The following is a 72089-nucleotide window of genomic DNA, read 5'->3' as shown; positions in this document are numbered from 1 at the left end:
GATCTCTACAAAGGAGCAAGATAGGGCCAAGTGGTGTTATGGTCCTTACTATGTGATTGAGTAAAGGCTTAAATGCCATTCTAGAAATGTAAGCTGTGAATTATGCATGTTATAGGTTGTAAAACCTTTATTTTGGTAATTGGAGGGAATTTGATATGTATGTTGGGTAGGAATCACGAATGTTATGATTTACTCTTGGGACCGGCCGGCTCGAGATGTGAATTATCCTATTTTGGATTCTTGTACCCGAGTACTTGAGAGTGGAAAGCAACCCTAAGGACTTGATATCTCCATTTGTGGGGAATAGGAATGAATTGATAATTCATGAGAATGGTTACAGAAAATCAATAATTATTTGGTTAAAATGGTACAATAATTAAGAGTGGAAGATAGAAATATCATAATCCAAAAGATCCTTGTGTTGGGATTGAAATCGAGCATGTTCGGGAACGAGAATCATCTAGTTCCAATTAATCTAGTGGATCCCTACTTGTGATCTGTCATAGTGAGACGATGGGAGTAGAACTTAAGAGTTTGCGCCTTGGAGATGTATGTACTTGTGATAATCACTTGTTTATTTTTGTTATTGACTTTGATTTGGCATGAACTTTACTTGGCCATAACTTGTTTTATGATTTAATGAACTCTAGTTTGTGTTTACTTGCATAGTGATAATGATATTTGTATATGTGATTTCTTTTCCTTTAAAGGTTGTTACTGGTATATGTGTGTAGTTCGACTATGGCTTAGTGTGAGATTTATACATATGTGTGTAGATTAGCTGTGAACATGAAAACTAGAGGACAACGAAAGGGACGTCAACCTAAACAACACTGAAATGAAAGAGTAGATAATGGATCTGGTATTGACCAAAATGCCGAACTAAGTGCTGGAAGAGGAAATGACCAAATGGGACAAGTTTTAACTTGCATGACGGATATCCTAGAGCTCTTAGTAGCTCAACAAGGTCAAGGTGTTGGACAAGGAAACCAACGTGGAAACCAAGAAATAGGGGATGATCGAGTTTTAGAGTGGTTTCAGAAATTTTTCCCGCCCAAGTTTGCTGGAGGACCTGATCCAGAGGTGACTGAGAATTGGTTAGAAAATATAAGAAATATATTCGATGCCTTGGATTACACAGAGGAGAGACAAGTCACCTTTGCTGTATTTCAACTTGAAGGAGCAGTCCGAACCTGGTAGAATGTTATAAGAAACAAGTGGGAAAGGGATCAAACCCTAAGGACTTGGGCAAACTTTGTACGTGAATTTAATGAGAAATTTCTTCCCCCACTTGTCCAAGAAAAGAGAGAAGATGATTTTATAAAGTTTCGTCAAGGAACTTTGAGCGTAGCTGAGTATGAAACATGCTTTACAAAGTTATCTACATATGCCCCAGAATTGGTGGCTACTGAAAGGAAGAGAATAAGACGATTTATCCAAGGATTAGATTTGAAAATCCAAGATGCCCTTGCCGCAGCACAGGTTGAAACATTTAGTGACGCTCTCGAAAAAACGCAAAGGGTAGAAAGTACAAAATCTCAACTGAGAGCTTTTCAAGCAAGGAAAAGAGATGCATCTGACAGTACACTAGGAGAAAATGGACCACCACCCAAAGTTAGAAAAGAAGTGGATGGAGTAGGACTGTTACTTCCTGCACCACTCATGATAAAGGAACCAAAAGGAATTATGTCACAAGGAATTTCAGTAGGACAGACACGATCAAAGAAAACCTCGCAAGCAAGTCAGGTCACAACACCTCGTCTAACTTGTGGATATTGTGGAAGGACGAATCACACTGAAAATAACTGTTGGCTAAAGGGACGAAAGTGTATGGGGTGTGGGAGTACCAACCATAAAGTTCATAACTGTCCAATGAAGTATCCACGAAAAACTACTGCTCAACAAGGAAATGGAACTGTCTCTCGACAAGTCATTGGAAGGAGAAACCGACCATTGGCGTTTGAAAGAACGCATGACATGAACACACCACACGGTTCAGAGTTGTCTGAGATTACAAAAGGTATGAATTTCGAGGACGAAATTCTTTTAAGAATGGGAGGTTGTGAGGACTCGCAAAATTTACTTATTTAATATCCTATTTCTAGCTTATTTAATTATTTATTTGACCTTTTACTCCAAATATTATTTCCTAAACTCTTGAGACCAAATTACATGGAAATATAGTTTCATTATATTTTTAAGGTGACTTGTTTCAAAAATTAATTTTCGAAGCTCGTTTAGTGAAAATAGTGAACACGTCTTTGAAAATCTTGACCGATTAAGAGTACAATAAGTTTGAAATATTGGAGACATGTACAATGGACCTAAATTAGGTATTTTAATGTTTAAATACTCAAGTAATAGTTATTAGTACTATCGTTATAAGAATTTCGCGGAAGATTCGCATTATTGCGCTTAAATTGGAGATACGCGTTTTCACACGCGCGATTTAAATTTAGGAACTTTAGACCCTTATTTTGGGACAATTGAGAGTGAATAATATTTATATGGATATAAGTGCATTAGAGGTTTAGTGCACTAGTGAAACAAACGCGAGAGGAATCCAGCACGAAACGCGCACGAGTGCGCGCGGTAGTAGGGTTGACTTTTGGGCCATTGTGAGCCACACATTTTAGCTTCTCTTGGAAGTTTCAATTTTGATCAAGACTCTCTCTCTCTTGAGCTCCAAACAGCCGGCCATCAAGATAGAAAAGGACCAAGTTTACTTCATCAAATTCCTTCATCAAATCTTCATCAAACCTCTTCCAATTCATTCCAAATTCGAACTACACTTAACTAAACATTTAGAGATCCCATTGAACTAAGAAAGGGAGCTACTATTCACGGTTTTTCTTGTGCTAAGGAAGGCTAAAAATTCTGACTTTGTTCACCACACTATTAGGTAACGATCAACTACCGAAATCTTGTTTTATGGAGATTCAATTGCGCGTATAAACTCTTGCATGCTTGTGGGTAGTCTTGTTTATGGTGTAAAATGAAATGGGTGGGCTCTATGAACTCCCACCTTTGTCTTGGGGACTGATCTCATGCTTGATGATGGATTTAATGTTGGTTCAGTGCTCAAAATGGTAGATTAATTGTGTATAACTAGTAGAAACTTCAAGGAGTGCATGGAGTAAAAAGTTCCGATTTTGCCCCTATTATGATCGTACCCTTTTCTGCAGAATTTTGAGGGTTTAATGGCTTGTATATGATTTTTATATATTGTATAGTTGGTGTATAAAATTTCATTGAAAAATATTGAGGTTTGGTTGATCAAATGAGTTGATTTCCAAAGTTAGCAAAACTGAAAAATGAATCCCGTATTGCCCAGGCAGTCATTTTGTATCGGCCATAACTCTTTGTTCCGATGTCGAAATCAAGTGCTGTTTGTGGCATTGGAAATTAGACATTCCCAGATTTCAATTGGTACAAATTTCACATTTTGGTTCCACTTGAGTGAGCCACACCATTCGATTGAAAATCACTGTCCTGTTTCGTTTCTCTCCAGGAGACAGGACAGGACTTGTATCTTGATGCTCAAAAACGAGCTGTTTGTGAATGGAATTTGAAAATGGTTTCTTCTAAGAAAATTCTGATTTATGATAGAGCTTTCCAACGCCATCAACCACGTACAATTCCAAGTTGAATTGAGTGAGTTGTGGCCAAAGCTTGAAATTGCTACAGTGATATAATTTTCCACTTGGACAGATTTGTAACTAACAATGATTTGGGACTTGTTGTTTTGGAAACTTTGATGTCCAACATCTACCAAACTTTATATTAGATGTTTATTGGACTTTTTTTCACAAATAAACCAGATTTGGGTTGGTTGTTTTGGACAAAATGTTTAAAAAGGAAAGAAGAGCTAGAAGACAGTTTTATCTTGGGAAATTTCTTGAACTTTGATGGTTTAGTTAACTACCTTCCCGTGTGAATTTTCAAATAAAATTTGATAGAAGAGTAATACTCATATGGAGGTTTAATTGTACAAAATTTGGTAATATTCTAAAACTATTTTGATATGCAAATGATGTCACAAAATTCGCTCATCGAATCTGGAAAACTTTTTGTTTTCTCTTAGCCAAATGGTCAAATCTGATTTGGAGAGTTTTATTTCAAAAATTTGGATGTGAATGGTCTTTAAATTGCTCAGTGGATGTTTATGAACTCTTGGTTTCAATAATGGAAAGATTTGGAACTGATTTCATGGTACAAAAAGTTTGTAAACAAAAGAAATGTGAGAAGGTAGTTTAGCCTTGAAACTCTTCATAAACTTTGGTTGTTCTAATGACTGCCTTACCGTGAGAGTTTTTGTATGAAACTTGGTAGAAATGTTTTTTACACATGAAAGATTTAGTGTACCAAGTTTGATGTATTTCCAATGCCAACTCGATGACCAAATGATACTTCGAATCTAGTCTTCAAACCTGGAAAATAGCCGAACAGTCTTAACTTTTTCAGCAACTTGGAGCTACTATATCTTGGTGCTCGAAACTCCGTTTCTCATTCCGCTTATTTTGTTGTACTCTTGGATTATAACACTAATTTATTTCCAAATTTCAAAGGTTATTTCAAAACAAGTGAATTTTGCCGAATTTCCAAATTTGGCCAAAAACCAACTTAAATCTGTCTTGGTAATTTAAGTTACCGACTTTGAGCCAAATTTTGAGTGTCTTTCACTTACATTCGTGGAAAAGTGTCTTCTAAGAACTTTTAGTACTTCAAACAGTTTTCCAATGGTACCAAGTTTTCCAATTTTTGACATGTAGAATGTGAGATACGATTTTTCAAAGTATCATATCAAACCTGAAAATTTTCCGAATTCCAAGGGAAGGGAGTTTTCAAATACTCCTTATTCCTTCGATATTATTCGAACATTTTATACTTGATTTTCAAAATGAAAACTCGATTGCTCATGTACTTTAGGAAACTCCTCTTGAACCTCGATTTAGGAGTAATTGAGGTTCATTCTCATAAGATTTCCTTAGATTGCTCTAGCGTACAATCTTCCTCGATAATTAGAGATTTGTAGTGATATTGAGTGGTAGTTGATTATTGTTTGCTCAGGCAGTCGAGGGGACCTTCAAGAGGATGTCGGAGCGGACACCTAAAACGCTTGTTTGAGAACTACTCGCTTGTTTTGACTAGGTGAGTATTCCATATAGGAATACGTAATTGAATAAGTCTAGGACATGCTCATTTCATGATTATTAAGTGTTAAGTACTATGTGTTAAGTATTTACCATACTCATGCCTATTTAAATAATGTATACTTGCGTTGCATATCGACATGAATTGGTTAAATGATTAACCATATCAAATGACCATATAAACTCGATATATGCTTAACTTGCTAGATTGCTTGCTTAGCCTACTCGGTTTTGAAAAATGGAGTCGAGTGTGTAGTTTATCGCACTCGTTCTCTTTTGAGATGAATAACTCATGCTTGGAAATGCTCGAATAACATGACTTGGTATGCTAAGGTTGCATACGTCGTTGGAGTGAATCTCCTCGACTCTCACATGGTAAAAATTGGATAACGGCCAATGATGGCCTATTAATATGACAAATGCCTGTCAATTAACCGTTACTACTCAACCGTTAACCGTTAACCATTAACCGTGAACCGTTTACCAACCCACATGACTACCTGATTACTTGACTATTTGCTCACATGATTTCCAATCTGCATGAGTATTCGATATCCGTGAATTACATGCTTCCATAAAATCAACTTGTATTGCTTACGTGCTACGTGCTAAGTATCTACTTGATTACTTGATGATCATGAATCACATGTTATATGAAATTGTCTATCATTTTTAAGGCGAGTGTGTACTTTATCTCATTCGACCTACTAATATGATATATTTTTTCCGTTCGTCAAATTACTTGATTATTTGTGCATGTTGTAAGCTCTAAGTTGAACTGGTCCCTGCTCATGGTTACTAACCTACTCGAGGCAGGACTGGGCTCGGTCGGATAGGTTGGAACCTTGAGACACCGTTTCGGTATACTCGAGTATTACCACTGGAGGGATAAGGTGGTGGCCAATCAAACCGAGGGGATTCGGAAGTCATAAGGTGCAGATGAGCGACAGAGTTCCACTGGAATACCGTATCCTACCGTATATGTTTACCTTTTATCATGATAATTGTTTCATGCTAAAATGTCAACATGAAATCCTGAGCCATGCCTATGATATGCTCCCTACCTGTTACTTGTCCAATGTACTCATATCATGATATCTGTTTCATGTTAATGCTCCATACTTGTAACATGCTTAATTACTCGTACCTGTAATAAGCTCCAATCACTCGTGAACTATACATGCCAATGTCTTGAACCGTGATAACTGTCTCATGATAAATGTCTCATACCATGATACGTGTCTCAAATTACCCGTACAATGATTATCACCTCATGATAACATGCCATTGTGTAATCTTGAACCATGCATATGATATGCCCAACCTACTTGATTTATTTGAACTGTTAGAGTGTCTTGGAACCTCAATGGGTTGTGTAGCTCATCCCACGTTGTGATTTTCTTTTACAGGGTTCGAGACCAAGGGTGCTCGTGAGTAGTACTAGATTGTTTTCTTTTGAAGACTTTAAGTTATATTATAACGGATGGCTATTGTACCCTTTTCCATTGGGTTGTATTTAAACTTGAAAGCTGCATAATTGTAAGTGTAAAATATTTGGAGTACTTTAGTTATATATTGAAGTTATTTGAAGTATTCCTAGTCTTGAATTGTGGATTGTACCGAGTCCTGGCGAGAGTTGGACAGGCGTCCCGCGGATATCCTTTGGTTCGCCTTAGGGAGAAGTGGGAGCGTCACAGACACATTTTAAAAGAGAACGTAAACATACACTAAATTTACGTTATTATTCCCAAAAATGTAAATAAACATAAAACACCTAAACTTTACAAATTAAATTCATTTAAATGAAGCATAATTAGCAATTAAAGAAGTGAAACAATTGTAATTAAGAAATTAAAAAACTACAAGGGACTAAATTGTAAAAATTAAAAGTTTTGGAGGTCAAATTATAATTCTCAAAAAGATTAAGAGGTCAAAGTTAAATAAAGATAAAGTTTAGGAGCCAAGATATAATTAAATTAAGGGCCTGAATGAAAGAAATCCAAATTTTAGGGCTATAATCAAATTGCAAAAATTGTTTCTAATTTATGAAAATTACATACAAAACAATGTTAGGCCATTTTTTATGCATTTGGGTCTCAGCCCTTTGGTCCAAGAAAAATAAGTAAGCTGTCTTATTCAAAAAAACAGACAAGTCCAATTAAACAAAGGTAAACCTAACAAAGATATCGGGTTTGAACTCCAAAACCCTACCACAAACCCGAATAAAAATAAAACACTAACCCATTTCTTTAACTCAAACAAGACCCATAAGCAATTAAGTGATTTTAGAAGACCAAAATAGGAAAGACAAAATGAAAAAAATTAGGACAAGCAACAACTAAAAATGCTTTGTCGGAAATTGAAAATTTTTCAGCCACTTGGCCGGAATTCTTGTCAAAAAATTTTCTAGTGATTTCCTAGTTCAAATATTTACATCTACAACTCCTTCCATTGTTTTAAACACATTTATAACATCAAAATCACCTTGTAAGCATTGTATCTTTTGCACAAAAGAAACAAAGATCAAGGAAAAAGAAAAAAAAAACAAAACCCATATCTCAACTTTCTACTTTTTCATCAAGAAAACTCAACAAGGCTTCATAACAGTTCATACCAATGCCCTATGTGGATTAAAAAGGGAAAGAAACATGACAAACCTTAGGCCAAAACAATCCCAAAAGTAATCACCATTGTCAAACTAAGAAATGAAAGGAAAAAAATCTCAAAAAGCTAGGCAAATATCATATAAAAGCAAAAGAAAATTATCAAGCAAGGTTACCTACAACTCCTCTAAAGGCTTCAAGTCAAAATAAGCTGTGATGGACAACAGCAGTTCGAAAATCGTGAAGTTCTTCCTCTTTGAAGGGAAGAGTTTTGGACGCCATGGTTGATTTTCTCTCAATTTTGACATCAAATTTGGTGACCTTGTAGCTGTTTTCTCATGAAAATTTAAACATGAAAGTTCTTCTACTACATTTATAAAGTGTGTAGAGGAAATGAATCGATCGAAAAGAAGCTAAAATGAAGGAGAAAGGTGGGTCTGAACGGGGCTGGCCGACCAACCCTGTTTCCCGTTTTTGTAGAAAGTTTTTCCTCTTTCTTGCTCCTTTTCTCTCTCCACACCCCAAATCTTGTGCAGCTGTTTTTTATAATTTGTTTCCTCTCTCTAGAAACCCTAAAAGCTCCCTTGTTACCTATTTCTACGAAACAAAAAACCCTAAAACCTAGAAATGAGGGTTAAGACGAAAAGGGATGATGTGTTCTATTTTAGTTAGGTGTTAAAGGATAGAATTTGGATGTGATGAGCTATATTAGTAGTACCAAACTTGGGGAAAAAGAGAGGGACAAAGAAAGGAAAAAAATTGCCAAAAAAAACCAATTCCTACACCAAGTTTGTACTGGTTCCTCATTGCCAAATTAGAGAAGAAGAAATGTGCGCGTGTGTGAAAAGTTGATGCTTTTTTTTAAGGGAAAGAAAAGAATGGGGCGAATGGGCCTCTCTACTTCCAGGTTTTTATTTTTCTTATGGCATGGTTTTGGCTTGGGTTTCATTTGGGTTTTGAGTGGGTTTTTCCGGTAGGCTTAGTTGTTGGGTTTGTTTTGATTGTTTAAGAATTGGGTTTGGGGTTTCTTTTATTGGGTTGGAAACAAACAAAAGAAAAGAAAGAAAAACCTCTACTATTTTTCTTTATTTTTGAATTTTTCATTTTTTTTCTTTTCCTTTTTGCACAAACCTACAAAACAAAAATGCAATTTATAAGTAAAAATAAGAATAAAAATAATATTGGACTTGAGATTAATAAAAATTTGGTCTCTACATGCCAAATTTTGTATTGGTTTTAGTTAGAGATTCTCCCGATCAAAATTTATATTTCTTCTTAATATTTTCACAATTTTTTTAACTTTAGTTGGCCTAAAGATTTGGTTAAGATATTATTACTATAGCACTTTTTATAATGTGATATATGTGATATAGAAAATATGGTTCAAAAAATAAAAAGATTAATTAAAAAACATGTTTATAATGCAAGCAAATAATGTTTCGCAAATAATATCAATCCAAACACACGTTAGGAATTAAAGTCTAAGAGGTGTTAAAGGAACTAAAGTGTTTAGTTGTTCATTTGCAAATTACCCAAATTAACATTTTCGGGTTATTGGATGGCGTTTAAGTGCCAAAAGATAACTGTCTAAACTAAAGTGTTAGAGGAGCTAAGTGTTCAAGGAGGTAAGGTATTAAAAACCTAGAATTTCCCCTAAACGACAATTAGGATAGAATAGATATAATTTGTTAGAATATTAATCAACCTGGATTGATAAGTGCTGGAAAATAAAGCAAAAAAGAAAACCGTTCAGTCATACGAATTGATTTAGCGCCGCATTCCAGATTAACATCTTTAAAAGTCATATAACCATGCATGTAACTTCATGGAGCCTTTATGCTTCATGAGCCAAAACTTGAAGTGCTATGCCAGATTAAAATCTTTAAAAGTCATGCAATTATCAATCTATGAGAATTTTTAAGAGTAATAAGTCATTTACTAGGTATTGCCCAAAAAAAAATAAATAAAAGGGATAATATCAGAAACCTCCCCTGATATTTCTTTTAATATCAGCTGGCACCCCTAAGGTTTTTAAAATATCACTTATCTCTCTTATTTTTGTTATTTGTGTAACAAAATTTTTAAAAACTCTAAACTACCCTTTCACTTTCTAAAAAAATAGGTGAATGAATAGATGAATAGCTAAACCCTAAACTAGTATGAATAGATGAATAGGTGAATGATAATATTGAAATCAAGTATTATAAAAAAAATTGCATCCTAAACATATTGAATTTAGTGAATTGATCAACAAAATAAATGTGCATGCATTATAAAATAATTTTAATACAATTTAAATTATTAATGCACCGTTTGGATTAGCTATTTTTTGGGGTGTTATTGAAATATTTTACTACAACAGTGTATATGAAAAAATTTTTACTGTAAATATTTTTCATGATGTTTTAGGAGGTGTTTTTGGGATATATTTTGGGGTATTTTAAAGTTTAAAAATTTTTGTGGTATTTTTTTAAAATTACCTCCACCACCCCCTCCTGTCTCCTCCCTTTGTTTCCTTCCCTCCTTCCTTCCCCTTTGCCTCCCTTTCCCCGCCACCCTAGAATGGTTGTTAATTATAAACGCCTTACCCCTCCCTCTCCATCCCCCCCCAGATTTGGTTGAGATCAGATTGAGGCCTCTAGTCACGACATCGCAGCCAAATCATAGCCTCTGATCGAGGCCAGATTTGGGGAGAAAGGAGAGGGATGGGGTGTGGCGGGAAAGGGGAAAGGAAAGGGAAGTGAGAAGGAAGAGAGAGAGAGAGAGGAAAGAGAAAAAAGGAGGGGATGGTGGTAGTGGTGGATAGGAATGTTGGTGATAGATGAAATAAGAAAATGATGTAGATTTTTTAATCTTTTTATATATTTGGAGTTATTTTTTATATATTGTATGAAAAAAGGTGTTTTTGAAGTTATTTTTGTTTGTGTATTACTATAACATTGTATATAAAAAACTTGTTTTTCAAAAAATGAGAAATCCAAACGGAGCCCAAATATCATAGCTAATAGATGTGCAAGGAAGTGGTTTTTTCTAATTGACCTTTCATCATATATGTTAATAAGTGTTATTCAAGAAAGCTCCAAATGTCATTAGAATACTGTAATTAATGTACAATTAAAATACAAAAATAACCTCTGCTTACCTTTGAGGTTTCATGTACAAGTATTAGTAAGAATTATGTAATTAATGTACAAATAAAGTAAAAAGAGGTTAACCTTTACTTACCTTTGACGTTTTATTTACAAGTACTGAATTAGAACCATTAACAATTTACCAAGGATAAAATTTATAAATTTTAGTTGGTTGTGTATTAACTTTAGGCTTCCCTGAGGAGTTATATGGCTTGAAAGAAGAAAGGAAAGAATGAAAAGAAGAGAGGGCCATAGAATAGAGATGAAAATGAGAATAATGAAAATGAGAACAATGAGAATGGTAAAGATCCAAAGAGAAATCAAGCATGATTTGGAATCTATGTAGCGATAGAGATTAAAAAGGGGAATAATATTTGCAAACGAATTATTTGGATTATTTGTTGATAGAAAGGTTGATATGAGCTCGGAGTTCTCCACTAAAAGGGCTGGTCAAGGTTGTTTGAAAGAAAGATTTTATGGACTGAATTTTCCAACTTATGTTTTTATCAGTTAATGTCGTAAGCTTAGTCTATAGTTAAACATTAAGTGGGCTGTTTTTATTAGTTAATATTGTTAGTTTAGTCCATAGTTAAACATTATGTGGGCTTGTGTTAGTGGCTAAATAAATGGTTCAGCCCTTATGCTTGGATCCATGACTTTAAGTTCGGTTATGGGCCGGGTTTTAAGATAGTTGTGTCTTGTTGACTTAGTTTCGTTACGATTTTGTCTCAAGAAACGAACATTAAAACATCATTTTTTTTCCATCATGAATAACAATTATGAAATATTTTACAGAACAACATTTTTGAGAGTTGCTCTCTTGGCTCTACGAGCCTTTCTCAAACATTTAGATTTATCTAGTGTTTGTTTGGCTTATCAATCAAGTTCACCATCCTTGATGGTGGTGTCTTCTAACGTTCCTAGGATTCACTAATTTGTAGGATTATGGGTCGATATTGTATCGAGTTTCCAATCACGGGGATTAGATAGGTCCAAGTAGGAAATTTTGCCAATTCTAAACTTGTGATAATCACCATCAGTCCAGGTTATGTTGTCATTTTCTAGGTTATATCCTTTTTTTATCTCTTTGATTGTGTCGTTTCTTGTGTTTTCCAATTCTATTTGTGTGTCAAAAAATTCATTACTATTTTCATTATTGTAGCGATTACTATTCATCATACTTTACTAATTACTATTCATCTAAGAAAAAAAATCTGTTAGTGTGTTATCTTTCTTGTGTTTGTGTCCAGTTCAATAATAATAAAAAAAAATCGCAGCTGCTAGGGTTTCCTTGTCACGACCAAATTAGGGTTTTCGTTTCTAGTTGCTGTCCGAATTAGTTTTGTTGATTACCTTTCGTTTCTTGTTTCCAGCATCTTGTATTATTGTTGTTTCGTAGTTTAGTTGAAGTTTTGAGTGTATATATATATATAGTCGTTAGTTCTTAGAAAGAAATTTCTGGTTGTAGCTTTCTTTAAGGAACATGAAGTTGTTTCCAGGGTTCTTGATTGTGACTTGTTCAATTTCGGAAAGAATTGGACTGACCGTGCTTGATTCTTGGAACCATTATTCAACAATACAGAATTCTTGAAGTTCTTGATTGTTCAAGCAACAATCTTGAAGCTCCAGACTTGTTATGTCGAATTATTGAAGCTTGTTAAAACCCTCCATTCGTTCTTGTTCAAAAAAACCAAGAAACCGTGGCTGTTTGGGATAAATTTTCAAAAATTCCTTCACTTCTGGAATTCTGGAAAATAAGTTCTTGAATTCTTGAAAGAATCTTGAAGTTTTCTGGCTTTTGGCACTGAATCTTGTGCAATACAAAGCTGCAAAAAATTTCCAGCTGCTAAGTCCCTTGTTTCGTCGAAATTCTTGGCTGATGTTATTGATCAGAATTTGATCCACGAAATTTGTTGTTACAGCCTTGATTTTGATTCATAAATTGTCCAGAAATTGAGCCTTTTCGTGTTCTTGGAGGTCTTGAGTCGGCTGAACAAAACAAACAAGAAACCAGCCGCATTCACCAATCCAAATCCCACCTGGATTACAAGTTCTTGAATCCACCAGCCTTTGAACCAATTCCTTTTGGGAAAACTAGTGAAACCAGCTTCGAAACCTTGAAACATTGGGAAAAGGGGTTCAAACCAGATTTGCTTCAAGGTAAATAGTCCAAATAAATTTCCAGATTTGCGCAATTCTTGAACTAGTGTCGGGTAACCTTGTTTCCAATCATTCTTGCGTCGAATTCATACCAGATTTTGTGTCATTAGCTAGCTTTCTTTTCCCGTAGCGTCCAGCCATAGATTTCATCTTTAGGGTCCAGAAATAACATCCAAAAAAATTCCAGCAGTTAGGTCCTAAGTTCGACTCAATTTCCAGAAATTTTCGAAGTATCAAGATTCCAGATTATGGGGTATCAATCCTACTAGTCTTGTGTTGCAATTCTAGTAGTTTGAGCCCTTAATTGCTCGTTTAATTCCAGTAGTTTCCAGCCTCAAACACGTCTTCGAAGTTCCAGCTTGTCTAGTGTTAAATTTCCAAATTTTGAGTCGTCGATTGAACCAGTTTGTTGGGTTGTTCTCACTAGTGTTTAAGTCAATAATTCCAGCTTTATTCCAGTTGATTTCCAGCCTTGTTACATTCCAAAAGTCAAGTTTTCTCCTCATTTTATACCAGAAATTGTGTTTTCTTTGTGTCACTAAGTACCCTTGATAGTTGACTACACTCAAGGAGCTTCATAGGGAGCTCGATTGATCACTTAAAAAGGGGATTCTTACCTATTCAAGGAAGGCAACCGAGGGTCCATCTGAGAGCTTTGGTAACATAAGGATGAGACAAATGAATGTCCATCTGGAGCTTCACCATCTTGTGCCTAAAGGAGTAAATGTTGTGGCATTGTGTGATATAACTGAGCAATTGGAACTCATCAAGTCTCAACAAAATGACTGGTTCTATACTCGTTACCACATCAAGGATAGAGTTTGTAGCTTAGCCATCGATAAGGGTTGTGAAATCAACCTCGCAAGTATTGTCTTGGCTGAGAAATTGAATCTTCCAACCACTGATCATTTTTTACCTTACAAGTTGCAAAGTGCTAGTAGTGATATTTGGGTTACTAAGCACACGCTTGTTCCTTTTCGTATTGGCAAGTATGTGGATGAGGTGTTGTGTGATGTAGTTCCCATTCAAATGACGTATGTGGTATTGGGAAAATTTTGAATGTTTAATCGAGAAGTCAAATATGATGGACATACTAATAAGTATTCCTTCATATTTAATTGCTGCCGTACCAAACTTGTGTCGCTTACTTTTGGGCAACTTTATGTTGACCTAACATTTCTGAAATATCAATTTGAACAAAATGGCCAGAAAGTAGAGCAAATCGAGAAGTGTAAAGTGCAAAATGAGACTGAAGTTGTAGAGGTAAAGTCTGAGTTGAGTGCACAAGAAAAAGAAAGTGAACAATCAAAAGCGTTGAGTGAACTGTTGGAAAAGAATCAAAGAGATTTTATTAATTCTGTATATTTCCTACAATTCATTCTAATCTATATATACAATTTTCTGGTACACTAAACAAGAAAGTCTACACCTAATTCCCTTAATTTTAGAGACAGCTTATTCACCCGGATTTCCTCCAGTAATTTACCTAAAATATCTCCTAAGATTACTCATTCAAGATTCCTACACTCCCCCTCAAGTTGGTGAATATAGATCTTCCATTCCCAGCTTGACAACACTCTCATGAAACATGTTGCTACACAATCCCTTTGTCATTACATCTACAAGTTGAAGTCATGTCGGAACATGCAGAGTACAAATCAGTCCACTTTCTAGTTTCTCTTTAATAAAGTGCCTGTCTATCTCTATGTGCTTCGTCCGATTATGTTGCACTGGGTTGTGAGCTATACTTTTAGCAGATTTGTAATCACAGTATAGTTTCATCGGTTTGCTCCATTGAATCCTCAAGTTTTCTAGGATAATTTTAACACACAATAATTCACATACCTCTGCTGCCATAGCTCTAAACTCTGCCTCAGCGCTTGACCTTGCTACCACACTTTGTTTCTTGCTTCTCTAGGATATTAAGTTTCTTCCAAGAAATGTACAATATCCCGAAGTTGATCGCCTGTCGACTGGAGACCCTGCAAATTCTGCATCTTTGTAAACTACCAGATCAATTTCAGGACCCTTTTTGAATAAAATTCCCTTCCCTGGATGTGCCTTTAAGTAATGAAACACTCGATAAACAGCTTGTAGATGAACTCCTCTAGGATCATGCATAAACTGACTAATAACACTGACTGAGTAAGCTATATCTGGCCTGGTATGTGCGAGATAAATGAGTTTCCCAACAAGTCTTTGGTACATCTCTCTGTCCACTGCTTTATCTCCATGAGCCTCACTTAATTTGTGATTCTGTTCAATGGGAGTTCCAACTGGTTTGCTCGCTGTCATGCCTGTTTCCTTGAGCAGGTCCATAACATACTTCTATTGAGAAATAAAAATTCCCTGCCTTGATCGAGCCACTTCAATACTCAGAAATACTTCAATTTTCCTAAATCCTTTATTTCAAATTCCTTGGCTTGGCACCACTTCAAAGTTTCCTTCTCTACTTCATCGTTTCCTGTCACTATAATGTCATCCACGTATACAATCAAAACAGTAACTCCCCCGAAGACTGAATGCTTGATGAACAAGGTATGATCTCCTTGACTTTGCTTGTAACCATTAGCTATCATTACCTTGGCAAATCATACAAACCAAACACGTGGGGATTATTTCAGCCTATATAATGCCTTTTTTAACCAACAAACCTTGTTCTTGTCAATCCCACTAAATCCCGGTGGAATGCTCATATAAATCTTCTCTTCTAATTCTCCATGAAGAAAAGCATTCTTCACATCGTACTATTGCAATTCCCAATCAAAATTAATAGCCAAGGACAACAGAGTTCTTATTGTATTCATCTTTGCTATCGGAGCAAAAGTTTCTCGATAATCTACTTCATATGTCTGTGTATATCCTTTCGCTACTAACCTCGCCTTGTAGCGTTCTAGGGACCCATCTGCCTTAAACTTTACTGCATACACCCATTCATAACCCACTGCTTTCTTGTTCTTTGGTAACTCAACTATTTCCCACATCCCATTCTTCTCTAATGCATCCATTTCTGCTTCCATAGCAAGTCTCCATTCTTTCTTTGATAATGCTTCAGACAATGAGTTAGGAATAGAGAATGTGTTTAAGGTGGAAAGGAAGCTTTGATGGCTTGGAAAAAACTTCTCAAAAGACACAAAGTGAGACAATGGGTATAGGGGTCTTTTGGAGCATTCTCGATTTTTTTTCCTTACAGCAATAGGTAGATGTATGTCCTGGTCAAGGCTAAGAGCCTCAGGACAAGGTGATTTAGAGGTGGAAGAATGGTCAGTCGATGGTGTAGAATTCAGATTTGATTCACTCATTGTTACCTCATTCCCGAAGCTTGGTTTAGAGGATTGTTCTTGCCTTGTAACCACGATGGGATCTCCTTTCCTTGTATACACTCGGTCAAATCGGAACCAGCCATAGATTTTACGATCTTCTTCCTTTTTTTCTTCTACCACATCAGATTGAGAAATTGACTATTGGAATTCAGATTTGGATGACTTAAATGTGGACAACTCTAAAGAGGGAAATTTTAACTCATTATCTTCAAATGTATCTAACTCTCCCTGAAGAGAAGGAGTGATGAAATAGGGTTTATTTTCAACAAATGTAACATCTACCGAGACATAGAGTTTTCTAGTAGATGGATGATAACATTTGTAACTCTTTTGAGTAGATGAGTAGCCCCACGAAGACACACTTAAGAGCATGAGGATCTAACTTCCCACGGTTATGACTATGAACATGAACAAAGGAAGTATATCCAAAAACCCGGGGAGTGAGATTAAAGGAAGATCGAATATCGGGGTAGAATTTGGATAGGTTCTCTAGTGGATTTTGAAACCCCAAGACCCTGGAAGGAATCCTATTTATGACATAAGTTGATGTGAGTACAGCTTCTCCCCAATATGCTTTTGGCACATTTGTTCAAACGGTAAGGCTCTAGTGCACTAAAAAAGATGTCAGTTTTTCCGTTCTGCCACTCCATTTTGTTGTGGAGTGGTGATACAGGATGAGTCATGTATGATTCCTTTTTTTTGGAAAAATAGACTCAAGGTTTGATTGAAATAATCATGAGCATTATCTAAACGAAAGTGTTTTATCTTGGTGCCAAATTGATTTTGAATCATTGCATGAAAAACAGGAAAAATATGACTCAAATCAGACTTAATTTTGAGTAAATAAATCCAAGAGACTCTTGTGCAATCATCGATAAATGTGACAAACCACTTAAACCCTAAGATGTTTGGAGTATTTGATGGCCCCCAAATGTCACTATGGATTAAAAAGAAAGGAGAAGACGATCGTTTATTACTGATAGGAAATGGTACACGAGTGTGTTTAACATACTCACAAATATCACAATGAAAAGACTAAACATCAAATCCCTTAAACAAGGAAGGAAACAATATTTTTAGTGCAGAAAAAGACACATGACCTAGACGTCTATGATGTAACTAGATGACATCCTTATTGGAGGGTGAAGACAGTGTGGACATGGCAGATTTACTAAATTCTGGTTGACTTGATGTATCCAAGTAATAAAGTCCATCATGCTCCTTAGCTAGTCCAATCCTCTTCCCCGAGCCCCGGTCCTGGAAGTCACAACAGGATTCATCAAATATAACAGAGCCATCTAGATCTTTGGCAAGTCTTATTATAGAAACCAAATTTGTAGATAATTGAGGAACATGAAGAACATTTTTAAGAGTCAATTTTGGAGTAACTTAGACATCTCCGATTCCTGCCGCTGTGGTTGTAGTGCCATCCGCAACAACAATCTTTCTATTGCTAGGACAGGGGTTATAGGTTTTGAATTTATTTGAAATATGAGTCATATGGTCCATAGCACCAAAGTCAAGAATCCAGACATTCCTAAGCTCATTGCCTAAAACACTAAACGCAAAAGAGACTAAAGCCTTACCTGAAAGTGTCAATGAACACATACCCTGACTCCTTGATTGAGAATTGTTAGTTGCTGGTTTGTCAACTATTTCTAACATACTTTTAAGCTTCTCAATTTCCTCCATATTAAACCCTCCAAACACTTGCGTTGGATCTTGAACCAACACATGAGCCTGCCTTTGCTGGCCACCTTTCTGTCCCCATTCATGAGTGGGTGGTTTCCCATATAGTCTCCAGCATTGTTCTATGGTGTGTCGTGGTTTCTTGCAGTATGTGCACCACAACTCCTCGCGATTCTTTTTCCCACTTGTTTGATTTGTCTTGTCCGCAACAATCTTGTTCAATACCAACCGCTGAGGTTTGGAACTTAAAAGGGCTGAATTTTCTATTAAAGGTAACTCTAACATAATACCCCTGCGACTTTCCTCTCCATGTACCTGGGATATTGCTTCAGTTAGAGAGGGAAATTCTGGCCTGCCCAGAATTTGAATTCATACAAGATCAAATTCAGAGTTTAGGCCAGCCAAAAAATCATAAACTCAATCCCTTTCTATGAACTTTTTGATAAACACTGCACCTTTGCTACAGTTCAAATCAAGTGTCTTGTAATAATCCAGTTCCTGCCACTGGTTTTGCAGAAAATTGCATACTCCGTCACTGTTTTGCTCCAATTGTCTTTGCCTTGATGTCATAGATAAGAGCTGCATCATTAACCTTGGAATATGTCTGATGAAGGGCATCCCAAATTACCTTTGCTGTAGGAAGAAACATACATGTGTCGCTGATTTCAAGAATCATGGAATTCCATAACCAAGACATGATCATTGAATCCTCTTGTTCCCATGCTTCAAACCCCGCTGTTTCACTATCCGGTGTTATTTCCAATAGATGACTCAACTTTCCTTTTCCTTTAAGGAATGTTCAAACCAATTGAGACCACTTCAAATAATTTTTTCCATTTAGTCTATATGCTGCCTGGATGTTTTGAAGCTCTGTTGTGTTCCATGTAATTTGTTCTTCTTCCACAGTTGAAGACAATTGTTGCATTGAGGATGTAGCATCCACCATGATTGAATAGGATCAAGTAATTGGTGGGAAGGAAAAAATGTATAGTAAAAGAAACAGCAATGAAGGCTAGAAAGAATAAGAAAGGAACTAGCAATTAAGGCTGGAATTGACAAGAAGCAAAGGTGGTATTTTTCCCAGAACCCTAGACGGGCTCTGATACCATGTTGGAAAAGAATCAAAGAGATTTTATTAATTCTGTATATTTCCGACAATTCATTCTAATCTATATATATAATTTTCTGGTACACTAAATAAGGAAAGTCTACACCTAATTCCCTTAATTTTAGAGACAGCTTATTCACCCGGATTTCCTCCACTAATTTACCTAAAATATCTCCTAAGATTACTCATTCAAGATTCCTACATGAACTAAAGCTAGAATTGAGTGAGAGTGAGTCAATCATTGCAAAATCAGAGAACTCATTTGAGATAGAGAGTTTTGTTGTAAAAGATGAGGAAAAACAAGAGTGGTTAGAAATAGTCAAAAGTGAGGGGAAAGACTTGTTTTCTGGTTCCTTTGCCTAGTGTTTTTGTCTAGTTAATGCAGGTTCAAGGGGTGATGATAAGTCACACATGTAAGTCTCAACAAGTGGTGATCGATGCTGCCCAAGATATAAATGGTTTGAGCTCCTGGTGAAGGAAACATGAGATGGAATGTGCATCTTGGTTCGCGATCAAGTTGAGTAGAAGGCATGTTTCTTGGTTTCCGTTCATCAAGACATGCTTCGATGTGCTTTATTGTAAGCAGTGCTTTGATTTGAGGACAAATTGCTTTCAAGAGGAGGGGACTAATATGAGCTCGATGTTCTCCACTAAAAGGGCTACTCAAGGTCATTTGGAACAAGAATTTTATGGACCGAAATTTTCAACTTATATTTTTATTAGTTAATGTCATTAGTTTAGTACATATTAAACACTATGTGGGCTGTTTTTATTAGTAAATGTTGTTAACATAGTTCATAGTTAAACATTATGTGGGCTTGTGTTAGTGGCTAAATAAATGGTCCAGCCCTTATGCTTAGATCTGTGGCTTTAAGTTAGGTTATTGGTCGGGTTTCAAGGTCCAGTAGTTGTGTCTTGTTGACCTAGTTTCGTTAGGACTTTGTGTCAAGAAACAAACATTAAAACATCGGATTTTTTTTCCATCATGAATAACAATTACGAAATATTTTACAGAACATCATTCTTGACCGTTGCTTTCTTGGCTCTACAGGCCTTTCTTGAAATTACGAAATATAGATTCATTTAGTGTTCGTTCAGCTTATCAATTAAGTTCACCATGTTTGATTGTGACGCCTTCTAATGTTCCTAGAGTTCGATAATTCGTAGAATTATGGGCTGAAATTGTATCGAGGTTCCAATCATGGGGATTAGAGGGGTCCAAGTAGAAAATTCTGCTAAGTCCAAGCTTGTCATAATTAACGGGTTCGTGTCAAAGGTTATTTGGCAAAAAAAAAAAAAACTCATAAAAAACTAATGGGATATAGAAAATATAACATAATATTACTACTAAATCACATAATCTACATGGAATAAAAATGTTTTGATTCGTTACTGACATTCTGTTGATTATCCAACAAATTTGAGTCTATGAATTCAACAAATTAAGATTTCAGCAATTAAGTTTTAATTTTTAGATTTCAAAATTCAGTTTTCAATTTATCAAGTGTGGTTTTAGTCAAATATATGGTATCATGTTAATTTGCTTTGTATTTCTCGAACATTTGTTTGAAATAAGGCTGCCAATGACAATTTCCTTGCTTACCAAAATGATTTACATTTGGTTTTTAAAATTAGCAAATCAAATTGTCCACGCTGGTTAAAAGTTGCCACTAGCTTTGTCTTCAACGTTTGATTGTTTAGAATATTAACTTCAGTTAACTGCGCAGCGATGGCTCGTATGGCATCCGGAAAAGGCCAATGACTATTCTTGACTATGTACATGATTAGACCACAAATGAATAGCATTAAGCATAAATACATACATATATATATATATATATATTCTCCTTTGCATTCTACAATTATCATCCATATTGAGTGGACAACAATTGTTAACCACACAAATTTGTATACAGTATTCTCAATAATCTTAATTGTCAACTACACCAATTATTCAGCAAGACCAGCTAGCTGTGTGGTCCATTTGTAACTGACAGTTTCTCAGCATCTTCCACTTGGGCTTGATCTCTGAATTTCTGGTAAATATCACCTTTATAGAAATTTCTGGTTCTATAAGATAGAACCAGAGAAAGAACAGAGCCAAAGAACGTAGCTGCAGTTACTATCAAAAAAGATAGCTTGTAACACTCCACGCCAGAGCATGTCAAACCTTCCCCTTCTTTCCTTGTGAGTCCCTTGGCTGTCATTTGATTCAGAGCTTCCATATCGTAGAGATGGCCAGCAACTCTAACGTTAAGCACGTAATTACCCAATGGAGTGGCTCCAGCAGCTATACTAATCAACGTGGAGTAGTACTTGAGCCCAAATAATTCTGACACTATACTGAATATCAGTGTCCATTGAGCTCCGAAGCAAAAGCCCACAATCAAGGACGCGAGATAGAGAGAATTAGGGGCCCCGAAAGCGATGAGAAGATGGCCAGCACAAGATACAAGAAGTACCAAGGCCATCATCAATGGACGTGGAAATTTGTACTTAGCCAAGAGAATTTCTGAAGCAAATCCTGCTGCCACACGTCCAAGATAATTCCATATGCTTACTAGTGTTACAAATGTGGCGATAGCTTTAGTTTGATATCCTAAGGACTTTCCAATTTGGCCCAAGTTGTCAATTGCCACCAAGGTCCCACCAATCCCAAATGCTGAGACTGTGAATAGAATTAGCATATCAATGTTGAAAATTCCTTGTAGAATTGTATGATCCTCGCCCCTCTTTGGTTGCGTAAACATGTTACTAAAGCAAGAAACTTGCACTTCATGATTTTGCGGTTTTGGGACAGCTTCAACAGGTGTTAATTCAACCATCGAGGGTGGATGATCATCTAACACTTGTTTCTTGCTCTTCCAAAGATCAAATTCTTCTCTAACAACAACCAGGAAGTTGGTGAAGATTAGCAAAAGAAGCACAACAGAACCACTTGCCGCATACTCGAACCTAGTGAAGGAGAGCCAGTTTTGCATGATAATCATAATCATTAGAAATCCAGCAAGGCTAAGCGAAGAGTAGAGAAAATTTTGGAATATCCTGTGCTCATTCGCTTGTTGAACAACCTTCATGATGCGAATTGTGCGCAGAAACAAGATTGAAACAGCTGCTGGAAGCCAGGCAACAAGTAAGATGAGAGATTTGGAATTATGCCCATAAAAAGCAAGATAGAGCTGTGTGATAATTGCTCCACTAAGGCCAATAAATCCCTTTAAGATGCCTAGAACAACACCTCGACTTTCTGGGCAGTTCTTTACACATGAAACTAATGCAACAACGCCTGCAAATGTTTGAGAATTGGCACCAATGCATATGTATAAATATATCTGCCAAACAGGAGGTTTCGCTATTCGGTGTGTGACCACCAGCCATATCATGAAGTACCCAAAAAAGTTCATGATTGCTCCACATGAGAGGACTAACCAAGGTGGTGCAACCTCATTAACAAGCCCTGCAACAATTCCAATATTTGCTCCCACGTCCTTGAAGAAGCTTACCAAGTTCAGGGTTGTTTGGTCATAGCCTAGGGATGATTTGATGTCCCCTGAGTAGATGCCAAACATGTAAGTAGCTCCAGACATGGACATGATCAGCAGGGTCGCGAAGACCATGAACCATCGGCTGTTGAGCAGATGGAGGACAAAGGCACCCGTGTTTTTCCAAGCCATTGCTCCCTTCAACTCAGCCTCCACCATAGTTCTCCCCAAAATACTACTTGCTAGAAACGTACAAAACCTGCGCTCATATCTTGCAGAGTTCTACATGGAATTGATCTTTCCTTAGCAACAAAATTAAGGGGCCACATGGCCACTATGTCTTTTGGCCATAACTAGTTCATGTCATCTTATTCAATGATGGAGAAATGCATAATGCTGCGATTGATACTTGTCCGATAAAAGAGTCTTGGCAATAACACTGATTAAGTGAAGGGCGAATTGGTAGATAGTATCTGAAAAAGACGGAATTCACTTTATCTTCCCAATGCGCTACTTTTACATTTTCTTTTTTACTTTTTTTTTTGGAAAAATGACCAATTCATCCCTAAACTTTTTATTAAGATCGATCTAATTTTTAACCAATTTGATTCCTAAACTTATGTTATGATTCCAATTAAAGATCTCTGTAGCAGCACTATCATGGAAAATAGATCAAACTCCTCATTGATCAAATAAACAGGGGTATTTTAAAAATTTTTAGATATCTCCTTCCTCTGTTATCAATTCCTACTGCCTACCACCCTCTATTTTTAAATTCGGATCGGACCGGCTGTTCCAACCGATCGAATCGGAAATCGGCCAATTGTTCGATCCGAGTTAACTCTAAAAATCGGAAAATTAAAAACTCGGTCAAACCAGATCAAAAATCGGGTTTGACCTAATTTGACCGGAAAAATAAGAATCGGCTCTCTTTTTTTTTTAACTTTTTTTTGAAAGGTCAAAATGTTTTTAATATTATGTTTTGACCCTAGATTGTTAAAAATTATTAATATATCTCAAATATTTCATACTTTATAAATGTTATTTTAAAATTTGGTGTTATTTTTCGATTAAGTCCATAATTTTAATTCTGAACTTATTAATGCTTATTAAATAATATAAATTACTACTTGATTATTCTAATTTCTTTATACTTTCTTGTTAAATATATTTGAAACATCAAATATATATATGAATATACCTTTATTAATATTAACATGTTATTAGATATTTTACATATAATATTTTAAATTTTAAATATTTTTTATTTATGACATCATCCGGTTCAACCCCGATCGAATCCGGTTGAACCCATTGACCCTCGATCTCGACTGAGTCGATACCGGGTCCGATTTTGAAAACATAGCTACCACCCACCTCCTCCTCCTACTCCTGCCGTTCTTCTCCAACCACTCTATTCCCTCCATCTATCATGTCAATCATCTTTGTTTTAGCCCGCTAACTAGTCCTTGAACAGCCCAGAACACAATCTTTCTTGCATTGAAGAAGAGGCTTCCTTTCGCAAAAGAGATAGTAGTAAAAGCTTCTCTCTTACTTTCTTCTACACAGCTATAGCCATGCCAAGTTCAAAGCAGGAATCAAAGGATTATCCTAAGCGGCCATCAAAATGACTTTTGTTATGGTGGAAAATGAGTGTTGGGAGAAGCCATGAATTCCTTGGTAGTGGAAATTTTGGCCTTGCTGAACCTATAAACTGCAAAAATAATATGGATACACTGCAATAAAGTTTTTCGTAACTTTCGAGTATGAGTGATACATCAAATCATACATCCATTAGTCCTCCAGTTTTTACATGTATCATGTTATCTTGTAATTTGATTTTGGATTTTGCTGGAATGGTCTTGCTAACTATGAACATGCTCTTTTTCTTCCATGGACGGAGGATAGAAATGAATTAAAAAAAAAAAAAAAAAAGAAAAGAGAATCTACTCTTCACTCTCCATCCAATCCACCATTTTTGGTACTGCTCCTATATTTGATTCTGATAATATAATGCCTACAAAACCTAAATTACTACTACTACTTGTATGTAGAGAATCATTGGATCAGATCCACCTTAATCAACAAAATCATTACTAATGATTACCAAAAAACAGTATGCTTCGTCATGTCTAGATCTTCACTGGAATAGATCCGACGCTCACCCAATTTCTGGATTTGGGTCATCACATGGGTTCGGCTCCCACCCAATCCAAGGGAATCGCTTTGCTTAGTTTCTGGAATATCTGGGCCCTTAAATCCCTCCCAAATTCTCCCATCTCTCTATCATTGGCTCGTCTTCACACCTTTTTCTTTTTCTTTTTCTTTTTCTTTTTCTTTTTATATTCTCTCATTTCATATTGGAACTTCCTTCGAACTTTCTTTTTGATATTTTGATATTATAAATTACATTTGGATACTATTTTAAGATCTTACAAAGTCTTCTCCATAAAAAAATATCATTAACTTTTTCATTTTCTTAAGTGTACAATGTGGGATTTTTCTAATTACTGTCCTAAAAGAGAGTACTAAACACAGACTCTTCTTTTTATACTACATGTACTTACTAGTGTCCCTCTTGGTCCTTTTCCATCCCATATTTTAGACACTTTCTCATTTTAATTCATCCAATAAAAATAACTCTACTTAAATAATGCTGCAAGGTTATAAATTTAATGTTTTAAAACCCAAGCCGGACTGTTTGATAAGATCGAAAAAACCGTTAACCTAAAAAATTTTCAGGCTGGTTGAGGCCTAAAACCCTTAAGTGCAAAAACCTGCTGGTATTTTTTATGGAAAGCAAAAGAATTGGGTAATTGAGCAACTAAATCATTAAACCGGAACGATTGTTGAAGAACCGCCAGGATCTAAAGATGCATTGGTCTCTTGCAGCAGCACACCATTTTTGACTAACAAAAGGTGGTTGACTTTGATTACGGTCCATACTCAAGCTGCAAATAAATGGCCGGGGACCGTGATTTGCCATGTTATGGTCTGCAGCATTCATGCCTTTGCCTATTGTTTTTAGTCTTTTCCCTTGTACTTCATTTTAGATTCCCTTTTCTTTGTTTCTTCCTTCTTTTCTTCATTTTAAACTTGCCACCGAATTCCTTTATATAATTAAAACTCGTGCTCCCTAAAAAAATAAATAAATAAATAAAACTCATGCTCACTAAGTAGCTAAAGATAAAAGCATAATAATTAATACTGATATCAATATGTTCTTAATAAAATGTCACTAGCATATTAACATTTATAACTTTTAATGAATTTTAGTTAAATACTCTTCAATTCTTTTTTCTTTTTCAATGCAAATTACTCTTCAGCTTCGACTTATGGATTCGAAATACCGTATGTTTCTATTGACATGATAAATTTACTTGTAGCATTAAATATTAGAATTACTCAATCGTCTCATGAAATCTTGGTTATATGTAATTATTCTAACTATAAAAATTAGGAAAAATTGCATAAATCGTCCCTCACATATTAACGATGTGAAATTTTAGTTCCTCAGAACGAAAACGAGCATTTTTAGTCTATTACAATAAAAAAATGATCAATTTTGGTCCCTGATAGCTTTTCCATGTGAATTCTTGACGGACCCAGTCATGGGAACATCGCGTGACCAACTTTTGAGGGACAAAACGGGCAAGTCACTCACATCTTAACCAAAATATAGAGGACCAGTATCTTTCTTCCTTCAAAGCATACGGATTAGAAACAAAAAAGTGAGGGACCAAAGATAAACCAAATGCTTCCAATCGAAACCAAATCCAATCGCAAATCCAGTAGCAAACAAAGGTGATGAAGCAAATCAGTAATCGAAGAAAATATACGTGATAATGAGTGGAGCGGACGACCATCAAATCCCGAATTATGGTAAGTATCTCTGAACCCTAAGATACGGTGTTTGTTAATCGATTGAAAAATATGTTTTAATACAGTGAATAAAGTAATAATAATCATGATTAGCGCATGTAAGAAGTGTTATTATATGTTTATTAGGGTTGCTGAAATGGTTTTTATACATGCTAGTAGCTGTGGTCCCTCATGTGTGTTGTCATTTTTGGATCCTTTTCTATGTTGGCTGTGTCCTTTTTCTGTGTTGGGTCCTTTTCTTTATTTTGTTGGATGATGATTGTCGCCTGAATGGTTGGCAGGTAATAATAATCTATTTTCAATTAGGGTCCACTATGGAGGCGAATTCACTGATTTGCCAACCAAAAAATATGTTGGGGGGCAAGTCAAGATTGTTGACTATTGTAATCCAGATATGTGGCCAATTTGTACTTTACATAGGATAGCAGAAAACTTAGGTTTTCCTGAGTTTACTACGAGTTAGTATTACTTAAGGCCGGGGATGACGATGGAAGATGGGTTAATTTATGTTCTGTGTGAAGATGTTGCTCAAGATTTGGCCAGAAATGGAGTAAAATATGGGATGGTTGATGTATTTGTTGTGCACCTTAAGCTGTACTCCATTAGTGGTTGTGAACCTGATTCGTATAAGTGAAGTACGGATGACGTTGCAAAAAACCAGCAAGGGTCTCCTAGTGTAGAAGAAATAATGTTGACAAATATTCCAACTAGTCAAACTCAAGCTGAGAGTGAAGTTGTTGACAGAGATACTACTGATTTTGGAGTTGATGGGCACAAGAATGCAGCAGATCCAGGTCTAGAAAACTTGTGTTGTACTGAAGAAACAGCGGAAACAAACTTGGACCTGCAAAATAAAGGGATATGTGAACATGAAAGTGGAGCTGAATTAGGAGGGGAGAATATAGCTTCATCTGGCAATTCAAGAAAGGAAAAAACAGCGAAGGTGACAGTGGCAAGCAAAAAAATACCAACCAAAACAGCAAGTAAAAGAGCACCAATCAAAACAGCAAGTAAAAGAACACCAACCAAAGCAGCAACTAGGAAGCAAGGGACAAAGAAGAGAAGCAACAAGAACACATGTGCTCAAAATAAGGAGGAATCAAGTGAAGATGATGGGTTTATTGATAGTGATTATCAATTTAGTGATGAGGAGCACATAGTGCAACAAGTCAGACAAAGAAAAGCTGAGTGGGATAAAGTTGTGAGGAATAGTGGATCTACTAAGGCGACAAGTAGTCAACCTGAAATGGTGGGAGCTGAATTTGATGAAGATGCTACTGAATCAGAAGATTTTGATAGTGCCTGCAATTCAGAAGAAGAGAAAATGCAGCCAAGGAAGATGGTCAAATATCCAAGGTTCAATCCTAATACGGACATGCAAGACCCCAAATTTCAGGTTGGTCAGACATTTACTTCAAAAAACCTATTCATCAAGGCATATAAGAGCCATGGGGTGGCTCATGGAAGAAAAATGAATTTCAGCAAAAATGATGCCAGGAGAGTTATAGCATATTGCAATGACTGCAATTGGAAAGTTTCCATTGCAATTATGCTTGACAAAATGACATTTCAAGTGAAAAGCATGCGAGTTGAACACACATGTAGGAGAACCTTCGATCATGGACTTGCAAACTCTACATTTCTAGTTGAGAGATACCAAAAGGAGCTATCCCTTATTCTTGATATGAAGGTAAGTAATCTGAAAGATAAGGTAAAAAATGAGATGAATGTTAACATCTCTAGATGGCAAGCATATAGGACAAAGAAAAAGGCAGAGAAATTGATTGAAGGAGATTATGTAGATCAGTATAATAAGCTGTGGAACTACTGTAGAGAGGTCAAAAGGGCAAACCCCGGATCAAATGTGTTCATGACTGTAACTGAAGATGATGAGGGAAAGGATAGATTTGAGAGATTATACATGTGTCTTTCAGCATGCAAGAAAGGTTTTCTAGCTGGTTGTAGGCCTATTATCGGATTAGATGGTTGTCATTTAAGAGATGCCCATAAAGGTGTTATACTTGCAGCAGTGGGATTGACCCAAATGATCAGCTATATCCTATTGCATTTGCTGTGGTTGAAGTTGAAAATAAGCTTACTTGGAAGTGGTTTTTAACTGAATTGGTGACTGACCTTGACATAAAGGATGAGGACAAATGGACCTTTATGACTAATAAGCAGAAGGTGAACTACTAAGCTGATTTTGGTTTTGCAATATGTTTTGTCCATTTTTAATGCAAAGCTGTCTTTTAATATATTTGTTATGTTTTATTCTTGAAGGGGCTGATCCAAGCTTTACACGAGATTCTTCCAGATGTGGAGCATAGAATGTGTGTACGACACATATACAACAATTTCAAGAAACAGCATAGTGGATTGGCACTGAAGGATAGAATTTGGTCACTTGCAAGAGCACCCTACAAGAATCTATTTGTTGCATTGATGGAGGCTTTAAGGGAATTCGATGAAAGGGCCTTTAAATGGTTAGTTGATAATACAACACTTCAACATTGGTCAAGAGCATACTTCCGTACTTCTCCTAAGTGTGACATCTTGTTAAATAACCTCTGCGAGAGTTTTAATTCTAGCATTTTAGAAACACGAGAGAGGCCCATACTTGACATGTTAGAAACTATTAGGCTATATTTAATGACTAGAATGGAGACCAAGAGGGAGTGGATGAGAAAGTATAGTGAAAGTGTGTGCCCAAAAATTTTAAAGAAACTTGAAAAAGTAAAAAATGCAGCAAGTGGTTGTATAGCTACACCATCGAGTGACTGGTTTTATGAGGTGAGGTGCATGTACGGGGATAGATACTCTGTTAACTTGGCTAGTAGGACATGTAGTTGTAGGAGGTGGGAACTTAATGGCATTCCTTGCTCCCATGCAATGAGTGCTATTGCATTGACAAAGGAACCTCCAGATAGTTTTGTGCATGAATATTACTCTAAGGAGGCATATATGAGGGCGTATGAGCTTATCATATATCCTCTTAATGGTGAGCACCTATAGAAAGATCTGAAAAAGGGGCCTGTACTACCCCCTGAGCATATCAAGCTTCCAGGTAGGCCAAAGAAAGTTCGAAGAAGAGAGCCTGATGAGCCCCCAGCTTCAACAAGTAGTCGAGGGCAACTTAAAAAGCTGTCTAGAGCTGGGTTGATGGAGTATAAATGCCGAAAGTGCAAAAAATTAGGCCACAATAGCAGAAAGTGTCCAGAAAATGCAGATGCAGCAAATAGCAATAGAAGAGCAGTAGAAAGTACACACCATGTCACTGTTAATCCACATGAGCAGGAAGCTACACAACAAAGAGATGCTGCAAACACATATGAGACAGCAAGTGGTCCACGAAATGAAGAGCTTCAGCCACAACAAGAAGAAAGTGTATACCAGCCTCAATTTTCTATTGTTGGTACCCCCCGAGCAAGTACTTGTTTCACAACTGAACCAATAGGTGGAACAAGTGCCTGCTTGACTGATCAAATACCTCGTCAACCAGCAAGGAGTCAGCCATCTACTCAACCACCCAGAACCGAGACTGGCCCCTCTCCAGTTAACACTCTTTCTCTTTGTACCAATTCAGTTTGTAGATTTATTGGGTTATTAACTAATGTTAGTTGCGTTTTCCTTACTTCTTGATCATGGTTAGGGTAAGAAAGTGAAGTACAGATGTGGGGTATGTAAAAAATTCGGACACACTTGAAGTAATTGTGACTCTACACTGGCTGTTCTTTATAGAAGGGTCACTTATGAACCACGTGGTTTGGCTATATGTTCTATTTGTTGCCTAACCATTAAGTTTCACATTTTTTATTGCATCCGGTAGTCTTTTTCTCATTGTTGATTTTTCATTTTTTATGTTCAGAGACATAAGAATGCAAAAGCTGCTACTACAACAAAGACCACTACTGCAGCAAATGGCTTGAATGATTCTGCTACAAATAAAGCTATTGCTGCATAATCAGAGCTCAAGAAGTCCTTTTGTGTCGTTCACTTTTAAGTTTTTGGGAACAATTATGTGATGGAATTATATCCTGTTTTTGGGAACAATTACTGCATAGTGGGTACTTTTTAGTTTTTGGGAACAATTATGTCCTGTTTTGCTGGTTTAGTTTTTGTTATTACAGCAATGGAATGATCTCAGGAAACTATGTTCAACTTTTGACTTGTATTTTATGAAAGACATGGATTGATGGGAAGTAATTGTTAGGTAACTACGTGCCTTGTTTTGCTGGTTTAGTTTTTCCGGCATTTTATAAAGAACCTGTTTTGCTGCTTCAGTTTTGTTGGGTAATTATGTGACCTGTTTTGTTGGTTCAGTTTTTGCTGTCTTTTATTGGGACCTGTTTTGCTGGTTCAGTTTTGTTGGGAATTATGTGACTTGGTTTTTGGTTCAGTTTTGTTGGAAATTGATCTCAGGAGACTATGTTCAACTTTTGACTTGTATTTTATGAAAGACATGGACAAATGCAAGGAACCTCCATTCTCATCTAAATATCTATTGCTTCTTTTTAAATGTTCATGCTTAGATTTCCAATGAATTCTGGAGTAATTCTATGAGCAATTTTACTAAAGCTTGAATCAACATTATCAACATTACATTGTCTAAAGTGCTATTTTAGTTTGATTGGAAGATGTTTCAAATAATTAGTCGATGCATTTTATTAATAAGATCTCAAATGTTGGCGACTGACCAATTGTGTTTAAAAAACACCTTTGACATTATTAAGCTGGCCCTTTAGAAGTGCTTTATGCAATGACTAAATTGGGATTGACCAAGTTAACACAGGGACAAAATTTTTTGTAATTGTAAAACTAAAGTCCAGATTTTATGTTCACAAATTATTTATCGATAAAAAGGACTATCTTTATAAGATACAACAATTAGGAAATTATCACTAAAGGTCTAAGATAATGATGATAAAGCAATAAAAGTAATCAATTTGGACAACACATGCAACATTGCAAACTCTGAAGTAATTTGTAGATTGCTAAACAAAGCATTATATTCCAATGCTACTTTAACAATACATTTGTTAGTTATCTAAATCCCTTGCATTATCTTCATACTATGCCAGTAATATGCAACTAGTGCCAAACATATGCAACCAGAGATCCCTTACATTACCTAATAGCTACTACGCCAGAGACCCCTAATTCACAACCCAGACAAACATATGCAACCAGTGCCAAATTACTCTTTCCAAAGCCACCGATAGATTACAGTAACAATGGCCATGAATAGCATAAGATTCATTCTGCGCTCTTTTTGTTTTCTTTTCTCCACATCAATCTCCAAATCTTTCACCTTCTTTGTTAACCTCCGTGTGTGCCTCACCAATTTATCGCACCTCTCACAGCCGCTTGTTTCATGCCACTTGAAGGGCACAGCCGCCTCCGCCATTATTATGCTGGTCATGGAGAACCATTTTGTTCAACTTAGGAGCTTAGATTCTCCAAAAAAGGAAACAAAATATTCTGAAGCAAAGACTTACTTCATAATAGGCACATCCATAGAATTTCTTTTCTAGGTTCTCAGCTGTCCACGAAGTCTTCACTATGGCTGGTATATCGCAGCTACAGTTTGGTGCTTCTCCCATGGCAACTTCAAAGAAATTTAGGGATTTGAAGTTATGTGATAAAGAAAGATACTGGTCCTCTACATTTTGGTCAAGATCTGAGTGCCTTGCCCGTTTTGTCCCTCAAAAGTTGGTCACGTGATGTTCCCATGACTGGATCAGTCAAGAATTCACACGGAAAAGCTAACAGGGACCAAATTTGATCATTTTTTTTATTGTAATAGACTAAAAATGCTCGTTTTCGTTCTAAGGGACTAAATTTTCACTTCGTTAATATGTGAGGGACGATTTGTGCAATTTTTCCTAAAAATTATTTATGACGTAACGAGTCAATAACAATTAGTAGAATGGTTGGATCGGTGATAATTAATCACTTCATTATATTAGCTTTCAAATTTAAGATGTTATTATTATGTGACAATAGTTAATACTTATAGGACTAATATATTTTAGGCAAAAGTAAAACAAAAAAATTTAAGCTATATCCAAAGCTTGTTATACTACTAAATTAAATAATTTTGTTAATCTTTGACTACAAGATGTATATTTGTAAAAGTAAATTGAGTATTTCGTGTTTGGATATTTATAATATAACTTTTTATAAAATAGAAATTAATATGTCAAAGCACTTCATCTTTAATTTGACACATACTAAGACTACTAGAACATTATGTATATAATGGCTAAGGTTGAGGCCTTAGGATGTAAATGTTCTAAGTTCAAATCTCCCTTTGCCCTTCCTATTTCTTAAATCTTACCTTTCCTTTGCCAGTGATTTTTTTTTTTTCAAAAAAGAACATTAAGTATATTTATGCATATTAGCTTAGTGAGCCTCTGATTTAACCACATATTTGACAATGGAACCCATAACCGTCCACCCGATCCCTTTATAGGTTCCTAGTTGGGTCAATTTAATAACTAGAATTCTAGTGAAAGTTGGTCTAATACTCGAAATTGGAAACCATAAGTAGGGGTGGCAATTCGGGTCCAAATCAGATTGGCGGGTCGAGTCTGACCCGCCCCGTCAGGAAATCTGTTGACCCGAACCCGACCCGTCAACCCGTGACGGGTTAGGTATACTGACTCGATTCCGAAAATTTTAGGTTGACGGGTTGACGGGGTCGACCCGAAATGACCCGAAACTTAATTTTAATTTATTAATTTATCACTGTAATTTCTAATAAAATTAATTTTTACAAAACTAATTACATAATCAAGTAATAAAAATTTAAATAAATAATTCCAAACCAAATCTAAAATAAATTAACACCGTAAAAGTGTTTTATTCCAAACAAAATATAAAATAAATTAAAACAGTATAAAAATAAAAAATAAAATAATATATTATTTGTCCAAATATAATAATTTCAACTTCACACAAATTAAATAAATTCATTTAGGATTAAGTAATTAATGCCTTTGAAAAAAAGAATAATTTAGTTTAGTTAGATAAAATTATTTTTATGTTTATTAAATTATTTTTAATTCGTAAACGGGTCATATCGGGTCATATCAGGTCACCACGGGTTGACCCGAAATTGACTTGTTTTCTTTTCGGGTTTATCGGGTTCAACCCGATTCTGACCCGAATTCCCGAAATCTCAACCCAAACCCATTAATTTCGTGTTAGGTTCGTATCATGTCGAAAATTGCCACCCCTAACCATAAGTGGCAAGAAAGAATTAATGAAAAGATCCATGGTTTACCTAATGAGTGTTCAGTGGCACTTTATAAAACAGTTTAGACATTAATATTATGAAAAACTAAAATTAGAAAGAAAAGTGTATAAATGTAAGATAAGCTAATAATGGTTAGTGGGTGTAGTCACACAAAAGATTAAATAAGATTTAACGAAAGATTAAAAAAATACAGGTGGCTGGGCACTCTTTAGAAAAATCCAAAGATGACTTATCCGATACCTTCTCTTTACCTGTAATTAGAAGGATCAAATGAACATTGTAGCCCATTATTCCAGAAATTTTTTGGGGGCTAGTTGTAATTAGTACTGCTAAAGAATTCCTAATCAATCACCTGCATTTGGTCCAGCACAATAAGTGTAGTACCGCGAAAGAATTCCCCATCAATCACCTGCATTGGGTCCAGCACAATAAAATGAAGTTTGGACCATGTGCTTTGATTTCTATTTTGTTTGGGTTTCAAGTTTGGACCATCTACATCGCCCTTTAGATTCAAACTTCCGCCTACAAAATTGGACCATCATTCAGTTTTTCTACATCCAATAAGTTGCTGTATGCGAGAAGTCTTTGCATCACAACCACGCTAATTATGAATTTCAACATCTTGACTACAATATACTTTTGTCCTTTTAAAGAAAATATGGCATTACTTTTGACCAGAGATGGTGTACGTCCTTCAGAATCTTTTTTTTTTTTTTTTCCCTTCTCCGTAAATTGATCAGGATGGCCAATTGGTAATTGAAGCAGGGGTAGGGATAGTTGCAGGTATGAACTGTCCTTGAAGATTAACGGTCAGGATTTGCTAAAAAAAGAGGTCCAAATTATGTGATTTATATTTGTGCGGACATTACAAAATTTTGTTCTATGTTTACATTCTCTTTAAAGTAATTTACATTTTGTTCTGTGTGTTTATATTATGTTGAAAGCAAATGAGACCTAAAAGGAGCATGCATGCTAATAGAAGTTGGAAATTATTTTTTCATGAAAGATTATATATTTGAATTTCACTGTTAATACGAGAGTCGTGTTGATAAACGATTTATAAGAATTTCAGTGAACGACTTGTGATTTCAAATCCATAAATATGATCGGAGTCAAACCCATCTAAATTTTTTCTATAAAAAAGGATTGTGCATCGAAAACTTAACCAAAATATCATGAAATAAGTTAAACAACGAGCTCAACCATGCAGCTATCATGAATCATGAAGAAGGAACTTTTTAGCGGAAAACCAGGCTACCAGACCCTAGAAAACTAAACAGAATCAATTTCTTTTTTTTTAATCACAAATTTATAAGCAGATTTAGCTTCAAATAAACCCAAATTTGACAAACACCACTAAATTTTATCAACGTCATTCCAAAAAGACCAAACTCCTTACTGGATGGATATGTGATATCACTTCAGCAGGCAGTCTTGAGAATGAGCTGTATACAAAGAACCATCAATAAAATACGCGGCAAAGTAGCATAAAATGCCAAATCTGGAATGAGCCACCTAAAGTGGTCTCAAACCAATCCAACTATTCCGCCAGTGATCCAAATTTCAAATTACCCGACAAGACATCCCAACAAATATAAAGCTCTGCAATGACACCCAAATTCCTTGGTGGCCACCACCAAGTACTTAATGTTTGGTGGGGATACCAATGTTTCGAATATTACCTTTCACTAATTGTCATAATATATGATTTTTTTAAAAAATTTATATGGGTGTATAGTGCATTCGTCCGATCAGATGGTGATTCAATTCCTATCAATTCTCCGTAAGTTCAATTAGACTTTCCCCTAAATAGATTAGAATAGAATAGAATAATATAGATAAAGTGACGATGATAAAAAAAAATACATTCGGCATGGGTTTCCAAGTGAAAGAATCCACTACTTTCATCTCCAGCTGATGTCATTAGGATGAATCTGAGAACAATACATGGCTTTCATAAACATAGCCCATATTGCTTTGTTTGGAAAGTCAATTTCTATCAAAAAATTTCTATATTTTTCGTAAACATATTTTTCAATTATTTTTTATTTATATATATTAAATCATTACAATACATTTTCTATAAAAAATTTAGAAAATTACAATTCAAACAGGAAAATTCCACGACAACTTACAAGAAAAAGTCTCAATGATCTTCTTAAAAATTCCACCATTTTTATCGGAAAACAAAAAGACTTCCAAGAATGCCAATGATTTTTCACCTTATCCTTATTCGTGCCCAAAGAAAATTAGTCAAAATTTTCTCCAAAGCTTATATTATCCCTTTCAAAGGATTACCACTAAGAACCACAGCTAGGCGAGTGTAGATAGAAGAGAGTACATGCGTATTTAAAATAATACATCCCCCTACCAGCGAATATTTATTTTTTCAGCTAGAAATACGCCTATGCTTTTTATCCAATACATCACCAAAATTTTTTTCTTCTCCTACCTACAAAAAGCAAACAGCCCAAAAAAGCAATTGGAAAAGATTTGGCAGTAAATCCAGTAATTTCAGCAACAACCTTTTGAACGACTCAAAGGAAGAAATTTCGCACTAGTCAAAAAACAACTCTTAGAATTCACCAGTTGCCAAGAAAGTTTCTGATACTCATCACCATTATGAAAAATTAGGATATCATCAACATAATTCATGTGAGTAAGTTACTCAGAGTAACCAATGGACACCCATGCAGAACAGAAAAGATAGAAAATTGCAGCGCAAACAGTAAATTATTAAGTCCTCTCAATATGACCTCAGCATTAATGATGAAAAATGCTGGAGATAACAGATCCTCCTATAATATTAATATACCGCCCGAAGAGCTAAAAAATCCACTGGACTTGTCATTGATGAGGACAGAAAAAGATGGAGAAGACATAAGCTGCCACACGATATCCAACCACAACTCTTCAAAATCAAAGGATCTCATAACTCGAATCAAGTTAAACCAGGAGATCCGATCATATGCCTTGGCCATATTTAACTTTAACAGACCGCACAATTCTTGAATAAGAAGTACTTTATTTGAAATTACTCGACCCTGCACGAATGCATTTTGCTGAGGAGAAATAATCTTAGGTAACATAGAGTCCAACCTGAAAGCAAATAATTTTAAGATAATTTTACAAACAAAATTATATAAACTAATTGGGATAAAGTTTGGAAAAGAAGATGGACTGATTACCATAAGAATCGAAGAAATAAGTGTAGCCGAATACCCTTCCGTAATCCAACACCGACAAAAAAAATACTATGCTATGTGAGATACATCCAGACTAGAGGTGGCAAAATGGGTGATTTGGGCGGGTTCGGGTTGGGTAAAATGGGTAATAGGTATAAGTGAGTCAACCCATTTATATCCATTTAATTAGATGGGTATAAATGGGTAAGTCAAAAAATGAGTTGGGTAACCTAATTATCCATTTATAACCTATTTATTCTAATTTTTTACAAGCTCATATAAATTCATTTTGTAAACTAAATTATCAATTTATACCATTTTACACCGATCATTAATTTTAAATATTTACTTATTATGCCAAATAAGTCTAATTATCAATTTTTTTTCCATCCGCATGCCATGTCGCAAAATTACATATTATTTAATAATTGAACAATGAGAATCTAAAAATTTGGACTAAATAATATGAAAGTTAACAAAAAAATTTAATCCAAAACTTTGAACCCCTAGTATTTTTTCGTTTAAAAATTTAAAATTTCATTTGAAAAGGTAAGAAAGGAAGCTAAAATTTGTCATAAATTGATGATGCTAAAAAATGATCAAATTAATAAATTACAAGGAAATAAAGCGATAAGATAAAACCAACAAATAAATATAATAAATAAAACAAAAATACTTAACATAAAAAATAGTTAAAAATCCTGATGAAGACGAGCAATCACTTCATTTAGCATACAAATAAAGACAAATTTTCAATAAATACGAATAACAAGCATTCAGCTTCTCAAGCTTCGTACAACTGCATAGCATAAATGATAAAACTCCTCTAGCTCACTGGTGAGTGAAGAAAAAGGTACCCTTACATTACAAAAATTTCAGTGTCAATTTTGCATAATAACTGCAAGTTGCTCTGCTAGCACAAATTACCACCAAGCAGGTTGAACAAACTTAACACAACAGAGAGACACATATTGTAGCAAGAAACAAATATTATTCCCTGATTTGAATCCTCTGATAAACATCAAGGAGAAGAATAAACCAAGTTTAGTTGACAATATCGAGGACCAGCTTCGTGACTTCAAAACCGACCATTTCAAACGCCTGTAGTAAGCAGCTTTAAGGAGTGCCAGTGACAGTACAAATATCCACTTGACAGTACAAAGATAGCAACCTAAAAGTTTGCTGCTGGCTCAACACAAAACAGAGAAGATTCCTGGCAACCAAAACCAAAACCAAATTCAAAGTTCTATTTTTTGCTACTTAAATTTCATGTAGATAAGAAAGATAAAGTTCTTTTCACCACATTTCTAACAATCTCCATGATCACAAGAATACAGCTTACCTAAACATGAAGGTTAGTAAGTTAAGCAACTAAAGGTGCAAAGTCAATACTCAGTCTTTCTTTATCTTCTTCATCTTCAGAAGCTGAAATCAAAAGTAAAGTTCAATAAGTGACCAAAAATGTAAAATACAAGATCATGTGCACTGAAAGGTTAAGTATAACATACCTGTTACTCCATATAACCAGTCCCTAGCACATAACAAGACCTCCACATTTTCTGGTAGGAGCGAAGTACGATATTTACCCACAATTCTACCACCAATACTGAAAGCTGATTCCGAGGCCACTATAGTGATAGGAATACTTAAAATATCCCGTGCCATCAAAGAAAGAATAGGGTATCGATTTTTGTTTTCTTTCCAAAAATTGAGAACATCCAATTCTTGAGTTGAAAGGAGTCGAGTATCATCCAAATAAGAGTCTACTTGTGACTTATTCCTCTTGTTTGCATGTTGTTGACACTCAAATTCAGCAAAATTATCATTGTCATTGCCCAAATCACCACCAGAGCAGCCTGCTATTGATCCATCTAGCAAATCACCATCAAAAGTATTCTCGTACTCCTCAAATAGTAAATAAAATTTATCCCGAACTTCCTTAGCACGAAATGAGCCGTCAATGCCAAATACCCATCTATTGCAATAGATGTCCACAAGTCTGCAGTAAGGCAAATTTGACTTGAAATTGAATTTAATTCTGTCTTTACTCTCTCTTTTTCTCTTTTGTACATCTTTTCAATATCAGCCTTTATCGTGTTTCTCAAAATGGGTAAAGCATCTGAATTTAAGTATACACACAAGTCTCGAATTCCTTCTTGCTCCACCAGTCTATAAGGATGGTTATGCTTCACAATAGCAATTCCCATCTTTTTCGATAAATTCCTTGGTCAATTGGAGACCGTTCTTCAAAATCAGATTGTCCACGCTTAGTACCATTTGAAAGATGACACCATAAGTTGCTTGTTCCGGTTGTTCCACCACATGCATAATCACGCTTGCACCATTTACATTGTGCTCTTTATGAACCATCTGGTTCAACACACAATATTTCAAATTCCTTCCAAATCAATGACGTGAGCTGTCTCGAACGCTTAGAAGAACCTTGGATCAACTCATCTGTATTGGTAGGCTCATGGCTTGTATAAGAACATTGTTCCTGAATGTGCTCTGACAACTCATCTGTTGGATCATGATGGGATAGCATTTCTATACTACTAACTTTGTACACCTCATCTAATATTTTCCTGTCTAAGACTCTCAGCCTTCTAATTTTGTACACCTGATATGATATTTCTACAACATTGATCCCAAGAACTACATGTTTTCACTAGTCTTCAACTGAGATGAGAGAAAAAAAAATTTGAAGGTAAGCAATTACAGGAATATGCTTATAATAGAATTGGAAGTATTAAGTGTAGCTGTGGAAAAACTTTTTATCATATGGCCCCGCCAACATGATGAGCAAAAATAACAGAGCTAGGACTTATATATTATATCACGTATGCATTGCAGACACAGATGAAAATTACATGGGAAACATTTGAAGACTCTATAACCATCCAGACATTTGTCGCAGGATCATGAGGGTGAATTTCAACTTGAAGGGAATCCCCAAATTTGACATTTGGATATTGGTCAAGCAGGCAAATGCACCTAGGATGAAAATATTGATCACAATCACGATAGCGGTAGAACTAATACAATGATTGTTTTTGCTAGACAAGCACACTTAACAATTATTGCCTTCTTTTTTTTTTTTACCAAGTATGTCAATTTGGTCCAGCCATAAATCTACAGAGCTTTCTACTAAATAAGATCTCATGCAATCTGCAAACAAAGGTAAGTGAAACAATCATTTAACCAGTCCAAGATGTCCAAAAGCTTAAGAATGGTAACATACTACGGTGCAATATTTAATTAGATTCAGCAATTTGCAAAACTGAACTTAATTAGATAATCCTGAAATTAATTATACCATTATTAGCCTTCCAAAGTTAAGCTTAACTACATCAAATTCTTGACTGTCAAAACCACATACCAGATTACCGGGTGAACTTAGTCCAATTCAGAGAGAAGGCACAACAACTAGTAACGCATAGATTACCTTAATTGGTTACTAAACAAAGTAATATAGCTCTGAAAAATCAAGCTTAACTAAATAAAAATTTGCATCCGCTATTACAAACAGTTATATAAGGCCTATATAAGAAACAAAAGAATGGTACAACATACCAAAAATGTCAATACCAAAAGAACCTTGGATCAACTCAGCTCAGGCTCTTTCATTAGAGCGAAAATGCAGTCCAAGTGGGCATCAGACTCTTAACATTCTCCGGCAAAATCTTCAAGACACCGCGGGTTTATTCAGAGATCAGCTCAGGAATTGGGCATGGAAGGGGCAAAAACCTTCTATTAAGCAAAGACGGGAAGAAGAGATGGGGGAAACAAACACTGGAGGAAGAAGGGGGGGAGGGAAGCAGTGGGCTTGCTGGTGGGGAGGAGAAGAAGATTGACGGTGAAAACGGGAAATACAAAAGGTTTGGGAATGTAAGTTAAATGGGTTAAATGGGTATAATTGGGTAACCCATTTATATTCATATACAAAAATTTAATGTACCCATATTCAGTTATTAATAGATGGGTATGGGTAAAATTAGTTAAATGGTTTTATTTGACACCTCTAATCCAGACCAACAATATGGTGAAAAAATAACCATTAAAGCAATCTGGACAAGCAGCACTTTCTTTGTCCATAGAAATACAGCCTTAGGAACTTTTTTCCATATCATGACAATGTTGAAGCATCTCATTATCCTTTTCTGTGACCAACTTTAATATTTGGCACCAACTTCAACAACTCAGTGTCTGATAATCTTCTGGCAATAAGCAAGTTGTTATGAAAAAACTCAACACGAATTTAATACAGTGACTAGCATCAACCAATTGATGACTAGCATCTTAATACCATCAACATGCAATTTAACCCTTTAACACAAACAACATTGTGAAAGAATTTCATTTTATAATAAAAGAAATTTGGTTATTGGTGACAAGGACTCTAACTTCCTCCTTGGACTCTAACTTCCTCCTTTGAACTGTACACTAACTTCTTTGTCATGTACTTTTGAGTTGGCATGCTGTAGACACCAATTTTTAAATTATTATTTTTTTAATTTTTTCTTTTTCTCGTAGCATTTCAGATCATTATTATTACTTATTATTTTATTGCTATTTTTTTTATGATCTAGTTGCTTTTTTTTTAAGACTTTCTAGTATTAGGATTTATCGAAAAAAGAGAGAGAGAAAATTGTTCACAAAAATATGTTTATTTTCTTTTGAATTCAATTTTGTAGCGTTTTATTTATCTTGTTAAAATTATTTCATTATGTGTTAAAAAAAAAAAAGGAAGCAAGCTCACGCTTGCGTGAGCCACACAGGATCCGAGCCTTTACTTCATATTGCATTTCAAGTAGAAAACATGAAACGGAAAAATACAGAGGATGCAAAAAAATTTTCTCTTACTCTTTTTCTCCTCCGTTCGATCATTCGAACAACAAACCACTTGGTTTGATCCAAGGTTATCAAAAGACCCTAGAAATTATGAAGATCGAAGGATAAAAAAAAAGGGGCAAGAGAATTGAGTTTTTTCTAAGCCTTAGATGTTAGGTTTCGGGAAGGAGCTGCCCATATAAAAGCTGAGAATGTGACGGCCAAGAAGTGAAGCTAAGAGTGAGGTGCGGCGGCTAGAAAGAAAAAGGAGAGAGCCAGCCGAAGGAAAATGGAAAGGGAGAGCACGTAAGGATCTGGGGAACTCTAGTTGACGGCTGCACTGGATAGGAAAAAGCAGAGGGAAAAGAAAAGAGGAAGGGGGAGGGCGGCTAGGGTTTGAGGAGACCGAGAGAAACAAACGGCCAAAGGGGAGATAGAAGAAAGAAACCAGAGAGAGGAGTGACGGCTGGGGGTTGAGAGAATAGAGTGATCAGCGGCTGAGGAAACTAAGCGAGAGAGAGAGCTCCAAGGGAGAAACCGAGAGAGTGGAGGTGGAGAAGAAACGAAAATAGCAACGAAGGAGCTAACAGTTGCGGGTGAGATAGCAAGCGCGAAAGGGAGAGAAAAAAAATTGGACAAAGGAGAGGGTGATGGCTGAAGAGGAAAAGGGAGGACGGACTGAGTGGGGAGGAGCAAATAGCTGAGGGAAATAGCAGAAAAGAAAAGGAAACGGCGGCTAAAAAGAGAGGGTTTTTCTGGCTGAGAGGGAAGTGAGATTGAGAGAGGGAAGGCAGAAACAAAGAAGAACTGGGAGTGAAGTTGAAAGGAGAAGAATCTGGTGTCATCTGAGACCGCCGCTACCTACCGGAATCAACCACCGTTGCTGCTTGCTGTCGACCGTCACCAAAAAGGACACTGTATGTTTTTGCCTTTTCTTACAGACAGCTTCTAAACTATGAGAATCACAAGTTTATTTGGTATTCTTGATGACTGATGTTGAGGTTCCTTTCGTGAGTATGGCCTTTTGTTCTTGGATCCTTAGATTAAGAGTTTGCTGCAACAAGATTGAATCTTTCAACTTGTTGCAGCAGTTCGGGCATGTCGGTGTCTTTTTCTTTGTTTTGCTGCAACGGTTACTCATTTGACCTATTTGTTTTGTTGCCTATGCTTGAGTGAAATACCATGAACAACGTCTGGTGTTAAAATGTGTCTGGAAAAGTCTTTAGCTTTGGAACTAAAGAGTGAATCTGAGGTCTGACAAGCTCTTCCTATGTTCAGTTTTTTTTTTCATTTGATGTGCGTTCAATGTTACCTTGTGGTGATAGCTTTAGGAAGCTTGATAAATATTTGAGATTGTTTTTTCTGGTTAAGATTATCGCATGCTATCAGTTCAAGTCAGTGAAGAAAATTGCTTTTTTTGTGAATGTACTTTGAAACTAGGAGGGACCTGAATGTTAACCATGCGTGTGGTATTTATTTTCTGATTTGGGTTTAATGTCTGGAAGAGCTGAAGTTTCCTGTTCATAAGTATAGCCTGCTCTTGTTTCTTTATGATGATTTCAGTGTTTGGTTGAAGAGTGAAATGTTCTGTGTTGAATGTTTGAATTGGCCGATGCAAGTAGATGTTAAAGGCTCCTCGGCTGCACTTTTCTTTCTTATTTCCTTGGCCCAAGTCTCTCTGTGGGAATCATTAAAGTTGAATGATCATGCATGGATTTAAGATTTGGAGACTTATGTGATGTTTGGTTGAAAAGGTCTTGATCAAACTTTGTGTATTTGAAATATGAAATCCGAGTTTGGAAGTAAAAATGCAGCAGGCCTGCACTTTTGGTTGCTGAAGCTCTAGTTTGATTGAAATTTATGGTTTTATTGATATGCCATGTACATGTTCACACTGAGTTTCCTACTCTCGTATCTTTGCTGCATTTTTCACACACGAGCACTTTAGGTGAATATCTAAATGTTGTTTTGCTCAAGCTTAACCAAAGGTTGCTGAAATTCCAAAGTAGCAGAAAAACCATGAGCTGTCCAGCTTTGCATGCCCTTTTGGCCAACTTTTGGTGTTTAAACCTAAGTTTATATTGCAAAGTGAGAGGATAAGATAGTGGTTTTGTTGTTCTAAGCGTGAATCTTGTTAAGAGCTGCGGAAAATTTGCTATTCTAAAATTGCAGCAGAGATGTTAGCTGGAAATTGCAGAAGCATAAGCTTCGTAACTTTGCATGAGTTTGCATGGAAAAACTTTCAAAAATTGCACTTTAGCCACTCAAGTCTCCCCTTGTTTCACTATGGCCCAAACAATTGAAAAAATCAATCAAATTGACCCCTCAAATTTCTTTAGTTTTCGCAATCAAGTCCCTACTTGTTTTAATTTTTTACATGGGTTGTTTACCTTCCTTTAAACGCCTTGGATTGATTCAATTTCATGCTCATCCCCATTTCATGTGATTAAAGTGATGCCTTGACTCTTTTATTATTTTGGAAGGTAAATAAGTGATTTCACTCTATTAGGGCTCCATCTCCAGAGAGGTACACTCTATATCTTATTTCTTACTTTATTTGACTCTACGTGCTCTATGTGATTTTACGTGTTTACTTGCATGCCTCTTAAATGTTTTTATTATTATTTATTTATTTATTTCATTTATTTTCTTTGTTGACTTTAGTTTGTATATTTATTTTTAGTTCACTTTTGATCATTTGAAAGGCACTTGAATGCCAAAGTTGTAATAGCTAAGTTATTATTTTATTTATTTTATTCCGTTTCTCCCTTTTAGATTGTAGTAGGGCCTCCCCTTTTGTAATAGATAGGGTTTATGTACTATGTGCTTGCGTGTGCCTATATGCCTATGTGTTTAATTGCTTTCCCTAGGTTTCTGCATCTAGATAAGCATGCTTATGTGCTACGTGCTATGTGCTTTGCATGTCTATTTACTCTAGCATTATATCTGATCATGTGGATGAATGCACGTCACCGTGGCTAGTCCAATACTAGTCATGGTCTTCCCCTCGAGCCCTCACAAGTCCAATGCTTGTGAGAGAGCGTTAGTAAAAGGCTAGTCCAACGCTAGGCCCAATAAGGTCGCCCCTCGCTAGTACATACTCACATGCCTTCACTACATTTCATTCATTTTTCCTTTTAATATTTCTCATTTTCATGCTCCCTTAACCTTTACCTTACACATTTAGGACTTTGCATTCATTCTAGTTATTAGGGTCATTTGCTTGCTTAAGTTAGGGAGTTACCCCTTGCGTATGAGATATGGACGAGTTTGGTTTTCTAGCCTTAGCACACTCGTATTCCCTCTGTTAAAGGGAAAATTGAGTCACGAATATTAGTCTCCCGTACCCGATATGATGCATTCCTCTATGCCACGTATATTTGTATAATTATTTTTATTTTCCTTTTCTTTTCTTAGAATCTCAGATTTTTGCATTATTCGTGACCTCTCCAAAGAGCTCACATTGGGCATCACACTTAATGTGATTGGCGCCAATTGAGCTTTGAAGAGAAATTTCGACCCCGATACCCTCTTAGGTTTAGGGTTTGCATTCATATAGTACATCCAAATGTGATAAATCTTTAGATTAAAATAAGAAAATCTTTGACTAAATCGCGCAACTAGTCTTGGCTAGGTTGAAAGGGTGTCTTGGATTCTTATCCTTGCCTTCCCTTTCTTTAAATGTGACTCCCGAATCTTTTTCTCTGATTTTCGTAGACTTGGAGTCGTTTAAAAAGGGTTTTCTACTTTTTTTTTCTTTAAAAATTCATTTTTTGGTGACTTGGTACGCCTTAAATCTATACCAAGTGGCGACTCCATTTTTCATTCAAAAAATCCTTTTTAAACTATATTTTGGGTCAAATCATCGCATTTTCAAGTCCCATTTAGACCCATATTTTTTCATTTTCTTTTTAAATCAAAAATTCATTTTCCAATCAAAAAATTGAATCAAAAGCTATTTTTCTAAACTCGTCCTTTATTTTTTCTTATTAAAAAATGAGGCGCAACAGTTGGCGACTCCAGTGAAGATCTAGAGAGTCCGAACAAATTTGATTTAGTCAATCTTTTTCTTCTGTTAACCTTTTTCATGTATTGCATTTGGATGTTTAAGATTGCATTTTTTTCTTTTCTAGGATTTTTGCATTTCACGCGTATCAACTCACTCCCTCACCCTTTGCGTACGATTGATTTTGATGGATGTATGGTTTATTTATGTTTATCTCGTGCTTTGCATTGCATTTGGGTGGGGATACTACCCTAGAGCCTTGCGTTGGTTCTCGATCCCTCCCCTCCAAAAGGAGCACTAGCATACGTGCATACGCTTTATTTTTTTATCCCTCATTTATTTTTCTTTTAGTGGCTTGTCACGCCACTCCACCCTATTAGGATTAGGCGATCCACTTGGACGTGTGATCGCGACACGATGTGTGCGTAGCATGATCCGAGGGGTCACTCAATCTTCTACTTTAAGTTTTGGGTTGATAGCCTTTAGCTTTTAGTCGAAGGTTGAAGATTTTTAATAGATTCACTCAAACATGTAGCCGTGACATGATGTGTGCGTAGCAGTGTTTGAGGAATCGCTTGAGCCACCGACAAGGAACCTTGGGAGTGATGACCTTTGGTTTCCAAGTCTGAAGGCTCGGGAACCTAAAACCTATCGAGTCTAGATGCATTAGTGAGCCAATACCTCATACATCCATAATAGTTTACCTAGGTAGAATCTGTCTTACCCTATTAGGGATACTATTCACGAGGGGAAGGGATCCAACCCCTCTTTATCTTTTATTGCTTTATCTCTTTGTATTGCTTTGCTATAATGTGTTATGTGTATTTATCTGATTGAACTAACTTTTCTTGGTTTCTTTTCTCCATTGCATTCATAAGCCTTAGTAAATAAGAGTCCTGGCATGGTACTCTCTAGAAGCCTACCCTATTTGATGTGACACATTTAAATTCAATGCTTCGCATTTGCAGCATGAATACATTTCATTTTAGGCTCACTCCAACATACAAAAAGGGGTTCCTTTAGGTCACGTTTCATTTATGTACTGCATGTTTACTCTCTTTAATAAACTGGCATCATGCATCCACCTTAGAAGGGAATGCCATTTAGGGAATCCTGTGTTAGGAGTAAACTACCCTGTGTCTCAGATACATAATTCAATGAGAGTTGCACGTCTATATTTCTTGTACCATCCAAAGGGGTAGTGCACGAGATAAGGTAGGATTCGATCTTTTCAAAGACGGCAAAACAATTTTGCACATTAGAATATGGGCATCTAACAATCATCTTTTGGCCATTTTAAACAAAATTGGTAAAAAATTCCCTTGCGTAAAGGACGTTAATTTGAAGAAATTCACAAACGATTCCTCATTGTTGAGACGATAAATATAGAGGTCAAATCTTGATTTTAGGAAGCTCATAGACTAATGTATTGCAATGATTTTGTGAAACTACCAATGGGTAGATGATTCAATCGATTTTTGAATAAACCATCAATTTCATCCAATCCATTTTGTCAATTCATTCAATTTTGAATAAATCATTAACTTCACTTCATTCATTTGGCCAATTTACCCATTTTTAGGGCAATCAAGTCGATTTTGAAGAGATCGTCAATTTCATTCAATTCAGCTGACCAGTCTACATATTTTTAGGGCAATTCGGTCGATTTTGAATAAATCATCAATTTTATTGGATCAATTTACCCATCTTTAGGGTGACCCAGTAAATTTTTAATAGTTTATCGATTTCATCCGATCCATTTGACAATTTAGGGTTTTAGTGCCAAATTTTAGAATTAAAATGGCTAATTGTTTTGAGAAAATCATCAAAATGTATTCATTAGGGTTTCGATCCGTGTTAAAAAATTTCAAATTTCTCCAGTAGCAGGCTCGTCAAAGTTAAATTGATTTGTACGAGTTCCTGTGCCGATCAAAACCATTCCTTCATTAAAAGGTCTCCCGCTGTTTAATTGGTTCAAAATTGTCAAATTACTTTCTAATCAAATGTCAATAAGTTGATCGGATCCATCAAGTATGGTATAGTGCCTACCTCAGAGGATTACATCATATTAGGCCTACCCTTGGCACTAAAAGGGTTCCTCCATAGGACATGCATCCGAATTTTTTCGATATTTACTAACTCCTATCTTTTTCTTTTTCTTTATTTTATTTTTGTTGGAAAAGCCAAGCGAGGGCTAAATCTAAAGGCGATTCCTTTCAAAATTTTCAGGTAATATTTAAACATAGCTTCTCGTCGAAACCCCATCATAACACGATCCCGTAGTCAAGCCCAGAAGAGTCGTGTAAACATGAGTTTACAACCGGAACCGTCGGATAGGTCTGCTACTGCAGTTTAACCTAAGACTACGAGTTTAGGGGTTCAGCTAACCGAGATGCTTACTAAGTTTGGTGAGATGGCTACCAAAATGGCGGTCCAAAGGAAATTGATTAGCGGAGTTCAACCCGAGCCCGTACCCGTCAGACAACCTGAGCAAGAACCATTTGTCATACCTCTGACTCAAACCACCTTTACTCCATTCTTCCCTATTCCACCCGAAGAAACTTTCACCTATGCCACCACAAATTTGCCACATACTTACTCTCCTAATCCTTCATTTTTTCCCACTCACATGCAAGGTCCACAACCCCAAGTAATTTCGAATATACCTCCCGAGCAGTATACTTTTTATCCCACCACCACAGATCCCTTCCTGCCGGACCGTACTATCCAAACTAAACCAGAGATAGGAGAATCTTCTGCTCTTGTTGATATGAAATTGCTCAAGCGCCTAGACTGTTTCGACGAATTTATGAGAAAAAGTCAAGGGTTAAACAAGTAAGGAGTGCTGGACTATGATGAATTTTGTCTCTTCCCAAATGTGCAATTGCCTGTGGGGTTCAAGACCCCAAAGTTTAACAAGTACGATGGAACTAGCAATCCCAGAACGCACCTCCGTTCGTTTGCTAACAAGTTGGGAAGGCCCGTAGATGACGAGAATCTGCCTCTAAGGCTGTTCCCAGAAAGTTTGGAGGGGGATGCACTCGACTGGTATTCCAATTTGGAACCTGAGGAAGTAAAGACCTGGCTTGACTTGTCCAATGCTTTTATGAGGCAGTACGAGTACAACTGTGAGCTGGCTCCGACACGCACCACGTTGGAAGGAACAAAGAGAAAACCCTCTGAAGACCACAAAACCTACACTAAGAGATGGAGAAAAATAGCTGCAAAAGTCGAGCCACCAATGATTGAAGATGAAATTATCTGCACTTTCATTAAGGCACATGATCCGTTGTACTTTGAAGAAATTTTTCGCATGACTGGATATTCGTTTGTTGCTATTGTCAATAAACTTGAAGAGTACGATGACTTCGTAAGAGTTGGGAAGATCGTTAATGTCTCTGCCCTCAAATCACAATTGGATGCTTTGCAAGGACAAGGGAGCAGTGGGAAAAAGCCGCAATTTCAAAAGAAAGAGGGGGAAGCTGCCTTCATCTGGGATCAAAATCCTACATCAAGACCCATATTTCAACATAAACCAATATATTCACCACCTTATCCCTACTATCCAAGTCCTCACCCTGTCTACAATACCAATATCTCCCACCCCCGACCTCGCCTAAATTACACCAAACCACCCACAACCCCTTTTCAAATATCTCAACCAAATTTTCAATAAACTCGTTCTCGACTTCCTTACAACTAGAGATTTTCCCCACCAAACGGACCCACCTATAACTATCCCCAACCCACTGAAACCTACAATCAAAGCCGTACTCGAACCTTCACCAACCTAAGCAGGCCTTTGGACCGAGTGTATGAGCAGTTAAAGGATGCCGGTAAAATAGGTGTGATTCCCCCTCCAACTTACCCTTATGGCATGCCTGTCGGATACAGTCCATAGTCCACTTGTGCCTATCATTCGGGAGCACCAGGTCACTCAACCGCCGATTGTAAAGCCCTTCAGCACAAAGTCCAAGACATGATCGAGGCAGGGGAAATAGTGTTAAGAAAAAAAGGTGAACAAAGGCCAAGCATAAGTACAAATCCTTTTCCTCAACACAAGGACACCTTTGAGGCATCCACCTAATAATGAAGAAATTTGAAAATCTTGAAGGAGCTTTGCACAATTGGATTGCCGAAATATCTTCCATCTCGAAGGGAATTTCGATAAAATTTGGGGGTTGTCATTTGCTAAAATGCATAAAAATTGTCACTGATTTTGTGTAAATAGTTTTGACTAAAACAATTTTCGCATTATCAAGCTCCTGTGTTGTTTTTTGAATTTTTCAACGGAGTGCATAGTTACATCTTTTCATTATTCTTGTTTTTTTGATACCATTTTGTTTGTATTGGTTGATTGTGTATTATTTTTAATTTCCTTTTACATTCTTTCAGATAGCCAAAAATAAAATTATTTGACTTTTGGATATCACTATTCTGGAATTCGGTGACGGCAATCTCGATATCACTCACGACTTTGACATTATGGAATCTGAAATTCAAAACGAGAGTGATAATGAGAAAGTATCTGGTTCTCAAAAGGTCACGAACAATATGAAGAGAAATCCAAACCGAACCTAGAAGAGACAGAGATTGTTAACAATGGCACCGAGACTGAAGTCAAAGAGATAAAGATCAGTAGACATTTGAATGAAAAGCAGAAAAAGGGAAGCTGTGCTGCCTGCCGAGATTGAAATCCCTTTATTGTGTATTCTAATGGAAGCTAAGTTGGAAGAAGCTGATTGATTAAAGCAACGTCATGAACAATTGGCTCTGATTGATAAAAAGTGTCTGAATGTTATATGTCACGGCCAAAGCTACCAAAAACACATGGCCCAAAAAGGTCCACCGGCGATCCTTTGAAGAAGGGGACAAAGTGCTAAAGTGAATTTGCCAATGCAAGATAAGGCCAAAGGCAAATTTGCTCCAAATTGGCAAGGGCCATTCATTGTTCAAAAGGTATTACCTGGCGAAGTACTCATTTTGGCAGAGATAGATGGACAGACATCCCCTCAACCTATCAATTCAGACATGTGTAAGAAATTCTTTATTTGATTATGCAAGTTTCTTTTAGGAAGTCACGCAAGGGACGAGACAAAAGTCAGGCCATCTTCCTTTCCAATCAAAATATTTCATCCCTAGTCATCCCCTTTGAGCTATCAGAACAATAATTTTCGTTTGACAGCCCCTGAGAATTGCAAACCCCACACTGGGGTAAATTTATTTTGAAAAAGATGATCCAAAAGAGGAAAAGGAAAAGAAAAGCCCCACACTGGGACAAATTTATTTTGAAAAAAAATGATCAGAAAGAAAAGAAAAATCCCACACTGGGCCAAATTTATTTTGAAAAAAAATGATCAGAAAGAAAAGAAAAATCCCACACTGGGGCAAATTTATTTTGAAAGAGAGATGAAAAAGAAAAAAAAACCCCACACTGGGGTAAATTTAATTTTTGAAGAAAAATGCAAAAGTGAGAAAAATGCAATGAAGAAAATGCAAAGAAAGAAAAATCCAATCAAATTGGGGCAAAATTCCTCGGTTTCGTTCAAAAAACTGGAGATAATTTCAAAATGATGCAATTTCAGATAATTTCACACCTTTCATCAAAATTTGCTTTCAAGTCTCAACCTTTTTCAAAGCACCCCACCGGATCTTATTACAAAAAACTTAAAGTCCTGACCTTCGTCACTTGCTGTATTTCTATTAGAAATTTTCTAATCAGCTGGCAAGTGATGTCCATAATGCTTTCGCCTAAACTTATAAGGGAAGCGCATTTTACTGATTCTAGCAATTTTCAACTCACGTTCTTGAGTCGATCATGGCCAAGATTTTCCGTTGTTCTTTAGGCGAAAATCCGAAAGGGCACATAAAAAAAAAAGAAAGAAAAAAAAGGAAAAAAAAAGAAAAACAAAACAATAGGGGTGGGGGTAACCTTGGTGAAAACCCGAAAGGGCGCCAAGGTAGGTTCTGCAGCAAGCGAGCACGAGGAGGAACAGCTGGTGACTTGGTTCATTTGAATTTCTCTTCGTTTTGTAATATTTCTGCCAATGCTAAATTCCAGAACAAAGATATCCGGAGATTCGAATATGACATCTGTTGGCCGAAAGCTGTGTCACTTTGTAAAAATATCTTTTCTGCAAAATACATTCTTGTGAAGCTCATTTTTCTCGATCGCTTGTATTCATGGCATTTTGTAGGTTTAAGTACAGTTGGCTGTGTTGGCATATTCATTTCTGCATGACATGTGAAATTCCCTTGCATACATCATTTTTAATCATTTGAATTCTGGTGAATAACAACCCCATGGTTTACTCGAAGTATACTTGGATTCAGTTCTCTTTTGGAAATGGTTTAGACCCAGCAAAGTTGGCTACGAAGGTTTCATGATACGGCAAGTGCATACCTAGTCAGTCTGGAAAAATGCCGTAGCAAAAGTTGACGAAAGCATCGAAAGACTCATGTTTACACGATTTTCAAAGGAAGACGGATCAAATAATGGTAGCAATTTCTTCATTCTTTCTCTTTTGCAGAAGAGTTTCATACATGGATGAAAACAACCACACCCTGCACTGGAGTCAGTATCGAAAAGAGTTCCCCAGTGAACAAATGCATACAAGTTCGATCAGAAGGTGCTACAACATGGCATTGCAGAATCAACTATGGACTCAGATTGCAAAAACTCAACCTCTACTGGGGCAAAATTTTGGGTTATTGTCAAGTAAGTATATTGGAAAGTCCCATGTTTAAATTCTGTTCGGGTCAGTCCCATGATTTAAATTCTGTTCGGATCAGTCCCATGATTTTAAAGTTTGTTCGGGTCAGTCCCATGATTAAAATTTTGTTCGGGTCAGTCCCATGATTTATAAGTTTGTTCGGGTCAGTCCCATGATTTTAAAGTTTGTTCGAGTCAGTCCCATGATTTTAAATTTTGTTCGGGTCAGTCCTATGATTTATAAGGTTGTTCGGGTCAGTCCCATGATTTAAAGTTTGTTCGGGTCAGTCCCATGATTTAAATTTTGTTCGAGTCAGTCCCCTTTTAAATTTATTTGTTCGGGTCAGTCCCGATTTTAAATTTCTCGTTTGGATCAATCCCATTTTAAATTTCTTGTTTGGGTCAATCCCATTTTAGAATTTTGTTAAAGGGGTCAGTCCTCAGTTGCTCGAATAGTTTGCAGCTGAATAACACAGGTGAGTATTTGGTGTCTATTTTTTTGTCTCAAATTTTTTCAAAACTCAGACAAAAAGGGGCAAACTGTAGACACCAAATTTTTAAATTATTTTTTTTAATTTTTTCTTTTTCTCGTAGCATTTCAGATAATTATTATTACTTATTATTTTATTGTTATTTTTTTTATGATCCAGTTGCTTTTTTTTAAGACTTTCTAGTATTAGAATTTATCGAAAAAAGAGAGAGAGAAAATTGTTCACAAAAATATGTTTATTTTCTTTTGAATTCAATTTTGTAGCATTTTATTTATCTTGTTAAAATTATTTCATTATGTATTAAAAAAAAAGGAAGCAAGCTCACGCTTGCGAGAGCCACACAGGATCCGAGCCTTTACTTCATATTACATTTCAAGCAGAAAACATGAAACGGAAAAATACAGAGGATGCAAAAAAATTTTCTCTTACTCTTTTTCTCCTCCGTTCGATCATTCGAAAAACAAACCACTTGGTTTGATCCAAGGTTATCAAAAGACCCCAGAAATTATGAAGATCCAAGGATAAAAAAAAGGGGCAAGAGAATTGAGTTTTTTCTGAGCCTTAGATGATAGGTTTCGAGAAGGGGCTGCCCATATAAAAGCTGAGAATGCCAAGGAGTGAAGCTAAGAGTGAGGTGCGGCGGCTAGAAAGAAAAAGGAGAGAGCCAGCCGAAGGAAAATGGAAAGGGAGAGCACGTAAGGATCTGGGGAACTCTAGTTGACGGCTGCGCTGGATAGGAAAAAGCAGAGGGAAAAGAAAAGAGGAAGGGGGAGGGCGGCTAGGGTTTGAGGAGATCGAGAGAAACAAACGGCGGAAGGGGAGATAGAAGAAAGAAACCAGAGAGAGGAGTGACGGCTGGGGATTGAGAGAATAGAGTGATCAGCGGCTAAGGAAACTAAGCGAGAGAGAGAGCTCCAAGGGAGAAACCGAGAGAGTGGAGGTGGAGAAGAAACGATAACAGCAACGAAGGAGCTAACAGTTGCGGGTGAGATAGCAAGCACGAAAGGGAGAGAAAGAAAATTGGACAAATGAGAGGGTGATGGCTGAAGAGGAAAAGGGAGGACGGACTGAGTGGGGAGGAGCGAATAGCTGAGGGAAATAGCAGAAAAGAAAAGGAAACGACGGCGAAAAAGAGTGGGTTTTTCTGGCTGAGAGGGAAGTGAGATTGAGAGAAGGAAGGCAAAAACAAAGAAGAACTGGGAGTGAAGTTGAAAGGAGAAGAATCTGGTGTCATATGAGACCGCCGCTACCTACCGGAATCAACCACCGTTGTTGCCTGCTGTCGACCGTCACCAAAAAGGATACTGTAAGTTTTTGCCTTTTCTTACAGACAGCTTCTAAACTATGAGAATCACAAGTTTATTTGGTATTCTGGATGACTGATGTTGAGGTTCCTTTCGTGAGTATGGCCTTTTGTTCTTGGATCCTTAGATTAAGAGTTTGCTGCAACAAGATTGAATCTTTCGACTTGTTGCAGCAGTTCGGGCATGTCGGTGTCTTTTTCTTTGTTTTGCTGCAGCGGTTACTCATTTGACCTGTTTGTTTTGTTGCCTATACTTGAGTGAAATACCATGAACAACGTCTGGTGTTAAAATGTGTCTGGAAAAGTCTTTAGCTTTGGAACTAAAGAGTGAATCTGAGGTCTGACAAGCCCTTCCTATGTTCAGTTTTTTTTTTCATTTGATGTGCGTTCAATGTTACCTTGTGGTGATAGCTTTAGGAATCTTGATAAGTATTTGAGATTGTTTTTTATGGTTTAGATTATCGCATGCTATTAGTTCAAGTCAGTGAAGAAAATTGCTTTTTTTGTGAATGCACTTTGAAACTAGGAGGGACCTGAATGTTAACCATGCGTGTGGTATTTATTTTCTGATTTGGGTTTAATGTCTGGAAGAGCTGAAGTTTCCTGTTCATAAGTATAGCCTGCTCTTGTTTCTTATGATGATTTCAATGTTTGGTTGAAGAGTGAAATGTTGTGTTGAATGTTTTAATTGGCCGATGCAAGTAGATGATAAAGGCTCCTCGGCTGCACTTTTTCTTTCTTATTTCCTTGGCCCAAGTCTCTCTGTGGGAATCATTAAAGTTGAATGATCATGCATGGATTTAAGATTTGGAGACTTATGTGATGTTTGGTTGAAAAGGTCTTGATCAAACTTTGTGTATTTGGAATATGAAATCCGAGTTTGGAAGTAAAAATGCAGCAGGCCTGCACTTTCAGTTGCTGAAGCTCTAGTTTGATTGAAATTTATGGTTTTATTGATATGACATGTACATGTTCACACTAAGTTTCCTACTCTCGTATCTTTGCTGCATTTTTCACACACGAGCACTTTAGGTGAATATCTAAATGTTGTTTTGCTCAAGCTTAACCAAAGGTTTCTGAAATTCCAAAGTAGCAGAAAAAACCATGAGCTGTCCAGTTTTGCATGCCCTTTTGGCCAACTTTTGGTGTTTAAACCAAAGTTTATATTGCAAAGTGAGAGGATAAGATAGTGGTTTTGTTGTTCTAAGCGTGAATCTTGTTAAGAGCTGCGGAAAATTTGCTATTCTAAAATTGCAGCAGAGATGTTAGCTGGAAATTGTAGAAGCATAACCTTCGTAACTTTGCATGAGTTTGCATGGAAAAACTTTCAAAAATTGCACTTTGGCTACTCAAGTCTCCCCTTGTTTCACTATGGCCCAAACAATTGAAAAAATCAATCAAATTGACCCCTCAAATTTCTTTAGTTTTCGCAATCAAGTCCCTACTTGTTTTAATTTTTTACATGGGTTGTTTACCTTCCTTTAAACGCCTTGGATTGATTCAATTTCATGCTCATCCCCATTTCATGTGATTAAAGTGATGCCTTGACTCTTTTATTATTTTGGAAGGTAAATAAGTGATTTCACTCTATTAGGGCTCCATCTCCAGAGAGGTACACTCTATCCCTTATTTCTTACTTTATTTGACTCTACGTGCTCTATGTGATTTTACGTGTTTACTTGCATGCCTCTTAAATGTTTTTATTATTATTTATTTGTTTATTTCATTTATTTTCTTTGTTGGCTTTAGTTTATATATTTATTTTTAGTTCACTTTTGATCATTTGAAAGGCACTTGAATGCCAAAGTTGTAATAGTTAGGTTATTATTTTATTTATTTTATTCCGTTTCCCCCTTTTAGATTGTAGTAGGGCCTCCCCTTTTGTAATAGATAGGGTTTATGTACTATGTGCTTGTGTGTGCTTATATGCCTATGTGTTTAATTGCTTTCTCTAGGCTTCTGCATCTAGATAAGCATGCTTATGTGCTACGTGCTATGTGCTTTGCATGTCTATTTACTCTAGCATTATATCTGATCATGTGGATGAATGCACGTCACCGTGGCTAATCCAATGCTAGTCATGGTCTTTCCCTCGAGCCCTCACAAGTCCAATGCTTGTGAGAGAGCGTTAGTAAAAGGCTAGTCCAACGCTAGGCCCAATAAGGTCGCCCCTCGCTAGTTCATACTCGCATGCCTTCACTACATTTCATTCATTTTTCCTTTTAGTATTTCTCATTTTGCATGCTCCCCTAACCTTTACCTTACACATTTAGGACTTTGCATTCATTCTAGTTATTAGGGTCATTTGCTTGCTTAGGTTAGAGAGTTACCCCTTGCGTATGAGATATGGACGAGTTTGGCTTTCTAGCCTTAGCACACTCCTATTCCCTCTGTTAAAGGGAAAATTGAGTCACGAACATTAGTCTCCCGTACCCGACATGATGCATTCCTCTAGACTACGTATATTTGTATAATTATTTTTAGTTTCCTTTTCTTTTCTTAGAGTCTCACATTTTTGCATTATTCGTGACCTCTCCAAAGAGCTCACATTGGGCATCACACTTAATGTGATTGGCGCCAATTGAGCTTTGAAGAGAAATTTCGACCCCGATACCCTCTTAGGTCTACGGTTTGTATTCATATAGTACATCCAAATGTGATAAATTTTTAGGTTAAAATAAGAAAATTTTTGACTAAATCGCGCAACTAGCCTTGGCTAGGTTGAAAGGGTGTCTTGGATTCTTATCCTTGCCTTCCCTTTCTTCAAATGTGACTCTCGAATCTTTTTCTCTGATTTTCGTAGACTTGGAATTGTTTAAAAAGGGTTTTCTACTTTTTTTTTTCTTTAAAAATTCATTTTTTATGTAACTTGGTACACCTTAACTCTATACCAAGTGGCGACTCCATTTTTCATTCAAAAAACCCTTTTTAAACTATATTTTGGGTCAAATCGTCACATTTTCAAGTCTCATTTAGACCCATGTTTTTTAATTTTCTTTTTAAATCAAAAATTCATTTTCCAATCAAAAAATTGAATCAAAAGCCATTTTTCTAAACTTGTCTTTTATTTTTTCTTATTAAAAAATGGGGCGCGACACATGGTATTTAGATGCATACAAATAAAAAATGTGAAATAATATTATATATATTATAAGAATTACTTTTTTTTTTGATAAGTGAGAGGTTTTGAATACGGAAGCTCTCACTTATATTTACTTCTCTCATACCACCAAACCCATTTGTCATTTCCATTACCAAAATTACATAATCTCTCTTACAATTGAGTGACTTGTTATTGTTTGCAACAATTGAATCTCTTGACATAGGCTTGGGATTTTTGCTAGGATATTAAACTCTTCCAATCAACCTTTATTTTTGACTTTTGATGCCTTTATGCTTTCTGTCTTCTCTTTTCTTCTTCTTTTTTTTTTTGTTCTATTCAGCAATCCCCAGTCCACTTTACTAGAATTTTATGCTTTCTAAATCATACAAAAAGTTGTAATGGTGCTAACTTGTTACTAAGTCTATATACAAATGGTTAATCAATCTGATTTAATCGATAAGACTAATTACCATCATTTTTTACTACTTTTATGCGTACTTGCCCTTGATTATAACGTGCTTGAATTTAGCAATGATATATGTTCCATTTTGGTTGGAGTTTCTTTAATATTGTTCGAGATGATTAATTTCTTCTATTTAGTTATTGTGTCTTCACTTATATTAAACAAACTTGCGTAGCCTTGATCAGAAGTGATTATATACTAGGTTCATACATTTCTTAGAAGCTCAAAGTAGAAAATTACACAACTGAGACAGTTGCTTTTACCCATCTAGACTTAATTTCTATGTGCATATTAAGCTCTTCTACCTTTGTTCTGATTTTGTCTTCTATCTTACTACTATTTAATCACAAATTAGATGATACTTAAAAGAAATTTTTAGTCTATTTTTCAACAAATCCTTAAGTTTTTTTTTCTTGTCTCAAGTTTTTCTTATCAGCTACTAATAATAGTACTACGTTACTACAGATAAGTTGCTCATTTTAATTTTTTGGAAGATCAGCACTAGAAGTTACTAATTGATTCCGGAAATGTGGAGATAACGCTCTCTTATGCTTAGGAATTGTTTTGGCAGCACATATTTGTTTTGGGACTTGAATTTGTTTTGTAACATTGCTATTTATGTAATATGTGACGATCTCACTTCTCCTTAGGACGAACCCTAAGGTTTTGGCGGGCCGCCTGTCTAACTCTTGCCAGGGCTCAATACGAGTCAAATTTAAACTTAAAGGTAAACTACTAGTAATAAAAATCAAAATAAAGAAAAGTCACTTCTTTAAATAATCATTCAACTCTTACATCACAAGTTTCCAAAAGATACATCAAAATTTTCCAAAAATACAACCATCCAAAGTTGACTAAACCATTTACATCTAAATTCTAATCAAAAGGTAATCAAATCAGCTTCTCCAAAATCTTTCTATTTCGAGCTCCTGTTAAGGAAAACAAACTACGGGGGTGAGCTAACGCTCAGTGAGGCCAAGAAAAGCATGCAAACAAATAAGTTCAAGTAACAATAACATTTGTACAAGAAATATAGCTAGAAAGTTCATGTAATTCACAAATAACAGTAAAGCACAATCAATAAGGATACGGGAACTCTCTAGAGCTAAATTCCCATTATTTTGCCAAGGTTTGATCCAATACCTCCACATGGTGACACTCCGTCAACCGGGTAGGTAGCAAGTCTGTAGAAACTCCGCTTACTTCCTCCATTCCTCATTTCATCCTCTCAGATCCGTAACCAAACACTCACTGAAAGGGCAGTATTACTCGAGTATGCCAAGTAAGATCTCAAAAGATCAAGCTTCTAATTTTCTCATGATTCATCAAGCTTCTCGACCAAACCCATGCCGGCTCGAGTCGCAAGATTAGCCAATGAGTTTTGGGCGTCCCCAGATGTACAAGTACAATTTGCCAAGTTCATGCAATTCAATTGTCAAGTCACATTCACGCAAGTCAATTGTCTAGTCAGGTAAAAGAGAACGAGTGCGATAAAATACACACTCGTCTCGACAAGTCCAAATCACTTAATTAACAAGAAACAATTCAAGTATTTAGTAACAAGTTATGCACTTGACACTCATCGAAATCAAGAGTGTAAAACAAGAGCAAGGCAAGATCAAACGAGCTCCTCGGGATCCCTCTTGATCACCTGAGACATACACAATTACAAATCACCTAAGTATTCAATCAAGATCTAGTAGCATTCTTGCTACCCTTACTCAAGAGATAACATGTTCAAATCAAATGCAAATATCACTTATTAATTTAATCCACGATGGTAGCATTTGAAAATATCTAAGAATGCATTAATTCAAGTCAAGTCCAAGATTCTCCAATTTGAGGATTAAGCAGATCCCTAAGTTTTGGCACGAAAATTGAGAAAGATGGAAGATTATTTTCTTGTCAAAATTTCCTAGTTAAACGCCCAAGTTTCAAGTATAAGTGAGCTTTCACATTTTCCAAACTCATTAGTTAAAGTCTAGTAAAACCGCCACTAACGGCTCGTTAACTTCTTTAGCTACCACTTCAAGTTGTAAACGTAAATTGAGTGAAATTTCTCAAGTTTTCTTTTAGTAAAAGACTCACTTAATGTTCATTTTCAACGGTTAAATCAAAGGCGTAAAGTTAGGAGACTATGGCGATAGAAACTTTGGCTTTCAAATAAGGAAGATGAACACATTTTTACTTGGAAGCTTGGCCAAAGCATTTCAAGTATTACTAATTAAGTTCACAAGAAACTTTTCAAATCATTCTTTTAAAATACTTGTATGATTGCCAACTCTAGTACAAATATCAAGGCCAACATATGGACAAGTCTAGCAAGTAAGCTTCACTTGGAAAATTCGAAACTAGTGGCTAAAAGCCAAGTACAATTCTTGACCGCTTTAATTAAGGTAACTGGTTAAAAGTGTAAAACTTTGAGGAAAAGAGAGCTATATTAACGAGAGAAGTTCAATAGGGATACATTGTCAAGGAAGTGGAAAAATCAAAATAAGAGGTTGGAAGTAGGCCGTCCGAGGTTTTAAAGTCAAGAAGCCCATTTCTGTGCTTCAGGAATCTACTGAGATGAATAGTAATAGTAAAGTTTAAAAATTTGCAACTCAAGTTCCACAAGTCAGAAAATTATGAAAGTTATACCGTTGGAAAATAAAGATACTTTTTAGAGATTCAAATCACAAGTAGGCCAAATATTCAATCCAAGTCAGAAATTCATTTTCCTGAAGAAATAGGACATTCAAGCAGGGCAGCCCACTTTGAGGAGTCACGGACAGCAGTACACATGGAGGAAAAATATGAAATTTTTACAGAACAAAGGCCTATGAGTCTAGTTTCAAATACCATTGATGGCACTTCAATCAGATTTTTATACACCAAGATACAACAGTTTTTAAAAAAACTGATTTTTGCAACCTGTTCTGCAGATTTTGTCATAAAGCTTCGACACAGTTTTGAAATCAGGCCATAACTAACTCTACACAAGTCCAAATTGGGAATGGTTTATGGCGTGGAAAACTAGATTCAAAATGCTATAAATCATTAGAAGAGATTGTGTTCAAACTCTTTTCACAAGAGGGACAAAATTAAGCCACAAGATGCAGCTGTATGATTTTCTCGAGTAAACAGGTGAAGTAAATCAGTCCACTTTGCTGGTTCGCTACGGCTCACTCAAAACGAATTACGTAAGGATCGAAGACAACCCAAGAGGGGGGGTGAGTTAGGTTGATTATAAAACTAATCAAGTTATGAGCACTTTTTGCTTAATGTGAAATTTACCCTCTTTTCTAAATGATCACACAATGAATCAATCAATAAATGAACAAAATCACTTGAGAGAAGTAGAAGATATGAGCAATTTAAAGATCATAAGATAACAATAAGTAAATAAGAAGGGAAGAATTGCAATTCAATTGACTACTAAGCTCCTTTTGAACTTGTAAATCAATTCAAATAAGTTTCTTCAAGTTGATGAAATACAACTAATCTTGTGTACAAAGGAAGGCTTACTTCCTCCTTGTCCCAATCTTCACTTGGTCAAGTTAGGAAGTTTTACTATCTCTCAGGACAACCCTCACAGAGCTACACTATTGAAGTGTTCACTCACAAATGCAAAGTTTACAATGAACTTCACACTACCAAGACTACAAATCCTTCTGGGAGAGTGTTTTCTCACTAAAACTACTCTATATCTTTTGTATCTTCAGTGTGCAAAAGTTATTTGAAGTTTATGACAATGTTCTATTTATATGAGACCAAGAAAATACTTCATTAATACTTTCAACGGATAGAAAGTAGCTGAAAAGTCAACTAGCCGTTGAGAGTGTTGGATGTCAGGTACTACCATCTGATAGCAGACAAAGAGTTTGAAGAATTCTATCGGACGTCCGATGCTTGCGTCCAATAGCAGACAGAGAGTTTGAAGGATTATCTCAATTCTATCGGACGTCCGGTATTGTCTTTGTGAGCGTCCGACAGCTTTCGTCGAATTTGAAGGATCCTATCGGATGTCCGGTACTTCCGTCCGAAATCAGACAGTGAGCTAGAGGGAATATCTTAATTCTTTCAGACATCCGGTGATGGAGTTCTTCATGCGACCGAAGAGTTGCATTGTTTATCGGATGTCCGATGTCGTCTTCAAGAGCGTCCGATACCTTTCAACTTTTTTTATCTCTTTCAAATGCTCTTGATCTTTGAATCAGATTTCCTTCATAGCTGAAAGTATTTCTTAAAGAGATATTAGTATCATCCAATTATTTTGTAAACATCAAAAGTTAGGGACCAAGATCAACAAATTAGTAGGGAAATTTTATTCCGTTGGAAAGCTCTAGATGTCTAGTTTCAAATGCCGCAAACAGCACTTGACTTCGACTTTTGTACAAAGATTTATACACAGACAAAGAATCACTGGTCGACTGACCGGGTAGCTTTTCCAGTTTTCTTCATTTCTTCAAAACTCAAGTTTTACCCAACCAATTGACATGATTTTTGAAAGATAATCTCTACACACACCATACAACATATAACAAGCATGTTAGTAGCCATATAAGTAACAAAATTTGAAATCAAAGCAAGGTAACAAGGCAGCAAATTTTCGGCCAGCACTTCCCATAGGTTTCTTCCAATTTTCTCTCCACTGCCAAGCCAATATCAAGCCCTAATTCACAAAAACAACAACAATCAAGCAAGAAGCCTCAAGTCCACTACCTAAAAGTTCATCTCAAGACCACTATCTATGATGAAAAGTAAGGAACAAGGGTTTTCCTCAAGTCCTCTAGTCTATATTCTTGATTAGGGTTTCAAACCCATGTAATTTAACCACTAATCTTTGTAAAATTTAGAGATCAAAGAAGGATGAACTTGTTACCTCTTAAAGTTCTTGAACCCTAGTTGAAGACAAGACTTTCACCAACACTTTCATCAAAAATCACCACAAGATTGCACCTTCCTTCTAGCTAGAGCAAAAAATCCAAAGTTTGATGGTTGGATGAAGATCTTTGAGCAAGATTGGAGAGCAAAAGATGAAGTTTTTCTTCCCCCCCCCTTTGAGCCTCTATGTTCAGTCGAGAATGAGAGAGAGTGAGGGAGTGAAATGTTTTGATTTTGTGGTGAAAAAGTTGGAGGAAAACTAGGCTTATGTTTGGTGAAAAAAGTCAACTTCGAATAGTGGCGAAATAGTGTCTTGCACTACCAATTTTCCTTTTGTTTGCTACACTTAAATACTAATTCTCCAAGATAGTTCGTCTAGCACTACAATTACTCATACTTACTAGTCTAAAATTAATTCTCCAAGATTATTGCACTCGCGGACCAAATATTGTCTCGAAAAATGCATATTCGCTATTCCTTACTAAACTAGCTGCAGAAAAATTAAATTTACTAATAAAACGTTTTAAAACATAAAATGAGACATTGTTCATTGTAAATGAAATTAAAATGAATGAAATAAATTAATCGGAGAAAACGGATAATTAAATAATTAAATAGGCCAGTAAAATAAAATAAAAGTAAGAAAAAAATTAGGTCCTCACATAATATGTATAAACTCATCGGTAGGTAGACAATTAGCTCTATTCTGAGGACCTTATCAGTGGTAGTAGACACAAGCCATGTAGCAGAATAATTAGTAGCTAGGCTTTATAAATCAATTACCTAAACTTTACAGGCAACAACATCAGAACAAGGCCGAGTAATAAAGGATTTATTAGAAATTTATAGTAGGGACTACGTTTATGCATATGCATGCCAGTATATATTTCTTAAGGTGTGCAAAGGTGGATAATACTATAGTGACTATAGTTATGGTAACGATATTAGGGTGGTCTACTATTGCAGGTTTCAATTAACTTTAGTGACACATCAAGTTTTTTAACATCTTTTTAAATATTGTGTTAAAATAATTAATATTAACATTAGTAAGTTTTTAATTAAAATTAGTAAGTATATGTTTGAAATAGTAAGTTTTAGTCAAAAATGAAAATTTACACTTTGAGTAATGTAATTTACTTATAATTTGACAAAATTTATTTTTGTTTAAATTAAACTTACTAATACTAAAAGTAAAAAATTTGCATCTTTAAGTAAAAAAATCACCTATTTTCTGAAACTATTTCGGGTATCGCATGTCTTTTTAAAGTCACTTGCCTTCTTCTTATTTACTTCTCAGTTCTCATGATACGATTGAATTCCCTGGCAAAAGTTTCCACTTTGGTCCACACTTTCTCTTGGTTACAATTGAATAAAATTTTTCCTACAAAATTTCCATCTTTAGTCCACACTTTCCCTCCCTCCTTCCTCATCGATTGGTAGGTTTTTGGGTGGTGCCATATGGAGACACAACAAAAGGGTTAGCGACAGTAATAACCAGCCAAAGAGCATATGAAAAGTAGCAGTGATGAGGTTAGGCCATCATGTTCTCTTGAAATCGTTTGACTTGCTCTGGAGAAAGCCACGACCCCTAGGATTTCCTATCCGAGAGTGCTCAAAGCAAGTCGCTTGGCCATGGCCGCCCTCCAGCCTGCTGCTGGGGGGCATTCCTCCTCCTCTGTGGACTTCCAAAGGAAGTCCTTTTCTGACCTCTTCTCCGAGAACTCGCTGCAGCCAGCACTGAAGATTAGGGCGACACCTTCCACCCACAAGGGAGAACCTGCTGTCCTTTTTTCGTAGGAGGATCTGGACGCCCTGGCGATTCCTTATAGATTTGTGCTTGTCAGCAAATTCTCACGGGGGCGGCCAAAACTGGAGGAAGTCCACAAGTTCTTTTGCACGCTAGATTTGAGAGAAGCGGCCACGGTAGGTCTCTTGGATTCCAGGCACGTCTTCATCCATATGGGTAATGAGGCAGACTACCATCGTGTCTGGGGTCGTGGAATTTGGTACGTATCAGGCTTCCCAATGCGCATCTTCAAGTGGTCACTAGCCTTCCATGTCGGCAAGAAACCTTCGGTTGTCCCTGTTTGGTTTCAACTCCCCAAGCTTCCGCTACATTACTGCCACAAAGAGCCAATTTTCCAGATTTTTTCAGTCCTAGGAGTCCCACTCTTCGTTGACGCAGTAACCTTGGCTACGTCCAGGCCAAGTCTGGCAAGGGTTTGTGTCAAAATCGATCTACTCCAGCCGTTGCCATCACGCGTATGGATTGGTAATGGGAAATATGATGGCTTATGGCAGAACTTTGTTCCAGAAAATTTCCCCAAGTACTGCTCGCACTGTTATCGGCAGGGACATGGGAAGGATGAATGTCATGTTCTCCACCCTACGCTCCGCCCTCCTAGAACTGAGAATCAGCGTCAAAACAAAGAGCGAGCCACGACAGCAGAGCCTGGTGAGTTACAGCATGCGGAGGACGCTTTGGTTGTCGTGGAGTGCAGTGAGAGGCTGCCTGCCGCGTCCGTTGGGAGGGGGTTACTTTGGAGGAAGCCCATGGCCTGGGTAAGGCTGCTGTAGATTTGGATGTAGAGGCAGGGGTGCCGTTTGCGGGTGACCAGACTGGAGATGCACAACAGCCTACTGTGCTTGGTGCGGTGGACTGCTTTCTGGTGGCACAACCAGACCAGCGGTGTGACGGAGGGCACGACCAGCAGGTGCCTCCCGCTCAGGTTGACGCGGTGGAGGTGGAGACTAGTGGGGATGAAGCTGAGAGGCCAGTGACGCTCCATGTTGGTTTTGAGGTTGACCAGGTTTTGATAGTAGATCTTCGTGACTTCCAGGGGAGATTTGGTAGTGTTTCTCCACGGGGCACAGTAGTTTGCGAATCTTAGCAAAGAAGTGAGTCGCTTTCTGATACTTTGAACCTCGATACGGTGGCCGTTACCACAGTTGCATTACCTCTCTCGCCTAAGGGAGCGGGCCCTTCGAGTGAAGCACAGAACACACAACGAGGGATGCGGACTCGCTTTCCATCCGATCGCACTTTACGCTCAAGTAAGTCTAGCTCTTCTAACTCCTTCACCATGTTACCCAATGATTAAAATGCTATTTTGGAACATAAGGGGTGTCACTCGCATCCCCAATCTTAGAAGGCTAAAAAAATTAGTAAAACTTCACTCGTTACAGTTGGTTGCAATTTGTGAACCAAAAGCGGATTTAGGCCATATGAGTCATGTACAGTTGACGTTAGGAATGGACTTTTGTGTCTCAAACCAATGGGGGACCATTTGGGTCTTCTATAAATCCCCTCTACCTTGTACTGTGATTGGGGAGTCGTGTCAACATGTATCGCTTCAGGTTCAATGTCCGATGTTCTCATCACCCGTTTATTTTTCTTTTTTTCATGCCAAGTGCATCATGAGCGGCAGATGCTGTGGGCGGACTTGACGGAGGGTATTCTACCTGATACTGCTTGGCTTTTAGCTGGAGACTTTAATGTCATCATTAATGAGGGGGAGAAGCGTGGGGGACTGCTATTCCGCTTGACCGAGGGGGAGGATTTTTTGCGTTTCATGATGGACATGGGGGTCTCAGATGCGGGTTTCTCCGGGTCCAACTACACTTGGTGCAACAACAGGCAAGGGGGTGCTCGAGTCTGAAAGCGTCTAGATTGTTTGCTTCTCAATTTGGAGGCCCTCCGTATGGGTTTGGATATTCGGGTGCAGCACTTGGCAAGGGACCCGTCGGACCATGCCCCACTTCTACTGACGACCTCGACTCGGTTGGACAATAAGCCAAAGCCTTTCTGCTTTTTAAATTTTTAGACAACCAGATCAGGGTTGTTGGACGTGAATAGGGATGAGTGGCGGGAGGAGGTAGTGGGATCTCCTCTGAGTGTGCTAGCTGCTAAACTACGTACAACCAAGCAGATGCTAAAGGGGTGGTCCAAGGAAGCCTTTGGTGACATCTTCGAGGCTGTTAAGGAAGTGGAAAGTGCGGTGGTAGAGGCAGAGAGGGTTCAGGAGTAGGACTTGTCCGACCAGGCGATAAGGGGCTTGAATGAAGCCCGCGAGTGGTTGAGAAATACGTTGGCTATTGAGAAAATCTTTTGGAGATAGAAGGCAAGAGCCAAGTGGTTGAAGGATAGGGACTGCAACTCAAAATATTTTCATGCTGTGATGGCCGAGAGAAGAAGTAGGGCGGTCATTCATAGGATCCATGACTTGAATGGTGCCTGGGTGGAATCGGAGGACCTCATCAGTAGGGAGGCAATTTCCTTCTTCCAGAGGCTCTTTACGGCAGAGTCGCCCTCCCATGCTTACGGGTTCCTGGACACTATTCCAAAACTTGTGACGAAATAGGACAACTCTCGGCTGATGGAACCCTCTTCTATGGCAAAGGTAAAAGAGGTTGTCTTCTCAATGGATGGGGAGAGTGCGGCGGGTCCAGACGGGTATACAGGGAAGTTCTTCACCTTCGCTTGGGAGGTGATTGCAGAGGATGTCTACAAGGTAGTCTTGAGTTTCTTCTGTGGTGCAGAGTTGCCCCGAAGTATTACTGCCACATCAATTGTCTTGATTCCTAAAGTTCCTTGTCCGCAAGACTTCACACAATATCGCCCGATCAGCCTATGCAATTTCATCAACAAGGTGATCTCCCGCATCCTAGCTGATCGTCTAGCTCCGCTACTCCCCAGAATCATTTTTCCTCAACAAAGCGGTTTTATTAAAGGGTGTCAGATCTCTGATAACTTTCTCTTAGCACAAGAGATTGTGACGGGTATTGGAAAGTCTGCCCACAGCAGTAACGTGGTACTCAAACTAGACATGATGAAGGCCTACGATAGGGTTTTGAGGCGATTCGGCTTCTCGGAGGCTTGGATTGATGCAATCTAGCGACTGATCTTGAATGTTTGGTTCTTTGTCTTGGTCAATGGCGCTCCGCAGGGTTTTTTTCGATCATCGCGTGGTTTGCGACAAAGGGATCCAATCTCTCCAGCCTTATTTGTGATTGCGGCCGAAACTCTGTCGAGGGCTATGAATGCCCTAGTTGGGCAACGCCAGTTTCATCCGTTCAAGGTTCCGCTCGGATGCCCGATTGTCACCCATTTATCTTTTGCGGACGATGTGGTCATTTTCTCGAGTGGCTTGAAATCCTCTTTGCAACAGTTAATGCGGGTCCTGGAGGAGTATTGTGCAGTCTTGGGGCAAAAGATCAATGAGCAGAAGAGCTGCTTTTTAGTGCACCCTCGACTCGGCCCTCTACGCAGCAGGCTTATCAGGCAGGTTACAGGCTTTCAGAAGAGGGAGTTCCCGATCACGTACCTAGGTTGTCCCCTGTTCATTGGGAGACGAAAGAAGGAGCATTTCGTAGAGATGTGTAAGGGTGTTGTCAATAGGATTTTATCTTGGAAGCATCGTATTTTATTGCCCGAGGGACAGATTGTGCTGCTAAAGGATGTTTTGTCCTCGATGCCCATTCACCTACTAGCGGCGACAGCGCCTCCCAAGGGGGTGTTGCGGGAGCTGGAACGGGTCATGGCTATCTTTCTGTAGGGCTCGACAGAGGTTGGCCCACACTTCCATTGGATGAAATGGGCGAGCCTGTGCTGTCCCTACAGCGAATAGGGTCTAGGTTTTCGACGAGTGACGGAGGTTTTCCAAGCCTTTTCCATAAAGCTGTGGTGGAAGTTTAGACAAGGTCGCTCGCTTTGGGCTTCTTTTATGGCGTCCAAGTATTGTAAGGGCCGGCACCCTTGCCTTGCGGAGGAGAGACTTGGCAGTTCCTCTACATGGAGACGATTGTATGAGGTCCAAGGGGTTATGGAGGAAAACCCAGGCTGGATTGTGCGGGAGGGGTTGATGGATTTTTGGCACGATAACTGAACAAAGTCTCCGCTATGCCACCAGGTGGAGATTTTTTCGGATTAGCAGGTGGTGAATTTTGCTTCTAGAGGGGAATGGGACGTCCGAGCTTTTTCTTAGTTACTGTCACCGGAGTTGATGCAACTTGTGTTGGCTTGCAGGCCTCCGTCGAGTCAGGGGGAGGACAGGATGGTGTGGATGCAGACGTCCAATAGGGAGTTCTCGGTGGCCTCGGTTTTGGCGCTTATCCGAACCCGCTGTCAAGGATCTCTTGGTTTTGCTAGTATCTGGCACAGATCATTGTCGGTCACAATTTCATTTTTCATGCTCCGCTTGCTATCGGGTAGGCTGCCTCTCCTGGAGCAGTAGCGTCGCTTCGGTGTCCATGGTCTTTCTTGGTGTTGTTGTTGCTCTGATCCTGAGGAGGAGAGCTTGAACCACCTCTTTTGCACGGGTGAAACTGCCCGACGGGTGTGGGGAGCGTTTGCGATTCAGGAGGGGATGACGTCGCGTTGCTACACGGCCCGGCATATGGCAGTCTCGCCGTGGTTACGCCCAACACCGCAGAGGTACTTGGCTTTTGTGTATCATATCATTCCTTCTATCATCTGTTGGAAACTTTGGCGGGCGAGAACCAGGGCGGTGGTGCACGGAGGAGGACAGTAGGGGGGTGGTGGTGGCCCAGACCTTATATCGCCTTAGGGAATTATTGCAGATCCAATTCCCATCGCAAGCATGGCTACACAGATCTTGGGAGAGTTTGCATTCGGCCTTGCAAGCTTGGCAGAGGATGTTGACTGTTCGGCCTGTCAGATGGGCGTCCCCGGGAGCTGGCTATAAGTTGAATACTGACGGTTGTTCGCTTGGGAATCTAGGGTGAAGTGGAGGAGGAGGCGTGGTACGGGATTCTCAGGGGGGTTTTCTACTTGGATTCTCGTGTTTCTTTGGCGTCACTGCGAGCCTCCATGCCAAATTGAAGGCTTTGGTCTATGGGATTAATCAATGCGTTGTTCGGGGGTATTTGCAGTTGTATCTGGAGGTGGACTCACTATCCCTGGTTCGCATCATATCTGGGGACAAGGGGTGCCCCTGGCATTTGCAGGTGGAATTGGATGATCTCATGCAACATCGGGGTTTGTTTCGCTCCGTTAAGCATTGTTATAGAGAGGCGAACAAACCGTCGGACAGACTGGCTAAGATGGGTGTAGCGCTAGGCACCGCCTCTGTGTTTGATTTCTTTGCAACGCTTCCCTCGTTGGTCCGCGGGGATATCCGACTGGATAGATTGGGGTTTCCTAGCTTCCGTAGGAAGGCTTAATAGTCGTATCTCTATGTTGCTTCTTGCTATGTGTGACTTTCTTATGATTCAATAAAGATAAGTTTTTTAAAAAAAAAAAAAAGAAATCGTTTGATTATATTGCTGTAATTTATTTATCTTTCATTTGTTTTGTTTGTCAAGATTTTCTTGCAAAATCAGGGCTGAGATTTTGTTGCAATATTGGGTCTGGAAATGTTCGTTGAAACATCTAGGAAATGGTTGTAGCTTTGATTGTCTACGGGTAAAGTAAGGTTAATAGCCATATGAAACATTTAGGAAATAACTTGAAACCCTTTATGTGAAAGTGTGTAGGCGTTTAAGTTAAATGTGATAAATTTAGGAATGCATATAAGATGTTTGGTGAAATGTCAAAGAGAAATTTGTATATTATGATTGATGCTCTATGCGGGTGACAAAATGAAATGTTCTAATAGCCAAATGGACTTGAGAACCTTCCTTTCCATTTGCTTTTTAATAGTGCAAATTTTTTTTGATTATATTGATAAAAAAATAACATATTTTAAAAATTATTCCAATTTATTTAGAAAATGTTACTAATTTCATCAAAAATTATGTAATGTAAATATGATTTAATAATTTTTTATCAAACATAAATACTGCATACAAAAGGAAAGGATATTTGATTTGATTAGAAAAACTTGTGATAGTAATGACGAAAATAGTGACAGTGGTGCAAATTTTAAATCAACAATCAACGTACACTTGATTACGGTAAGTTTTTAGTTGATCAGACTAATATATGCCATAAAGTAGTAAGATTTAATCATTTATGAATTGACAATTATAGCAGTTTATATACCATTCACCTATCAAAAATTATGATTGTTATAAAATGACAATTTTTAATAATTTACATACTATTTTCCAATCAAAAATAAGTTTGATAAAAAATGCATACAAATCCATAATGTAAATGATATAAAATATATTTGAAAGTCGAGAAACTTAATATATGGGTAAATTTACTATAATTTTCAAACATTATACTACATTAATACAACATTAACTTTTATACTTGTGACCCAGAAAATAAATTTATTAAAACTTTACCATTTTATTAAATTCATAAGTATTAATATATGGAAATTGTGATGTATAGATAAGTGCTATTATATATATAACTTGAAAGATTTGTTGTTACTGTCATCCAAACTTTCTAACATTTCACAAATTTAAAACTAATTTAGAATTTGTAATATGACAAATTATTCTTACATATTTTATAAGATCATGTGAAAGAAATAGTCTTCATAGTATATTTAAAATGCTTAAAATACATAACATTTATAAATGATAAATGTAATTGTATATTAGACATTTACATTATGAGCAATTACTAACTATATTACTAAGTTTCAATCATTGATAAAAAATCTTAGCATTATTTTAAATAAACTTCCTAATACTTGTTTCATATAAGTTTTTTTAAGTAAAATAGTAAATTTATGCCACAAACTACTAAGTATTGACGAACCAAATTTACTATTCTATCAACAAGATTTATTATTAATCTATAAAAACTTACTATTACTTGAACTAAGCTTACTTTCCAAAAAGTAAGTTTTGAATATAGAGTAGTAATTTATTTTTTAACAAAAGCAACTTTCATATTTATTTCGATTTGCTTGTTGAGACATAAAAGTTACTAATTTATCGGGCTAACTTACTATTTTTAATGCAAAACTTACTAACCAAATTTTTAGGTTTTATCTTATTTGGGTGATCGGTCCAACAGGTAATCAAATGACTACTAAAAGTATTTTTATCTGTTATATTAGGTAAAAACAGTTTTGTTATCATAATGATCATTATTTTAGACTTTTCCATACAAAGCTTCGATATGAAAGAAACTAATGAGGTGACGGATCACACAAGTGCAAATACAAGATGAGGGTCAACGACAACGATTGGCCGAAAACGATATGAGGACTAGATTATGGCGGTTAAATTATCCTTAAAACTTAAGAGTGGCAGTTATCACTATCCATAACCAGGCAAATATAGTAGACATGTCAGATAGTTGTATACGATAATGGGTACTAAACTAGAAATGGGGCTTATCAGCAACAGATCAAATAACAACTATTGGTGTAAAGGTGCTAGCTATAAATACCAGAAGTTACATTAGAAGAAGAGAT

General features: G+C 37.0%; 3 protein-coding genes and 2 long non-coding RNA genes across 6 annotated transcripts; 1 reads left to right on the top strand and 4 right to left on the bottom strand.

The window, feature by feature from the left end:
- Positions 1 to 14961: 14961 nt before the first annotated feature.
- LOC140007198 (uncharacterized mitochondrial protein AtMg00810-like) lies at positions 14962 to 15366 on the bottom strand. Its single transcript, XM_072049893.1, has one exon. It carries the CDS (start codon positions 15364 to 15366, stop codon positions 14962 to 14964), a length of 405 nt encoding a protein of 134 aa, XP_071905994.1.
- A 5649-nt stretch (positions 15367 to 21015) lies between these two features.
- On the bottom strand, positions 21016 to 23068 carry LOC113690933 (protein NUCLEAR FUSION DEFECTIVE 4-like). The gene has a single exon (XM_027209068.2). The coding sequence runs from the start codon at positions 22866 to 22868 to the stop codon at positions 21135 to 21137; it is 1734 nt and encodes a 577-aa protein (XP_027064869.1). The 5' UTR covers positions 22869 to 23068; the 3' UTR covers positions 21016 to 21134.
- Positions 23069 to 26837: 3769 nt separating this feature from the next.
- On the top strand, positions 26838 to 30808 carry LOC113689973 (uncharacterized). Of its 2 annotated transcripts, XM_027207796.2 has the most exons (3): positions 26838 to 28715; positions 28812 to 30083; positions 30397 to 30808. In XM_027207796.2, the coding sequence occupies exon 1, from the start codon at positions 27220 to 27222 to the stop codon at positions 28645 to 28647; it is 1428 nt and encodes a 475-aa protein (XP_027063597.2). In that variant the 5' UTR covers positions 26838 to 27219; the 3' UTR covers positions 28648 to 28715; positions 28812 to 30083; positions 30397 to 30808. The 2 variants fall into 2 exon arrangements, with proteins under 2 accessions (XP_027063597.2, XP_071906656.1); XM_072050555.1 differs by having other exon boundaries at positions 28812 to 30808.
- A 711-nt stretch (positions 30809 to 31519) lies between these two features.
- On the bottom strand, positions 31520 to 32167 carry LOC140007434 (uncharacterized). Its single transcript, XR_011814746.1, has 2 exons — positions 32027 to 32167; positions 31520 to 31942 (listed from the first exon to the last, which is right to left on the bottom strand). It is a non-coding gene; the product is annotated as an uncharacterized lncRNA (long non-coding RNA).
- A 5824-nt stretch (positions 32168 to 37991) lies between these two features.
- LOC140007433 (uncharacterized) lies at positions 37992 to 38971 on the bottom strand. Its single transcript, XR_011814745.1, has 3 exons — positions 38483 to 38971; positions 38317 to 38399; positions 37992 to 38187 (listed from the first exon to the last, which is right to left on the bottom strand). It is a non-coding gene; the product is annotated as an uncharacterized lncRNA (long non-coding RNA).
- Positions 38972 to 72089: the final 33118 nt, after the last annotated feature.

This window comes from Coffea arabica, chromosome 5c, assembly GCF_036785885.1.
Source record: "Coffea arabica cultivar ET-39 chromosome 5c, Coffea Arabica ET-39 HiFi, whole genome shotgun sequence".
Taxonomy (NCBI): Eukaryota; Viridiplantae; Streptophyta; class Magnoliopsida; order Gentianales; family Rubiaceae; genus Coffea; species Coffea arabica.
This window is presented reverse-complemented; position numbering and strand designations above follow the sequence as displayed.

What these genes read in the sequence shown, in the direction of transcription:
- LOC113690933 (XM_027209068.2), bottom strand. Translation starts at nt 22,868, where the DNA reads ATGGTGGAGGCTGAGTTGAAGGGAGCAATGGCTTGGAAAAACACGGGT.
- LOC113689973 (XM_027207796.2), top strand. Translation starts at nt 27,220, where the DNA reads ATGTTGACAAATATTCCAACTAGTCAAACTCAAGCTGAGAGTGAAGTT.
- LOC140007198 (XM_072049893.1), bottom strand. Translation starts at nt 15,366, where the DNA reads ATGGACCTGCTCAAGGAAACAGGCATGACAGCGAGCAAACCAGTTGGA.